Genomic DNA, 72,089 nt, shown 5'->3' on the forward strand with positions numbered 1-72,089 from the left:
GTTGAAGTAATTTCATTATAATTATTAGTATTAGCTATCATAGAGGTTTTTCCATTGTTCAAAACAGTTCCGTTCATTTACCAAAATCTCCACACAACCTTGCCAAGTGGTTGAAATTATATGAAAACTGAGGATCATGGTACTTTTTGTTATGGTGGTCAGAGGGTTGGAATGACTGTCCCAATTACCTTCAATCCATTGTATTTTTGAAATAAAAATTTTAAATAAATGTATAAAATGCACAAGCTATAGAATAAACGAGTCCCCAAAAACAAATCTACTAACTTAATTTGTAATACATCTGAAACACTTTGAATTCAGTAAGACAAAAGAGAAAGGTAATTAAAAGTGAAAATAATGGAAATTATTTATATATTTTTTTTATTTTTAAACTAACTTTTTATTGCATACTTTACACACAACAAAATATAGCATTTTTATGGATACAGTAGGTGATTTTTTGACAAATGTATACACTTAGGCAATTTTTACCACAATTGCAGAAGTTTTAACATGATTTTAAATATCTTTTGAATGTTCCCTATCCTTCTTTCTAGTCTCATGTCTTAAAATTTACCTTGACAATTAAGATTTTGATAAGTGATTAAAATATTTTTAGAATATAATAGTACAGGGGGATATATTGTGCTGTTTACATATGTGCTTACAATACATCATAGATTTTCTCCTCTTTCATTCTCCCTCTTGCCCCTCCCCCTTCTTAGAACAGTTCAACAGTTTTCATTCTTCATTTTTCATATATGGATACATTTTGTGTCCAATACATTCACCTTCATTTCTCTTTTCCTTGTGCCCACTCACCTGCCACTGGTATGCACCCCAGAAAAGTAATTTTTGAATGAGTGATGGATTAATGACCTTAGTCATGTTGAGTTGACCAATTTTCCTATATACTCTTCCTTACTACATATCCAGTATTATCTACCTGAATGAGGAATGTACAGGTAGATACATTCACTAGTGACTCTATTCACTATTGACCCTATTTTATCCATGGATACTCGTTTTTAGGTCAGTTCATCTAAGTATGTTTTACCCTACCCACACCCCAGGTCTTCTCATGTATCCTTCCAGAATGTTTTCATAGCACATTGTCTACCTTACACTGATAACACTGAGCATTAATTTTCTACTCTCATTTGTAGATTTCAGTCATGTAAAGGAACAATTTAGGTGCATTTTTATTCATATCTGTAGCCTAACAAAGTATAAATAATCCCTTGTAAACAAATGTTGGTGTTTGTTAATGAGTGACATGGAAGAAATGAATACAATTTTTATCCTGAAATTTGTGCATAGACAGAATCAGATATTGTTAAAAACAGCATTTAATAATGTAATATATGCACAAAATAAACCAATTAAGGAAAATATGTAAAATAAGCACCCCACATTCATGGGATAAAAGTTTCTTGTGAGTAAGGAGACTATGTGCAATAATTGTCAGGGGCTGAGAAGCTCACTTTCAAATTCTTTCACATTCTTCAGTCTTAATGAAAATAAAAAATGAAATTTCCCTTAGAAAAATTCTCTTCAGAGCCTCATCAGATAAAGTCCTATATTCCACTTTCACTTTCAGTTTATTTTATTGAATTTAAATATGTTTATAAATTGCTATTGCTTAGCATTACTCCATACTGACTGAGCTGTGAGTCCAAGATATCACTGTAATGTGGTGTCTTGTGGAGTTTCTGATTAATTTCAAAATATTCTGAGAAATGTGAAAAGAAGCATTTGGAGGTAAGTACCTTAAAACATCTGCAATACTTTGATGCCTTCATTGCCTTAGTTTTCAAACAATGAACATTGTGCTTTCACAAATAGATTAATATTGGTAAGAAGAAAGATGTTCCCTAATGATATGCATCATCAGGGAAACTGCTTCACTGGTCCCCACTTTGTTATGCCATGCTATTCACATGGCATTCAGCTTTCTTAACAACAGGAGTCAGATGGAGAAAGAGGCTCACATGTGTATGTGGTATGTGCATGGAATACAATACCCATTCAAGAGAGGGTGATTCTCAAACATGTCTGTCTACATGATTTGCTTCTACGGCAAAGCATTTCCATCAAAGGAGATAATGAATTACTGGAAGAGTATGCACAGCTACAAGAAACCTTTAAATATCCTTGTAGTGCAAGATGAAAATGTGATTTTGTTGTAGCAAACATATCCAGTGAAAGATGCATCATGAGCAGGATAATTTATCAGAAATATTTTCCTCGAATCATTCTATGTCCTATGCTGCAGGATCAGTATCACTGAAAGAAGGGTTTTTTACCCACATAGTATCAAGGAAATCCTTTCTAAAGTTAAATAGCAGGTTGTGAAAATATTTATAACCTTCAAAGGGAATGATGAAATTTACACTGATGCAGATATTTCCTTAACAACAGTCAATTTGATGTTGAATTACTTGAGGTCTCTTTGCAAGTGTATCGTATTGACAGTTTCTTACTACTAGCTGAAGTCACTATGAAAATGGGATTGAAATGAAACCCCCCCAACTACAATTTCCACTAGCTAATAGTACTAAGTTATGTTTTTCAAAAGTTTTGCTTCTAAGTAATTATTATTTTCATATGTAATAATCATTAATTTTTAGTATGTCAAATTTACTCATAAATAATTTTATCCTCATTCAAATTTTTCAAAATATTGTCCATTAATACCTTAATTTTATATTGGACCATGTGAGACTTGCAGATATCAGTCAGTTTATAACAACTAACTGTGTACCTCACGGAACCATTTTTTTGTCATGACATACCTCCTTTAATAACCAAGACTAATCATGAGAATGAACACAAAGTTGGAATTAACTGCACACACACACACACACACACACACACACACACACAACCCAAAGACCTATAGATGAATGCTAAATGATGTAATCATCAGCTGCTGAATTGTAGAATAAATATGGGGAACTCATACTGAGATTTGGTGATTAGATACTATGGATAATATATGTCTTGTAGCTTCCTTGAAAGTAATATTTGACGTGATTACCCCTAAGTTTATTTCAGTTTGTTTTTCTGTATTACTATTCAAGTTTTTAATTCTGGTTATATATAGTTTATAATCATAAATGAAAGCCCTACATGTGTTCCTAGCTTATAGTATATATATATATTCAGATAACAATCAAATTTCAGAACAACCCATGAGGTGGTGTGCTCATTTGATAAGTAGATGTTGAAGGAGATGTGTGAACTGCCAGGAAATGTGCTCAAACTGAGAAGTTGCAAGTGAGAGAACCATGATTCTCATTTGTCTTTTTGATTCTCAAACATATATACTTCATCACTGTTTCAGAGGGGCACAGAACAATGAAAAAGTATGCTTTCAATAGTTTTCAGCAGAGATCTGGAGACCATACTTTGTAATGCTAATAGAAATGGGAGACCTAGTTGGCAGTCTGAGATAAAGAAACCCTTCCAGTAATACCACAACAATCATTTTCTTAATCCTTACTTGGATGTTCAAATGTATCATTATGAGTCTACATGTCTTCTGATAAACTGCTTCATATAAAGTTGCATCTGAAATAGAACTAAAGTAATTTAAATTATTATGATCATACCAAAAGGAATTTCTAGTTTGACAAAGTTACAACTGGAAAATATGGGCATAAGAATTAAGGCTAAGAATTCCTAATTTTTTTTTTTTGTATATAAAGTAGGATTTATTAGAGAGATAGGAAAGACTACAGCTAGAGAAACTCAGGGGAGCCTGGAAGCTGGTAGCTCCAGAATTCCTAAATTTCAGGACATTTAAGAATATGAAATTTAAGAATATGAAGCTTACAAATATGAACAATAAAAATAAATAAATATGGATAAGAATAACCTGAGACATATACTTGGACCTGTCATTTGAAAGTTGTATCTGTAACTTGTATGTTCTTATATTGCTTGTAACATAAGTTTACAACCATCTACACTTTACACTAAGAATGAAGTCAGCAAGTATCTGCTAAAACATTTGGTGTTAAGAGACTGTTAACACTGATGTTATACTTAGTCTGAGGTCATTTTTATGCATGTAAAATGTATGAAAATATACCAACCACAAAGGTTATTATGCATATTAAAAGGAATTACATGGGCAAAGCACTTGGTACCATGCCATACACTGAAAATATTTTTATTATTAATTGTTACAGTTATTATATATACTCTTTGAGTATTATGAATTGTTTGAAAGTGCTCTTCTATTATTTCATTATCTTTCCATCATTATGACCCTGACAATTCTTACATAGCATACTATAAACATTGAACAGACTGGGCTTTCAGTCTATTCCCAGTTTTACGAAGCCTTAATTGGCTTCATTCAAGATACAGAAAGATGTTTCTTTATTCAAATATAATCCAGCAGTCCCCTTTTCTCAAATTCCCTGGCAGCCTTCCAGTAATACTCTCAATCACCTTTTAAAGCTCCTCATTTCCAAAAAAAAAAAGGACAAAAGTCCTTTGTCATACAATGATGCTTTAATAGGAGTTATCTATTACTCTCCAGCTACCACTATCCACCATCTCAATAGCCATCATCTACCACAATCCAGCTTCTACCTCCTTTCTGAGAACTCAATTGTGTTATGTATGCAATCACTGTCTTTCATTTATGCTCTGAGTTGTGTCAGACAATTATATGTACTTAGATGGGCTTATATCTTGTGTGTGTAAAAAAGTTCTTTCTGTATATCCCCTCTGTACAATCTGCACCCAAGAGTAAATTTGGGAAAACTTTAAGAATTAAAAAACATTTTTCTCCATCCATCTCAAAAAAAATAATAACACAAAAGACAAACAAAAAACCTCATTTGGTTTCACAATCCAACAGTACATTAAATACAAGATTATATTTTTTTTTCAGGTAATGTATTAACTTTCACATGAAATAGATGGAGAATAGGAACAATGTGACAGAGTTTATTCTCTTGGGACTAACAGAGAACCCAAAGATGCAGAAAGTCATGTTTGCAAGACAGCGTGGCAACTGTTCATAGTGTCAAACACAGACTTACCATATGGTCTAGACCTCATGCCCCTTAACACTTGTGAAAAAGAAATGAAAGTATATGCACTGAAAAACATGTATACAGTATTGGCATTAGCTTTCTTCATAATTTGTACACACTTGAAGCAATAAAGATGTTCTTCAGTGGGGACACAGTGTGTCCTGTGAGAAATGAAATATTATACAGATGGCCCCTGACTTACAAACATTAGAATTAGGATTATTTTAACTTTACAATGCATTTATTAGACTTAATTCCACCATAAATGCGAGAACATCTCAAACTTGGGAGGCTCAATTCATTTTTATTTAACTTTATGATAGGATTCCTGAGACATAACTTCATTTTAAGTCAAAATTCATCTGTGAAGCATATAAAGAAATGAGCTATCAACCCATGAAAAGGCACTGAAGAAACTTAAATATGTATGACAATGTTAAAAAAATAACTTGAAAAAGTTACGTACCTTATGATTCCAACTATCTGCTGACAATGGGTGAAAATGGTCTTATCTATATATTTAATGGGAGTTCACGTGCTAACAGTTTCTAAGAGAGTGATGTCAAACCTGTAACAGAACAACTCCATTCAGACATTGGTCCAGAGATTGCATTTCCTAGAGAAGCAGCCACTCACAATCACAAAGAAAACACTGCAGCACTTTCACTGGTGCTTTTTTTTTTATTATTAATATGTGCATACAATGCTTGGGTCATTTATCCCCCCTACCCCCACCCCCTCCCTTACACCCACTCTGCCCCCTCCCTCTCCCCCCCACCCCCTCAATACCTGGCAGAAACTATTTTGCCCTTATTTCTAATATTGTTGTAGAGAGAGTACAAGCAATAATAGGAAGGAACAAGGGTTTTTGCTGGTTGAGATAAGGATAGCTATACAGGGCATTGACTCACATTGATTTCTTGTGCATGTGTGTTACCATCTAGGTTAATTTTTTTTGATCTAACCTTTTCTCTAGGTCCTGGTCCCCTTTTCCTATTGGCCTCAGTTGCTTTTAAGGTATCTGCTTTAGTTTCTCTGCGTTAAGGGCAACAAATGCTCGCTACTTTTTTTAGGTGTCTTACCTATCCTCACCCCTCCCTTGTGTGCTCCTGCTTTTATCAAGTGCTCAAAGTCCAATCCCATTGTTGTGTTTGCCCTTCATCTGATGTCCACATATGAGGGAGAACATACGATTTTTGGTCTTTTGGGCCAGGCTAACCTCACTCAGAATGATGTTCTCCAATTCCATCCATTTACCAGCGAATGATAACATTTTGTTCTTCTTCATGGCTGCATAAAATTCCATTGTGTATAGATACCACATTTTCTTGATCCATTCTTAAGTGGTGGGGCATCTTGGCTGTTTCCATAACTTGGCTATTGTGAATAGTGCTGCAATAAACATGGGTGTACAGGTGCCTCTGGAGTAACCTGTGTCACAGTCTTTTGGGTATATCCCCAAGAGTGGTATTGCTGGATCAAATGGTAGATCAATATCTAGCTTTTTAAGTAGCCTCCAAATTTTTTCCAGAGTGGTTGTACTAGTTTACATTCCCACCAACAGTGTAAGAGGGTTCCTTTTTCCCCAAATCCTCACCAACACCTGTTGTTGGTGGTGTTGCTAATGATGGCTATTCTAACAGGGGTGAGGTGGAATCTTAGTGTGGTTTTAATTTACATTTCCTTTATTGCTAGAGATGGTGAGCATTTTTTCTTGTGTTTTTTGGCCATTTGAATTTCTTCTTTTGAGAAAGTTCTGTTTAGTTCATTTGCCCATTTCTTTATTGGTTCATTAGTTTTGGGAGAATTTAGTTTTTTAAGTTCACTATATTTTCTGGTTATCAGTCCTTTGTCTGATGTATAGGTGGCAAATATTTTCTCCCACTCTGTGGGTGTTCTCTTCAGTTTAGAGACCATTTCTTTTGATGAACAGAAGCTTTTTAGCTTTATGAGGTCCCATTTATCTATGCTATCTCTTAGTTGCTGTGCTGCTGGGGTTTCGTTGAGAAAGTTCTTACCTATACCTACTAACTCCAGAGTATTTCCAACTCTTTCCTGTATCAACTTTAGAGTTTGTGGTCTGATATTAAGCAACTTGATCCATTTTGAGTTAATCTTGGTATAGGGTGATATACATGGATCAAATTTCAGTTTTTTGCAGACTGCTAACAGTTTTCCCAGCAGTTTTTGTTGAAGAGGCTGCTATTTCTTCATTGTATATTTTTAGCTCCTTTGTGAAAGACAAGTTGGTTATAGTTGTGTGGCTGCATATCTGGGTCCTCTATTCTGTTCCACTGGTCTTCATGTCTGTTTTTGTGCCAGTACCATACTGTTTTTATTGTTATTGCTTTGTAATATAGTTTGAAGTCAGGTATTGTGATACCTCCTGCATTGTTCTTTTGACTGAGTATTGCCTTGGCTATTCATGGCCTCTTGTGTTTCCATATAAATTTAACAGATTTTTTCAGTCTCTTTAATGAATGTCATTGGAATTTTGATAAGAATTGCATTAAATATGTAGATTACTTTTGGGAGTATCGACATTTTTACTATGCTGATTCTACCAATCCATGAGCATGGGAGATCTCTCCACTTTCTATAGTCTCCCTCAATCTCTTTCTTCAGAAGTGTATAGTTTTCCTTGTTGTGGTCTTTCACATAATTTGTTAGGTTTACACCAAGGTATTTGACTTTTTTTGAGGCTACTGTAAATGTAATTGTTTTCATACATTCTTTTTCAGTTTGCTCATTGTTAGTGTATAGAAATGCTAATGATTTTTCTACCTTGATTTTATATCCTGCTACCTTGCTATAGATATTGATGATGTCTAGAACCTTCTGAGTAGAGTTTTTTGGGTCTTTAAGGTATAGGATCATGTCATCTGCAAATAGGGATATTTTGACAGATTCTTTACCTATTTGTATTCCTTTTATTCCTTCTTCTTGCCTAATTGTTCTGGCTAGGAATTCCAGTACTATGTTGAATAGGAGTGGAGATAGTGGGCATCCTTTTCTGGTTCCTGATTTTAGAGAGAATGGTTTCAGTTTTTCTCTGTTAAGTATAATGCTGGCTGTAGGTTTGTCATATATAGCTTTTATAATGCTGAGGTACTTTCCTTCTATTCCTAGTTTTCTAAGAGCTTTTATCGTGAAATGGTGTTGGATCTTGTCAAAGGCTTTTTCTGCATCTATTGAGATGATCAAGCAGTTTTTGTCTTTGCTTCTGTTGATGTGGTTTATTACGTTTATTGATTTTCGTATGTTGAACCACCCCTGTATCCCTGGGATGAAGCCTACTTGGTCGTGGTGAATAATCTTTTTGATGTGTTGTTGAATTCGGTTTGCCATTATTTTGTTGAGGATTTTTGCGTCAATGTTCATTAAGGAAATTGGCCTATAGTTCTCCTTTTTGGAGGTATCTTTGCCTGGTTTTGGGATAAGTGTAATACTGGCTTCATAAAATGTGTTTGGCAGTTTTCCTTACCTTTCTATTTCATGGAACAGTTTAAGGAGGGTTGGTATCAGTTCTTCTTTAAAGGTCTGATAGAATTCAGCAGAGAATCCATCAGGTCCTGGACTTTTCTTTTTGGGGAGACTCTTGATTGCTGCTTCAATTTCATTTTGTGTTATAGGTCTATTCAGGTGATTAATTTCCTCTTGTTTCAGTTTTGGATGATCATATGTATCTAGAAATCTGTCCATTTCTTTAAGATTTTCAAATTTGTTGAATATAGGTTCTCAAAGTAGTCTCTGATGATTTCCTTGACTTCCATGGTGTTTGTTATTATCTCCCCTTTTGCATTCCTGATTCTACAATTTGGGTTTTTTCTCTCCTCATTTTAGTCAGGTTTGCCAGGGGTCTATGGATCTTGTTTATTTTTTCAAAGAACCAACTTTTGTTTCATTAATTCTTTGTATGTTTTTTTTGGTTTCTATTTTGTTGATTTCAGCTCTTATTTTTATTATTTCTCTCCTTCTATTTGTTTTGGGATTTGCTTGTTCTTGTTTTTCTAGGAGTTTGAGAGGTATCACTAGGTCATTGATTTGGGATCTTTGAGTCTTTCTAATATATGCACTCATGGCTATAAACTTTCCTCTCAGGACTGCCTTAGCTGTGTCACATAGGTTCCGGTAGGTTGTGTTTTCATTTTCATTGACTTCCAGGAACTTTTTAATTTCTTCTTTTATTTCATCAATGATCCATTCTTCATTAAGTAATGAGTTATTTAGTTTCCAGCTGTTTGCATGTTTTTTGTCTTTACTTTTGTTGTTGAGTTCTACTTTTACTGCATTGTGATCAGATAGTATGCACAGTATAATTTCTATTTTCTTATATTTGCTGAGACTTGCTTTGTGCCCTAGGATATGATCTATTTTGGAGAAGGTTCCATTGGCTGCTGAGAAGAATGTATATTGGGTAGAGGTTGGGTGAAATGTTCTGTAGACATCTACCAGGTCCATTTGATCTATCGCATATTTTAGATCTTGAATTTCTTTATTGATTTTTTGTTTGGATGACCTATCTATTGATGATAATGGAGTGTTAAAGTCTCCCACAACTGCTGTGTTGGCGTTAATATATGCTTTTAGGTCTTTCAGGGTATGTTTGATGAAATTGGGTGCGTTGACATTGGGTGCACACAGATTGATGATTATTATTTCCTTTTGGTCTATTTCCCCTTTTATTAGTATGGAATGTCCTTCTTTATCTCATTTGATCAATGTAGGTTTGAAGTCTACTTTGTCAGAGATAAGTATTGCTACTCCTGCCTGTTTTCGGGGGCCATTGGCTTGGTAAATCTTCTTCCAGCCTTTCATCCTAAGCTTATGCTTATTTCTGTCAGTGAGGTGGGTCTCCTGTAAGCAACAAATTGTTGGATCTTCCTTTTTAATCCATTTCGTCAAGTGGTGCCTTTTGATGCATGAATTAATTCCGTTAACATTAAGCGTTAGTACTGATAGGTATGTGGTGATTCCTGTCATTTAGTTGTCTTAGTTGTTTGAAGGTTTGATTTTTGTGTACCTAAGTTGAGGTTACTCTCTACTGTCTTGCTTTTTCATTTCCTGTGGTTTGGTGCTGCCTGTCTTTTCATGATTAAGTTGGGTTTCACTTTCTGTGTGCAGAATCCCTTGAAGAATCTTTTGTAGTGGTGGCTTTGTGGTCACATATTGTTTTAGTTTCTGCTTATCATGGAAGACTTTTATTGGTCCATCTATTTTGAATGATAGTTTTGCTGGGTAGAGTATCCTGGGGTTGAAATTATTTTCATACAGTGCCCGGAAGATCTCACCCCACACTCTTCTTGCTGTAATGTTTCTGTTGAGAAGTGTGCTGTGATTTTGATGGGTTTACCTTTGTATGTTACTTGTTTGTTCTCTCTTACAGCCTTTAGTATTCTTTCCTTAGTTTCTGAAATTGTTGTTTTAATTATGATATGTCGTGGGGTAGTTCTACTTTGATCTGGTTTGTTTGGTGTCCTGGAGGCCTCTTGCATCTGTATGGGAATATCTTTGTCTAGATTTGGGAAATTTTCCATTATTATTTTGTTGAATAGATTATGCATTCCCTCGCTTGCACCTCTGCTCCTTCTTTGATGCACTTGATTCTCATGTTTGGTCTTTTGATGGAGTCAGTGAATTCTTGCATTTTCTTTTTACAGGTCTTCAGTTGTTTAATTAATAGTTCTTCAGTTTTTCCTTTAATTACCATTTCATCTTCAAGTTCCAAGATTCTGTCTTGTGTTTGTTCTTTTCTGCTGGATTGGCCTTCTGTTTTGTTTTGCAGTTCTGTTTCGTTCTTTTTTCTGAGTTTTCCATATCCTGGGTGGATTCCTCTTTAATGTTGTCTATTTTTGTCCTGAGTTCATTTATCTGTTTATTCATCGTGTTCTCTGTTTCACTTTGGTGTTTATACAGTGCTTATATGGTTTCCCTTATTTCTTCTTTTGCTTTTTCAAATTCTCTATTTTTATTGTCTTGGAATTTCTTGAGTGTCTCCTGTACATTTTGGTTGACCCTATCCAGTATCATCTCTATAAAATTCTTATTGAGTACCTGTAGTATGTCTTCTTTTAAATTATTCTTGTGGGCTTCATTGGGTCCTTTGGCATAGTTTATCTTCATTTTGTTGGAGTCTGGATCTGAGTTTCTGTTTTCTTCATTCCCCTCTGGTTCCTGTACTAATTTTTTGCTGTGGGGAAACTGGTTTCCCTGTTTTTTCTGTCTTCCCATCACTGTCTTTGGTGTTGTTACTGTCCCTGTACTGTGTGCAATTACGTATTTTCTAGCTTGTAATAATAACAATGGTAATATTTAGAATGGAAGGGTGAGCTGAGATGGAAAGCAAGAAGTTAAAGAAAAGGGGAAAACAAATATACAGACAAGAGGGAGAAAGCAAAACAAGGTTTCAGACAAGAACGTTTCAAAGGTATAAACACGGAGCGTTAGTGTACTAATTGACAGTAAGCTGAACAGACATTAGAGAGACAGAGAGATGATTGATAATCAAAAACAAAAAAAATAAAGGTAAGAATAAAAATAAAAAATAAGTAAATGAAAGGAATATCTACATATAAAAATGAATTAAAATAAAATGGAAAATAGAAAATTAAAAAAAAAACCCAAAAAACCTCCAAGTTCAAATGCAATGAAGTTTCAGTCTTAATAATTTGGGTGTCCGTCTCAGTCTCCAATCCTGGAGATGGTGCCTCAGATGTTGTTCTGTAGTTGTCTCATCAAAGGGGATGCATAAAGTAGAACAAAACTACACACACACACACACACATACACACAAAAAACCCACCAAGTGTCTCAAGTTCAAATGCAATACAGTTGCAGTAAGTTTTTCTACTTGCAGGTGTAATTCAGTTGTTTTCTCATCAAAGGTAGGGAGAAAAAGATAAAAAAGGGTCTGGAGACAGGTCTAAGAATGGTTTCTGCAGCTGTGGCTTGCCTGCCCGCTGCAGTCAGCCTGCTGTTCTGGAGGCATTGTTTATGCAGATCTCTGGGGTGAGCTTAGCACTCACCTGGCCCCACAGGCTTTGTTTATTCAGAGTTCTCCTATGCGGGAGCCACTGTTACAAGCTTTCCCCTTTCCAAGCACTGGGAAAGGTAACACTACACCTGCATTGTCAGGCCTGTGTGTTTATTTACAGTTCATGTGGGAGGTCAGTCTTCCCCCCTCTCCTGTGGAGTTTTCCTCCCACCGCCACTTTCACAAGCTTTCCTGCTCCTGATTTCTGGGCAGTGCTGCTACTCCTGTGAGCCTCCATTTCGGTTTACAGCTCACGTGGGAAGTGGGTCTTCTCTCCTCTCCTGTGGAGTTTTCCTCCCTCCTCCACTCTCACCAGCTTTCCCACTCCTGGTTGCTGGGCACGCGCACCACCCTCGCTCCCGCCAGAGCCTCTCCTGCCTGCCCGGCTTGTTTGTTTACAGTCCTGGGGAGGATTCCCTTCCTCCAATCTTCAGTGCTCAGGGTGCCCCACCCTCTTTCCCACGTGTCTTTATTGCTCTTATTGCTTATTACTCAGTTTCTCTTTTTTCCCCGGGTGGAGGTCAGTCTGTCCAGGGGGTATGCTGCTCTGGCCCAGGCTTGTCTGTGGGAGTACCGCGGTACCACGAAGCTCACCTGGTCTGCATCTTCCCAAGCCATCTGGGCTCCAGTGACTGGCAGCCCGGAGGCCCTCCTTTTTTCTCCGTTTAACGTGAAGAGGAGATTTTCTGCACTGGCTGGAGGTGTGGAGTGGTCAAAGTTATGCGTCTTCTCAGTGATTATGCCTGTAAAGTGTGTCTCTGGCATCTCTTCAAGATTTCACTATAGGAGGCTTGCTTTCTGCTTCCTCCCTCAAGTCGCCATCTTGGAATCCCCCTCACTGGTGTTGAAAGATAACTAGTCAATCAATTTTTATCATAGTAAATAAATAAATAAATGCAGTTTTACGAAAATATTAATAAGAAGCAAGATAAACTGCATATTTTTGTACAACTGCTTTTCAAAATGTTGCAAATTTAAATCAAGATTGCAATATAGTAAATGTGCTTTGAATTACATCTTCATTAAAAAGTGCATATTACAAGCACACATAAATAGTCAAATATATGAATCATATTTAAGAGACTATGTAGAAAAGCATAATGTTTGTAATCTCTGAGATGTAAAATTCCTTTCTTGGCATTCCAGGTGGAATATCTGTTTTAAAGTATAAAATTTTGAAAAATGTGAAAGCATGCTATAGTTGCAGTGTTTTAAAAACAAAGCTTTATAAACCTTTCCTTTGAGGAGACTAGGAAAGGTAGCAGAGATATAGAGGTTTTCATCATAAGTCTCTGTGCATAAGAATCTGGATAACAAAAAAAAGTCTTCTCTTTTTTTGGGTAGAGGGGAGGTAAGAGGGAAGTGTCCCAAATAATATTTCATATGTCATGAAATTTAAAAATGATAAAATACTTTTTCTTATTAAAAAAAGAGTCTTCTTGAAGAAAAGAAGGGAGGAAGAGCTCTGAGAACTTTAAAGCAGGTACAGTACAGCTGAATAATGCAGCAAAAAGTGAAAAGTAATAGTGTAAATTAAGAAACAGGTTGCAGCTCCAACCCTGGCTGAACTCTTGGCTCCAGCCTCAGGTGTGACAGAAGGGGAGTGGAAGGCATGACCTCCACCCCAAGAACAACAGAGAATTTTGGTGTCAGAGGCAAAAATCATTTTGAAATTATCAACCTACCGTGAGAATGGTTATAAATGCCTAAACAAGGATGCACTTGGTTAACAGCCAAAAAGAGAAGAAACAGGCAAACCAAGGAAAGGCCACAGCATTCAGCAGGAAGCTGCTCATACATAACCTGTGGCAGAAAAGTCTCTGGGAACAGATGATGAGAAGACTCCAACCATAGAAGACCAGCTGAACAGAGTCCATTGTGTGTCCCAGAACAAAAATCTGACTGGAGTGTGCTGCAGCCAGCTGCAGTGACCGTGACAGCTGTGATGGAAACAACTGAGGCTACAGGACTAGGTTCAGTGCAAGGTCTCTGGTGTGGTAGAGAATCCAGGAGCTGATGTGTTGTGCTTCCAATCCCAGTGTCCACTCACCAACCAGAGAGGAAATCTGACAGAAATCTGCATTGGGAGCACAAAACAGACTGTAATTGGAGGGGATGTGAGAGAGGGGATAGCTACAAGCTAAGAAGGGATGGTGTTAGACTTGACAATTAATGACCCAACTTCAGAAGACTTCACCAAAGATCGAATTTAGATCTCCAAGTACTCTCTTCTCCCAGACACCACTCCAGAGGCAGGTATCCAGTTAGGCTGCCCCCTAGTGGACTGAAATCTTGGACACTAAGGGATAAAACTAGAAGGGAAAAAAAAAAAACCACCTATTCAGAAAAGTATTAATAAATTCTGAATTTTAATCTTAAGTTGTTTTTGTTGCTCTTCAGTTTATGATATATAGATGTTTTATGCATTTGTTTTTGTTTTATTTTTTATACATTCAACTTGAGCAATTTTTTCATTATCTCTCCTAATCTCTTTCATTGTGACTTTCCCCCTTCTTATCCTCTGTGTCATCATATGAGAGCCCCAAAACTTTCCTTTCATTATGTAATCTTAAATCTGACTAACATTGTGGAGCAAGTTGAAAATAGACTCTCAGTAGTTGAAGACAAAGCACAAGAATTGGATCAATCAAAGACCATGAAAAAAACCTAACAAAATATGAATGTGATTTGCAAGACCTCTGGAACACCATCAAAAGACTAAAATTAGATAAAAGAAGGAGAGGAGATACAAACTAATGGCAGAGATAACTTATTCAATAACATAATGGTTGAAAACTTCCCCAATCTTGAGCAAAGAGATCGAGAGACAGGAAGCTTTTAAGACACACATAGGCAGGATCAGAAAAGAAACACCCCCAGATAATATTATAGTTTTAATCCTCAATACATAGAGAAAAGAAAGAAAATGGAAAGCTGAAAAAGAGAAGTGACAAGTTACATATAAAGGCACAGCCATCAGAATAACATCAGATTTCTCAACACACACTCTAAGCACAGAAGGGCAAGGAAATACATGTTTTAGGCACTAAAAGAAAATCAAGTTTTATTTTATAAATCAATCTAAATCAGTCTATTCATCAAAATTATCAGTCCTAATGAAGGAGAAATGAAAACCTTAAGAAAAAACAAAAGCTACAGGAATTCATGACCATCTACCCAGCACTGCACAAAATAGAGAATTCTGCACAAAGATGAAGAAGCTAGTCCAAACCACGTAAATGCAAGAAAGAATAAACCCCATCTATCATATAGATTAGCAAACAAGGACAGGTGGCAAAAAGACATCAGAAAAAAATTATAGAATATCTCTAAATAATACATACTAATCGATGTTAACAAGGAAAATTAATTACCTCTGTAGCATAATCAAAACCATAGAAAAGGAACATGTATTAAAAGGTAAGTTCCAAGCAAAAATTCTCAATAAATGCTAGCAAATTCAATTCAACAGCACATCAAAAACTTAATATACTATGATCAAGTTGGTTTCAATCCAGGGGTGCACAAATTATTTGACATGTGCAACTCAATAAATGTAATAAAGTATATAAACTGAAGCAAGAACAAAAAGTTGCATTATCATCTAAGTAGATGAAGAAAAGTCTGACAAAATTCAACATCATTTCAGGATAAAAGTGGTAAAGAAATTAGGAAAAGAAAGAATGTACTTCAATATAATAAAGAATATAATAAATAAATGAAGCAAGAGTGTTCAATTTCCCCAGTACTGTTTAAAATAATTTTTCACTTCTAGCAAGTAAGAACAATACATCAGGAAGATGAAATATAATGAATTTCAATTGGAAAGGAAGATGTCTCTGAAGAGGACATGATATTATACTTAAAAGACTCTAAAAGCGCTAACAAAAACCACCTAGACAACATAAATACCTTCTCATACTAGCAGGATACAAAATCAGTATAAGAAAATCAATAGATTTTATATTTATCAATAATGAACAGACTGAGAAAGAAATCAGGAAAACAATACCACTTACAACAACCTCAAAATTATCATATCTAGGAATATATTTCACAAATAAAGCAACAGATCTCTTCAAAAAATCTACAAATAACTGAAGAAAGAATTAGAATATGGAACAACATTCCATGCTTATAGAACAGCTGATTCAATGTTGTGAAAATGTCTACACTACTAAAAGCAATCTGCATATTCAGTGCAATCCCCATCAAAATTCTGATAACATTCCACACAGGGATTGAAATATTAACCTTAAAGTTTATATTTATATGAATTGCCAAAGCAATTCTGAACAGTACCTGTTTCCAAATTATAATACCGAGGCATAACAATAAAACAGCATGTTATTGGTACAAAAACAGATGCAAAGACCAATGGAACAGAATAGGAGACCCAGAAATAAATCCACATAGTTCCACCCATCTGATTTTTGACAAAAGAGCCCAAAACATACACTGGAGAAAACATAGCCTTTTTAGCAAACGATGCTAAGAAAACTGGATATTCACATGTAGAGCACTGAAACTAGATCCTTGTTTTTACTCTGTACTAATGTCACTTCAAAATGTATCAAAGCCCTTAATACAAGATTTAAAACATTGAAACCACTGAAGCAAAGAATAGAGGAAATGTTATAACATACAGCAAGTCAATGATTTCTTTCTTTTTAAATTGTTTTTAATTTTTTGTCTTTTATTCATATGTGCATAAAATACTTGGGTCATTTCTCTACTTTTCCCCCCCACTCCCTTCCCTTACCTACACTGCCCCTCTCCCTCTTCCCCCTACCCCCTCGCTACCAGGCAGAAACTATTTTGCCCTTATCTCTAATTTTGTTGAAGAGAGAGTATAAGCCATAATAGGAAGGAACAAGGGTTTTTGCTAGTTGACATAAGGATAGCTATACAGGGAGTTGACTCGCATTGCTTTCCTGTACATGTGTGTTACCTTCTAAGATAATTCTTCTCCAACTAACCTTTTCTTTAGTTCCTGGTTCTCTTCTCCTATTGGCCTCTGTCACTTTAAGGTATCTGCATTAGTTTCTCTGCAAAGTCAATGAATTCTTGAACAGAACTCCAATAACTCAACAATTAAGAAAAAGGATTGACAAATGGGTATACAACAAACTAACAACGTTCTGTACAGCAACAAAAATAGGCACTAGATTTAAGATACTGCCTTCAGAATGGAAGAATACCATTGCCAGCTCTTCACCTCATTAGAGACTAATAACCAGAATCTACATGGAGTTCAAGAAACTAAACTCACAAAGAATGAACAATCCATTGAAGAAATAGGCACATGAGCTGAATAGACAATTTTCAAAGGAAAAAGTAGAAATGACTAATAAGTGCATAAAATCTGCTCAATATCCCTGGTTATAAAATAAATGTCAACCAAAACTATATTAAGATTTCATCTCACCCCAGTTAGAAATATCTTAAAGAACCCAGACAACAAGAGTGTGTAATGGTTCAACTGCTATGACAAACACTATAACCTATGGCAGAAAATTAAATACAAAAATGTCATGTACTTCAAAAAAATTCAATTTCTCAGAATATGTACAGAATAATTGAAATGAGATATTGAAAAGTTTTCTATCCTCATTGTTACAATCTCATCACTCAGCGTAGACAAAATATGTAATAAAATCAAATGTCCTTCAAAAGATGAATGAATAAACAAAGTGTGGTTTAGCATGAGCTGGAAGATCACTCAGTGTAAAAATAAGGAACTTCTGACTCATGCTAATATATGAATGAATGTTGTGGACATGAGATAAAATAATTCATTCACAAAAGTACAAATTCTTTATGACTCAATTTATTTGATGTACTTAGAATAGTAAACTTCATAAATATAAAAGGTCAAATTATGGCTGACAGGCTAGACAGAGCAGTGGGGAGTTATTGTTTAATGTGTGAAGAGTTTTAATTTTTAAAGATGAAAAGAATTCTGGAGATGTACAGAGACCATGCTTAGGATAAATGTGACAGAATATAATGTTAATGAATTATACCATAAATATAATTAATTTTAAATGGCATAAAATGTACTCAAAATTAATATACTAATAATAGAAAATAATATGAACCTGGTCCTTTCTTTTTCTATAAGGATATGTCTTGGGAATGATGTATGTCTGAACATTTTGACAAAAAAATGTATATTTTAATATTTAAAATTCTTTGACCTTGAGACAAACAAAATTGAATCATCAGTATAACATTGTATGCTTTCTACATTATTGTAAATACCTTTTATTTTTAATATTTATAATTTCAGGACGTTGGTGAAAATAGCTTGCCTAAACTCATACTTAGTTTGCCCAATTATTTCATAATAGCAGAGTGAAGTTGTTAAAATGACTATTAAATAAGAATAGTTAAACGTCCATTAAGATTCATCATTTATTTCAATTTCTTACTTAAATCCATCACCCCTTTTCTCTCTAGAATCCTAACTCGTATTTATGTAGTCATCAAGTTTTCTTCACCATTTAGTGACAGTGACAGTTTCTCATATTTTCCTTGTTTTGATGACCATGGCAGTGTTCAGGAAGACACTCTGAAGTAAGATCCTCAGTTGAAGTTTGTCTGATATTTTTCTCAAGACTAGCCTAGGTCTTTGAACAAGGTTTTTAATCAAAGAGGTAAGAGTGTGATTTTTATCAAATCAATGGATACATGGTATGAGCACCACTTAACACTTTTGATATTAACTTTGATGTCTTGACTAAGTAATGTTTGTTCTATTTCTGGTCTGTAATTCAATACAGTACCATTTCAATACAGTATCCTTTGGAAGGGTTATGTACCGGTGATGTGATATTTATTTAGTTGTTCACAGTGTTTGTAACTTCAGCCACTAAAGGCTCTTTCAATTGTTCTATATTACCATTGCATATGCCCATCACTGTGTGTGTGTGTGTGTGTGTGTGTGTGTGTGTGCGCATGTGCTTTATCACTTCCTTCCTTTCAAGCAACACAAGATACTCAATTTAATCTTCTACACTTCAGTCAAAACCTAGAATCAGACATTTCTTCAAGAAGCACTAATCATTTTACTGGAAAATGCTATTTTAAAAAAGACCTGGGTACTAGATAATTTTCAAATTCTAGCCTCAAAATGTCACTTATTGTCTAAACTAACAACTTTAATTTAAAGGATAGGTCACCTGGTTTTCTGTAATCAAAGACAAATTGAAGATAAAAGGTTTTTTTTATCAAATGCAATTCATTTTTCTCAATTGATAGGGGACTGACACTTTTGGGAATGATGTTCCTATGTATCTTGCATCATTCATATTAGATATACCTCTAGCGAAGGTAAAGGGTAAAAAGGCCAGTGAAAATAATTTTAGGGTAGCTTTCAGGCAAAGTTGAATGAATCATAAATCAAATGAAAACATAATGAATCTGTGAGTTCAAAAAGATCCTCATTCCAGAAAAATCAGAAATTAATTTAGAAGCATTAAAAATTCTCATTTGAGTAAGTAGTCCTCAATTATTTGGAGAAGAAAAGAAGGCAACAGAACATCCTATCCTTTCATATATTCTTACAAAACCCGAAGATTTTTGTATTAACTTATTTGTGTTTCATCCTTATAGACTACTAATCAGATTACTGTCATAACCATAATCTGTCATGTATACTTGTGGAAAGATAGCATACCTAAGGACCTTTCCAGGAGTGCTTTCCAACTTAAAGTGATAATATGGAAATGAAAGTTATTCAGAACAGTTTTTGATGGATATGGGCACTAGTAGGTAAGGACTGCTGATAGATGGGGATGGTAGAGATAATGAACTAGGAATAATATCTACTTGGGATCCTACAGAAATACTCCATAAAGTTACAATGTTGTCAAGGATATAAACTATGTAGACACCCCTCTTCCTTCATGGCAATTAAATATAAAATTATATGAATCATGATTAATTTACATCTATAGGAAATGTGTTAGGTCTGTGAAGTTGCTTCAGGCCAATACGTACATCATTTTGTCTACAATTCATATAAAATAAATATTATACATATTACAACAATTTTTCAGTTAGGATACATATCTATGTCTTCCTACACATAAAGGTATTGATAGATAAATATGTATATTTAGACAGATTATTTTTAAATTACTTAGTTCAAAGAACCCCCAAATACTTTTTATTTGTTTGCTTGAGCCTTCATTAACAACACTTGGACAATATCTAATTAAGTAAGTGAACCTGTAATTATTGTCAGTATCATGGTGTACTATGTATTTAAAGAGCACTGATTATCACTGCTAACTTAACAGCTGACTTCCCACCTTAACAAACCTTCAGAGATCAGTGTTGCTCCAAAAATAGCCATATACTTACTGTGTACAACGGAAGATGGTAGTGATGGCTCTGTGTATGTCTAGTTGAGTGAGAATCCCAAGGTAAGGCTTTAAGTCTTTTTAAAAATGCACTATGACTACAAAAACTTTCAAATATTGCCAGTGTGTGTTTTCAAACCAGATCTTTTATCAACATTGCCAAGGAAATAGTTTTCCCTCTCAGGGAGTACTAATATCAGGATTTGGATATTTAATCTTCTAAATATGATCTTTTTATTTAACTGTATATATCTGTTATATAGTATATACTTTTTTGTTAGTGCAAATGTTATCATAAGCATACTGTTTTGAACTCTTGAATTTAAAATTAAAGCATATTTTATACACAACTATATAATATTTGTACTATCTCTGCTGCACATTACTGTTTTCATGAAAGTGCCATGGTGAATGCCTAACTTCTTTCCTATCTTTTGTTAACCTTCATAAGGCTGTCATGACTGTAATCATGCCTCTGATTGTCTGTATCTATGGGACAGAAATCTCAGGATATATGTCTACATGAATTTGTGTTATAGTTTTGAAATCACTCCCTACAACATTGTAAGCACTTTACAAATCCTATAAAATGTATGAAAAATGATTGTTTCACACATATTTGTCAGTAGAATTTATTAAAAGATTTATTATAAGGAATGCTTTACTAATTCAATAAAAAAGTTTTCCAAGTAGAATTTGGATTTGAATGCTATAACTCAGGAAGAATTGAGCATCTATCTATGTACTTATTCTTATTAGTAAGAAGGATCACTTTTAAAATCAATTAGTGACCATAGTTAATTTGGTGGGTTTTTATTTTTATTTTGAATGATCTGGGAAATCATGATATTATAAGAGATTATGCTTTTGTCTGGAATATATGTTTTAAGTATGTTTTGTCATTTTGGCACACATCCAATTGATTATGCTATTCTTGACAATGTGCATATCATAAAGTAAATAGAACAAATTTTGTATTATTTAATACAAATAATTTTATATCTTTAGTTCCTTACTTGCAGTTAGGATATGAAGTACTCAGGAATGTACATAGATACAACTCCATTAAAGTTTCAATTGTGACTGATTAATCAAGAAATCATTTCCTAAATCCTTGGTGTTTCGTCATAACCTGAATATGGAAGGATGTACTGGTTTATGCATTCTTCTCACTTTATTCCTTCCTACTAGTCTCAATTTGCTCCTTATGTTGTATGAAAACTTCTTGAAGGACTCAAAAACATAAAACACTGAGCGGTAAATTTAAAGAAAATAAATTTATTCAATGAAAAATCTCTTCACTGCTAAAATGTTATATTCATTATTTCTATTTGTCTACCTACTTATCTATCATCTGTTTATATATCAATCATTTACCCATCTATCAATCTTTTTAACATTTTTGTGTTATCTATCATCCATCTATCATCCATCTACCTATCTATCTATCTATCTATCTATCTATCTATCTATCTAGCTGTCATCCTTGTATACAACTAGGTACTATTATGGAAGGCAAGCAGAAATGCTAGAACAATTATCACTAGGATGTTTAAAATAGCACACAATTAAATTATAATTCAACTACCAATTCAAATAATGTGAAACCATATTGAGGTAAATCATGGAAAAGTTTCCTCAGTTTTTTCAACATGATACCCAAATGTTAATACATTCTTGATTAACCTAACCAAGCACAAAGAGACCTCAGAGTTGTATGTTCATACTAAATCCTTTAATTAATGTTTTCTTTGTTTGAAGGTTCATTTACAGTTTCATTATTTTAATGTGCTATTTACATTGTATTATAAAAATAATAAATTGGATTTCAGGTAATAATGACAATGGTAAATGATTGCTCATTAGAAAATTACAGTTTATAATGGAGAATATACATTCAACGACCAAATTTATTATCATTCTCATATCTTTTCTCCTTTGCAGATTTCTTCCAACCTGTCATTTTCTAACATGAACTGAAATGATGCAGCAAAACAACACTGTAACTGAGTTTGTATTGCTAGAATTGACACAAGATCCTCTAAAGGAGAAATTAGTATTTTTCTTCTTCTTTGTTTTCTATGGAGGAATTGTAGTGGGGAATATGCTCATAATTGTGACTATCAAGTCCAGCAAGACACTTGGGAGCTCCATATACTAGTTCTTATTTTATTTGTACTTTGCTGATACCTGCTTTTCAACATCCATAGCCCCAAGAGTAATTGTCGATGCACTCTCCGCAAAGAAAATAATTTCCTATGATGTATGCATGATGCAAATCTTTGCACTACATTTATTTGGAAGCTTGGAGATTTTTGTGTTGGTATTCATGGCTGTTGACCGCTATGTGGCAATCAGTAAGCCCTTGCACTACCTGACCATCATAAGGCAACAGGTCTGTAACAACTTGATTTTTTTTGCGTGGATAGGGTCTTTTATACATGGCACTATACAGATTATGCTGCTCTTGAGATTGCCCTTCTGTGGACCCAATTTGATTGAGCATTATTGCTGTGATTTGCAGCCCATGTTGAAACTTGCCTGCATGGACACACATGTGATGAACCTGCTGTTTGTGTCTAACAGTGGGACACTGTGCTCCTGTAGTTTCTTGGTTTTGATGATCTCATACATTGTAATCTTACATTCATTGAAAAACCATAGTGCAGAAGGGAGGAAAAAAGCTCTCTCTACTTGCACTTCTCACATTATTGTAGCTATCTTATTCCTTGGCCCCTGCATATTCATGTATACACCACCCCCAACCACTTTGCCCATTGACAAGATAGCAGTATTTTATACAATTGGAACATACTTTCTCAACCCACTTGTTTACACACTGAGAAATGTAGAAGTGAAAAATGCCATGAGAAAGTTGTGGCATATTAAAATCATGACTGAATAAGTACACATATAAAATATGATCATGTTTGAATATATAAGTATATCAAACTGCAACATAAAAGTTACTGAGTCAGTTTTCTAATTTATCAATGCTCTGAATTCCAAGGCATGTTTTTTTTTGTCATAGGTAAGTAGAGTGTAATTGATTTCTGAATAATGTTTGCCAATCATTTTTCTTCATCAGATTCTTCTTTCCAATTGTGAAGTTCCTGAGGTATAAACCTGACTGAACTTTTAGACTTTCATCTAATGCATTTGATTCCCTTTCTCTTTTTCTGTGCTTCTTGTTATCAACTGGTATCTTCCCTGAAACTTGAAGTTTGGCTCTATCTTTTCCTTATAGTTCCAGTCTGGCACCATTCCCTATAAATGATATATCAACATTCTGTCTGATAAGAAGAAAGTAATGTAGGAAATCACAACTATCCAAATTGCTAAATATTCATAAATATAGTGAAGTTACAAGTTTTCCATTTTTTTCTTTAATGCATTTTCAATAAAATATTGACCTTGGTGCTTTTCAATTATGGGGCAAAGGAGCTAAATCAGTGCATCAAGACTGCATTATTCATTTTGTCACAAGCATGTATTTGAATATTAAATAATTTTGAACCAGAAGATCCACTTGCAATATTTTAAACTTACTTGATTTTTGCTTAATTTGGCTATTAATATAACTTCCATATGACTTATGAGATTTCAAGGAAAACTGTTGCAATTACCTAAAATATTTACTTATCTATGTAAATAGCATATAGGACAACAATTATGACAGAATTTGGGGTCTCTAATGGAAAGGATGAGAAAACAACAGATGTTGAAAAACTATATTAAAATTTCAAACATCTATATATAATTTATTCTGGAATGAACAAAAATGGTAGAGTTTTGTTTGACATGAAATATGATCAACTATATTTTAGTTTGTTCATATCAGTGAAATACAGTTATAATCACTATAGACACTTAAAAAAATCAGACAATTGCACTTAGGTTAGAGAAAAGCAAGTCTTGCTGGGCAAGCCACTTTCTCTCTCTACTTGTGTTTTCTCATGAATGGGATTATGTAGATTCACAGGTTACAATTGCCAAAAAATAATGTATGCCCAGAGTTCATAGTGCAAATTCATAACTGCACTTCAGACATGTAACCTATGGCATATATCATGATCTTTTGGGGTTTATTGACTTCGGTGTACTGAAGTAGATGCTGTCTTTCACAATTTCTGGTACATTGCATTTCATTTTTAACCATTTTTCTCATTAATGAATTGGAGAATAGGACAAATTCCAGCCATTTATCCTTTCAAAAATGGTTTTTGAGCAAATTCGGTAAAATAACAATGTTTGGTAGTTTCATTTATTTTGATTTTCTGGGACACAATGAACCATGTTCTTCACATTGATGTCACAGTGTTGAGGTGTTAGGCATGAGAAGAGCCATACACTTAATAGACAATAGAAACATCAACCATTAGATATTTGTCTAATCTTCTCCTACCCAGCACAAACACACATGGAGACCCAGTAAGGCTTTTATGTTACTTTGCACTTCAGAGGAAAAATTGAAGTAGGAAACATAGAATAAAATAAATAATACAAAATATCAGGAAATAAATCAAGACTGTGTAATAGAATAAGAAGCTAATTAGGAATAGAAAAATGTCAGGACTTGTGAATTTTGAAAGTACTTGTAGCCGACATAAAACTGGGAAAATGAAGTACAATTGCCTTTTAAAAATAAGTTTCAATATAACCATACAAAATATAATTTTGGAGTGACCAAAACCCTCAAATATGATTGATCTAGAAAAAGAAATTATGAATTCTAATGATCCTTTTTAATGATCCTCAAATATGATTGATCTAGAAAAAGAAATTATGAATTCTAATGATCCTTAGATTTTAGGAACAAGTAGATTCTAGTGTGTCCAGTGTCTTTTTGAAATCATATTGATGTCTTCATTAAATAATACAGTTAGGCATTTCTTTGAAACTGAAATTTTCCTGATGAAAACTCTAAAATTAGAGATATAAACTAAAGTCTTTTTTGTTGTTTTGCTGTAAACTAGTGGAATAAAGATTTAATATAGGATTTTTTCAAAAGTTGAATGCTATACTATTACTTAAAATAAACTTTTCAAAGCCTAAACATAAGGCACTTTAATTTTTTTATCATTTTTACATTGACTTACGTGCATACATTGTTTATGCTACCTCCACCCAACTCCCACCTCCTGTTCCACCTTCTTCTTCTCCGATTTTGTTGAAAAGAAAACATAAGAAACGTAAGAAAGACATAGCGTTTTGCTAGCTATAAAGATAGCTATACATAGAGATTCCTAGCATTGCACTTGCATTCGTGTATTGCAATGCACATTGGGTTGTCTCTACCACATCTCTTCACTACTTCCTGGTTCCCTTTCCATAGTGTTCTCTGCCAATTTAAGATTACTTTATTTGCTCCTCAACACGTGACACATCAACCAGATTCAACTGTTAGGTTCCTTTTTTCTCTTTATTTCTCCTATGCACGTTCTTCCCTTCATGTGTGACCCATGTCCAATAATATTACTGCATTTGTTTGGGGTCTGTAATCTGCATATGAGGGAGCACATGCAAATTTTGGCCTTCTGAGCCTGGCTTAAGATGATGTTCTCTAGCTCCATCCATTTACTTGCTAATGACAAAATTTCATTCTTTTTTGTGGCTAAATAAAATTCCATTGTGAATAAATACCACACTTTTCTTGATCTATTCCTTAGTTGGGAGGAAGCTTGGCTGTTTCCCTAGCTTGGTTATTGTAAATAGTGCTGCAATAAACATGGTTGTGCAGGTGCTTTTTTAATAATTTGAGTCGCATTCCTGTAAGGACCTTTGAAGGCAGTGATCATGATCTGTCCTTGTAAAGTTAGGTGGTTGAGTACAGTGATTAAGAGTTTGAGTTCTAGGGCTGAGAGTCCTCAGTGGCAGAGCTCTTGCTTAGCATAAGGCAAAGTCCTGGGTTTAATGCCCAGTATCACAAAAAGAAAATTGAGTTCTAGAATCAGACTGTATCAGTATAAATTTTGTGTTATCACTTTATAAATTTTGAACTTTGGGAACTATATGAAATCTTGGGCATTGATCTTGGTCTGCAGATCGGACTCAAAATTCTTCTTATATCCTAAATGATATCAAAAAATGAAATTCATATTTGGATTCAAACTCAAGCCTTGTGTTGGTTGCACACTCGCTCAACCACTTGAGCCACTCTGCCAGCCCTATTTTGGGTTGGGTATTTTTCTGGATAGGGTTTGCCAATTATTTGCTCAGGCTGGCCTTGAACAGTGATATCCTAATCTCTGCTTCCAGATTAGTTAGAATTATAGTTTATGGTAGGCAACCAGTGTTCAAAGTAACGTTCTTCTTTTTTTCTATTTACTCACTTGAAATAGCTTTTGAAGATTTATCATCAAACTTAATTTTGATAGTAACAAAAGAAAATTGGTTAATATTCATTTTTCACAGTGTTTTCAATATACAGTTTGAAGAAATACCAAACTGTTATTCAATTAAATCTGTCTCTCACATGGATTCCCAGACTGTTTGCTATCAAAAATGGGTTCTTAAGACATCATTACAAGATGTGTAATTGAGATACACTAGATGGACAAAATGAGGTGGTCAATGAGGTCATACTGGCATATTTTGTAATCCCAACTACTTTGGAGGTGGAAACAAGAGGATTACAAAATCAAGACAAACACTGGCAAATGAAAGACCCTATCTCAAAAGCAAAGTAAGAATTAAACTCCTGGTGGCATAGCTCAAGAGGGAGATTGCATAAGGACCTGAGTCCACTCCCCAGTGCTATAAAGCAAATTATATGGGTAAACAATCTTTGTTCCACCCAACTGTTCTGAGATTACATTCTTTTTAATTAACATATATTAATGTTTTTTTCCTGGTACCAACAGCAAGAGAAGAGACAGCAAATCTTTATTAGAGGCTTCAGAGCAAGAGCACCAGGAAAACACCCTTCTGCCTCACTTTATTTATTTTTGTGTATTTATTCATTTATTCATATATGCATACATTATTGGGGCTATTTCTCCCCCCGTCACCCCCTATCCACCCCACCCCTCTCACTTCTAGGCAGAACCTATTCTGCCCCTTTTTCCAATTTTGTTGAAGAGTAGACAAGCAATAATAAAAAAGACAAAACATTTTTGCTAGCTGAAATAAGGATAGCTATACAGAGAAATTCCTAGCATTGCTTCAGTGAACAATTGTCTAACAATTTGAATTGATTCATCTCTACCTGACCTCTTCACTACTTCCAGGTCACCTTCCCATATTGACCTCTGTCATCTTAAGGTTACTTCATTAGCTCCTCTGCAGTGGGAACATCAAACACTTTCAAGTTTTGGGTTTCCTACCTATCCCCATTCCTCCCGTATGTGTTCTGTCCTTAGCATGTGACCCAAGTCCAACAATATTGCTGTATTTGCCCTAGATCTAAAGTCTGCATATGAGGGAGAACATACAATTTTTAGTCTCCTGAGCCTGGCCAACCTCACTCAAGAAGATATTCTCCAGTTCCATCCATTTACTTGCAAATGATACAATTTCATTCTTCTTCCTGAGTAAAATTCCATTGTGTATAAATTCTACATTTTCTTAATCCATTCATCAGTAGTGGGTCATTTTGTCTCTTTCCATACTTGGCTATTGTGTATAGTGCTACAATAAGCATGGGTGTGTAGGTGCCTCTGGAGTAACCTGTGTCACATTCTTTTGGGTATATCCCTGGGAGTGGGATTGCTGTATCATATGGCAGGTCTATGTTTAGTTTTTTAAGATGCTTCCATATTGTTTTCCAGACTGGTTGCACTAGCTTCCACTCTCACTAGCAGTGTATGATGGTTTCTTTTTACCCACATCCTCACCATCACCTATTGTTCGTGGTGTTTTTGATGATAGCTATTCTAACAGGAGTGAGGTGGAATCTTACTGTGGTTTTGATTTGCAATTCCTTTATGACTAGAGAGAGTAAGCATTTTTTCATGTGTTTTTTGACCACTTGAATTTCATCTTTTGAGAAAGTTCTGTTTTGTTCAGTTGCCCATTTTTTTATTGGTTCATTGGTTTTGGGGGTGTTTAGTTTTTTGAGCTCCTTGTATATTCTGGTTATCAGTCCCTTGATATATAGCTGGAAAATATTTTCTCTCACTCTGTGGGTGGTCACTTCAGTTTAGAGACCATTTCTTTTATTATATAGAAGCTTTTTAATTTCATGTAGTCCCATTTGTCCATCCTTTCTCTTAGTAGCTGAGCTGCTGGGGTTCTATTGATAAAGTACTTCCTTATATTGTTTAAATAAACACCGAAGTGAAACAAAGAACACTATAAATGAGAGATAAATGAATTAAAGATGAAAATAGACAATATTAAAGAGGAAATGACCCATGATATGTAAAACCTCATAAAAAAGAAAGAAACAGAAACACAAAACACAATGAAAGGCCACTCCAGCAAACTAGAACAAGAAGAAGACAGAATCTCAGAACTTGAAGATAAAATGGAAATTAAAGGAAAAACTGAAGAGCTATTAGTCAAACAACTCAAGACCTGCAAAAGGAATATGGAATAAATCGCTGGCTCCATCAGTGAGTGTGAATCATGGTTATTGAAGAAGGAGCAGAGGTGTAAGCCATAAGGACTTGTAATATATTCAACAAAATAATTGCAGAAAATTTTCCAAATCTAAAGAAAGCTATGCCCATTCAGGTACAGGAAGCCTCCAGGACACCAAAAACACTTGTCCAAAATAGAACTACCCCACAACATACTATCATTAAAACAACGAACACAGAGAATAGAGAAAGAATATTGAAGGCTGTAAGAGAGAAGAAGTAAATAACATACAAATGTAAACCCATCAAAATCACAATAGATTTCTTAATGGAAACCTTAAAAGCAAGAACGGCATAGAGTGAGATATTCCAGACACTGAATGAAAATAACTTCAACCCTAAGATACTGTACCCACCAAAACTATCATTAAAATAGATGGACCAATAAAAGTCATCAAGGATAAGCAGAAACTAAAACAATATATGACCACCAAGCCATCACTACAAAAGATTCTTTAAGGAATTGTGCACACAGAAAATGAAAGCAAAGAAAACCATGGAAGGATAGGCAGTACCAACCTACAGAAGAAGAAAAGACAAGGAATCAGATACTAACATTGATTAAGTTGCAAACAATCAAGCCTTTAAACAACAAAAATAACTAAATGACAGGAATCATCACATACATATCAATATTAACACTGAATGTTAACAGACTTAACTTCCCCATGAAAAGACACTGTTTGGCAAACTGGATTAAAAAGGAAGATTCAACAATATGTTGTTTGCAGGAGACCCATGTCATTGACAGAAATAAACACTGGCTTAGGGTAAAAGGTTTGAAAAAGATTTACCAACCCAATTGCCCCCTAAAACAGGCAGAAGTAGCAATACTTATCTTGGACAAAGTAGACTTCAATCTTACATTGATCAAAAGAGATAAAGGAGGACTCTCCATGCTAATAAAAGGAGAAATACAACAAAAGGAAATAACAATTATCAACTTATATGCACCCAATTTCAATGTACCCAATTTCATCAAATATACCCTGAGGGACCTAAAAGCATATACAACTCTAACACAGTGGTCGTGGGAAACTTTAATACCTCCCTATAACCAATAGATAGGTCATCCCAACAAAAAATCAATAAAGAAATTCTAGAACTAAATCACACCATAGACCAAATGTACTTACCTGATGTCTACAGAATATTTTATCCAACTTCTGCACAATTTACATTCTTCTCAGAAGCCCTTGGAACTTTCTCCAAAATTGATCATATCTTAGAACACAAATCTAGCCTCAGCAAATTTAAGAAAATAGAAACAATCCCATGAATTCTATCTGATCACAATGCATGTATTAATTTTACATGTACTAAAATACACTGTGTTATTTCAACCCATGCATGCAGTGTGGATGGATCAAACCAGGGCAATTAGTATTTCCCTCTAACTACTTCTTTTTGTTTGGAATCTCAAGCTCCTCTCTTTCAGTTCTTCATAAAATATATAATGGAATATTGTGAATTGTTAAACACCTAGTTTGCTGTTTAATACCAGGACTTATAAGTATGTGTTTAGTACCTGTTATCCAACTTCCTTTTTTCCACCTGCAGCCAACACCCTTGACAAATATGAAACCTGAGAGAATGTTAATGCATTAGTAATACTTAAAAATGAGAAAAGGTAATCCTTAGGAAACATGTCCCAGTATATTTACTATTTGCATCACTGGATTTAATAGCTCTACGTAGACAAGAGAGGAGAGAGAAAGGAGATTTCATCTGGTAAGAAAATGAGAAGGAGGTAATTAAAATTAGGACAGATATGTATTAATTAAAATTAGCCTTTCATACTTATTGAATGTTTGAAAAGAGTCATGAGGAAACTCCAGAATATCACTTACATATATTTAATATCATCTCACCCAGTATAATGTATTCCACAAAGACCTGAAACTCACACAGTTACTTCTCAATTCTTTATTCCTTTAGAATAATAGGAGGAGATGGTAGAGAGAACCTTTAAAAATCTGTTAATATTGAAATTTCATAAGTATAATTTTTGCATGTATAATTTGATCACTGAAAGCTTAATCTAATTTATTTTCTCTCTTAAGTTCTTCTTTTTCTTTCCTCTCTAAATTCCATCATTTTTTGTATATACACTTTCAGAAAACAGTAGCGAGAGGCCAGTTATACAAAACAAAGTAAAATTCATGGGAAATATATAGTGAGACAATAGGCACATGACAATATGCTCAAATCTGTATATCACTTGTAAGTTCCAAAATTAAATAACAGTGAAAGTGCCATTACACCTCTATTAGAATGACCAAAATTCCAAACACTAACAGCTTAAATCCTAGTAATGATATACAAGCATGAGGAAAGGGGAGTCAAGGGCAAAATGAAATGAATTTTCTTACTCATTTCAACAGAGGCATTGTCGACTCATATTTCTTTAGAGATGCTAGAACTTCTCAAATGGATTGTGATATTCTCATGAAGACATTTTATTGTATGCACACTTATACAATCCTCATTTTTGTGGATGGAAGTGGCCTGAGAGTTCCATAGTTGTCATCTTCCTAGTGTCACTTTTCTTTTTCTGGTATTCTTTGTAACCTTAATTTGTAGTTACTTGACTTTTTCTATAATTTCTCCAACTATTATTACAATTAGTTTATACAATATCAGGATTTAAACTATGGCTTAAAAGTAACAATCACCAAAATTAGTTCTATGGACCTGTCTTGAAATAAAAACTTTAAAATAATTACAATGCTTAACAAACATTTTCAATGATCCATTCCATGGCTTATTGAAATTGAACCTGACCATGTTGAGTTACTATAAATTCTAAGCTCCTGAACCCAAGACACCATTACTCAGCCATTAGTAATGTCTTTCACCATCATCACTTTCTAGAATTCCTTGGTTTTCAACTTGGGTTAGTGTAAGGAAAATGTGTGAAAAGAGTAAAAACCATGAAAAAAATGTCATTAATACAGATCTTGTTGCTGAACTCAGTAAATATGTAACCAAAGCAGGATGTTCATGTGTGATGTCATTGTTAATATGAAACTCATGGAACAATTATAAAAATGAAGATATAACAATGTAAAGGAACATTGAAGATAGAATATGAACGTAGGCAAGAAAGAGTAAAATAAAATTATTTCAATGAAATGTACTCCTTATTAACTGTGTTCTTACTAACATGTGTTAGCAAAACAATGGAAAATGATTTGAAAGAAACTGAATGACATCAATTACTTTCCAACCAATGTTTGGGTTGTTGATTAATCTTCACACAACTTGGTATAACTTTCTAGTTCTGTAGGGCAGGATGTTTAGAACCCACAGTGAGGAACCCTCTTGTTTCAGAACATAATATTGCCTTTTCTGGATTTTACTTGCAATTAAATTACAAGTCTTAGAAACCTGTGTCATTTGGTGCAGGATAGGCCATGTAGGACACTGGGCAGAGTTATGTCCTGAATTATCCATTTCCTTGTTTACAATGATGGTATTTTTATTCCTGTTTTCTACAACTCTTCATTATCCATTTGTAATTTTCCTCTTTTTTCCCTAATGTCTTTCATTAGACAGAATCAATAACATCTTAGAAACATTGATAGTGTGCTTAATTGTTCTGAAAAAGAGTAAATTACTATTCTTGTACTCTAAATTAAAAAAAAAACTGAAGTTAAATTTTACAGTTACAATGGTGATGACTCACAATGAAGGGGAAGCATTGGGGAATAAGACTTACTAGGATGCCAATATCTTGCATCGTTATGTCTCAAAATATTCTCCATGGAATATAGAGAGTGATAGCATTTAGTGTTCTGTGACAAGAATGCTATCATAAAGAGACAGACATATATGTCATCAATTCTGAGAGTCTTCTAACAGGTAAGTCACAAATTGCATCACTACAAAATAATATATTATAATTTTCTACTTTATTTCTATAACTCATGTATGATGACTAACTGTACACAATACTCTCAGAAAGGAATTGAAATGAATTGCTTTTGAGATTACTGTTAATATGGGAAATAAATTAATGAAAAATAAGTATTAGGGAAAAATGATGTTTTGACCTCACATAGCATTTTATGAGCGTCAGGGATATGAATGTAATGACTGAATTGCGGAGAGAGAAGAATGCAGTAGTTACTTAGGAACTAATGTTGATTATTTAGCTGAGAGAGAGTAGAAAAGTGCACTAATGTTTTTGAATTAGATAACTGCAGGATTATTTCCCATTAGGTGCTATGTATACTATACAATTAGAAGAACTTATACCTGAGTAGAAATTAGAGAAAAAAGTTAATTGAGATCATGATTTTTACAAGGCTTCTGGGGAATGTGATCTTGTCCATATCTAAGTAATAGCTTTGAACATAATATTACATATCAAAGCATAGAATTACTGCTTATTTATTTCCTAAATGGTATTGTAAGAATAAAATATACAGTTGATGCAATTCTAAACTTTATTTTGAAATATTGAGTCATTAGTTTTCAGAAAATTCAGAGCAAAAATGATAGTGGTTTGGAGTTTAAACATTGTATATGTAAAGAGATGGGTACAATGAGAAGTATACAGAGGAAGGGATTTCCTGAAAAATATTTGTTGTTAAACAACTTCCCATTTCCTTTGTTTTTGCTCTTGTCCACACTTCCTCTGTATGTCATTCTGTTCTCTCTTGGTCATTCACAATTCTCCTTCTTTGTCTTGAAAATTTGGAAATAAGAATAATTGAATATTAATTTCCTGATATTTGGGGAAATTAGATTTACTATGTTTTTGTAATTATATTGAATTTGGTGAGTACCTCTGGTTGTTATGTCAGGCTTGCCTCCATGGTATCTCTTGATCATATAGCAAGAATCACGGTATTCATTCAGTTTTATAAAGTGAAGGTAGGTTATATCATTAACTAATATGTACCTTTTGGGATAAACTATATGGAGCATGTTAACCTTCCCACAGAAAGTGGTAAACTATACATAGAATTCTCCAAAGATAGAGCTCTGAATTGAGAATATTGGGTAGTAGTAGAGAGAGTCCTTAATGAACAGGAATATTTCTCACTGTGGCCTCTGTAATGCCCCATGAAGCATGGAAGAAACCACATGATCCCGACATTCCAACTTCATCTTCTACTCTTTGCTCCCTCACTATTTTCTGCACTTATCTGTTCCCCAACACACCAAAATATTAACTATTATGACAATTTTCTCATTATGTATTTTGCAAATACTGTTTAAAGAGTAGAGATCATTACATTAGTTCTTAGATGATGTGCCATATCTAGTGCCATTGTCTTTAGACAACCATAGTCCATTTTAGTGTCATGTTTCTTTGAGTACCTAATAAGGTTTTAACAGTCCTTTGGAAAAGAAAATGGTCATAGCACTGTATGTAGGTACATACATAAAATGTGAATTAATGCCAGGGAGATGTTCAAAGTCTTTCTTTTTACCCCAATGGGCAAAGATTTGTGATAAACAAAATAAAACTAATAACAACCTGAATGATTTAAGAAGATTATTTTATGGGTTTTATACCTCCAGTGTCATATATGACAGTGTGGTGATCTTTAGCATACAAAATCATATACTTCACATTGTGGAAATAATTTGCTAAATTATTAAAAATTGATCTAAGGTTTTTGTTTTGTTGCTTTGTTTCTGGATTTATAAATTGAAATCATGTTCCTGTCTCTGCCACACTGGATAGATAGCCATAGTAATTAATAATGTATTTTTAAGTCTGTATAGTACCAAAACAATGAGATAAATACTATAATTTGGAAGTAGTGAGGAATGCTTAATTTAAAAGTATTTACTGGGCACCTGTATTACATAAATCATTGGGTTGGAACCTGAAGAATAACATCTTTCTAACACATAATTTTATGATACTTTTAATTCAGGAATGAACCAAATCAAAGTGAACATATTCTTATATGTAAGCAAAAATACATAATATTATATGAGTTATGAAAAGCCTTTAAAAAGCAGTAATGATTGTGTATCATGGACAATTATTGAAAAGCACCTAGGGAATGTTTCCCAGTTGAAATCTTAAACTTACCACAGATGACTAAAGCAGCTAGAAATAGGAAGTCCTTCTTGGAAGATGGAGATTACACAATATAGTTGGAGATCTATATATGTGTAATTTTAATCTTTGATTCTATTTTACTTCCATCATGAGGATACTACCATATGCACTTAATTCTCTTATGTGTCCATTGCCTCTTTAACCTATGTTTATTTTAATGGACTTTAATTAATATTTATTGATTTGGAAATTATTTCTTTTCTTTCCTACTTGGAAGCATATTGTAGATAACTAAATAGATTCTGTATAGAATGCAAAAATAATCGTTAAATTTAGATTCAGTTCTCTTGTAGTTTAAAAACTATATCCAAGTTCATAAAATGCAGACTTTTATATTTTATATTGGATTCTCAAATATTTAACTTCATCATGTACTTTCCCAAAATTAGGTTTGATATGGAAGAAGGGGTATTCAGTTCTACTGAGATGAAATTTTACCAAAGGAGAGAAAAGTATGTGTATGTTCTATAAATTTATGTTAACCTAAATATTCATTTTTGTCAACTGAATACATTCAAGATGGTTTGTTTGTATTACGAATTGGATATGGGGTAAGACAATAGGTGTCATGATTCTTCCATATATTTTTTAAATACATAACTTATCAATGTATACTTTCCCTTGCATAGAGTGCAAGCACCATCAAACAACATCTTGATAAGAAAGTTTTGATTAATTGCTTTTCAATTAATGATATTCATGATATTTCTTTTTACAGTTGGGAAAAGAGATGTATTAAAGAAGGAGCATTTCAAACACAAATAATCATTACTTCAACAGGAATGAAAGGAAAATGAAAGAAGTCAGTTACTGATGAATATTAATCTTCTAAAACCACATCTTCTTTTCATTTCTGCTTCTCTGGTACATTCCAGTAATTCTAGACTTGAGAATTATAATCAAAATATGGTCCTACACCAATTGCCCAGTGTCCATCACCACATAAACATCTCTTGAGATCTAAAATGTTTATGTTAAAAAGTTGATTCACAAAAGCATTAACTATTAGGGCTCAGATCACACATAAAGTGATCTATGACATTCAGGACACAGAAGGGTAATAGGAAGATAAACAGGATTTTTATGGTTCCATGAAGACAACCTCCCATCCACGACACTCCCATTAGCAGACTACATACTTGCAGTTTCATGAAGATTGTATAGTGCAGGGACTTGCAAATGGCCACATAGTGGTCATAGGCCATTACAGTAAGCAAGATGACCTCAGTACAACCACAGGAATGATTCCCCAAAGACTTGTGACATACATCCATTGAAGATTGTCTTCTTTTTATAGAGTGAATCAATAATCAGTTTAGGGGTGCTGACAGAGAAGTAACAGGCATTAATAAAGGAGATATAGGCCAGGAAATAGTACATAGGGCACCCCGACAATGGGCTGCCAGTGATTGTGACAAAGATGAGCACATTTCCTGTAATAGAGATGATGTAGATCACCAAAAACATAGCAAATATGATTTTCTGCATCTTTGGATTCTCTGTAAGCTCCAAAAGAACAAGCTCTGTCAAATCGTTCCTATTCTCCATTGACTTCATTTGAAAGTTAATTACTTGAAAAATTTAATACAATGTTAAATTTACTTGATGTATGCATTCTAACAAATAATAATTTGTAGTTCCATTGAGGTATGAAATCATGAGAATTTTTGATAAGGTTAAAGCATTTCTGACATTTTGAAAATGTCTCAGACTTCCTTTTTTTTGAAGATTCTGCAGAGCGTGAAATATTGTGCACACACAAAGCAGGAGGTCACCTGAGTATGCTTAATTATATGACATGCTATAGAGCCTAAACAGAGTCATAGATTGCACATATAGTGATAGCAAAGTCCATAAAGGAGGTAGAATGTGGGTAATTACAATAATTACCATTAGTGTAAAACTAAAGAATTTGGCACTTTATTCTCATGAAGTGATACTTATGAAAATCAGTTGCAATTATGAGTGGGATGATGACAAAGAATATGAATGCAGGCAAATCGTGGACACTGCTACACTAAACAATGTTTTGTGCCTTAGATGAAACAGATTATGTTCAATAAGCACTGAAACTCTGGGATAAAGTGCTCTGGTATTACAATATTTCTAATAGTTGATGTTAAACATGATAGGGTAATAGTGACAGAAATGTAATGAAATGACACAAAATTTTGATGAATGATTCATAATATTTGATGACTAAGTGTGATAAGTTTGTCAAAAATAAGTTTGTTCTACATTTGTAATGGTACCAAGTACTTTGTACATGTGCTGCTTTCAGTAGTTTTAATAACCTGTGTGGTTGGTTTTATTTCATCCATTTTATGGATTAAGAGATTATCTCTAAGACTAATAGTTATGATTATAAGAACAATGACAGTATTAAATGAAGTTATTTAACACTTATTGTGGTCTAGATACTTTGCAGACATTTGCTGATTTAATCCGTCCACAAACTTAGCAGATGGTTAAAATTAGCAATTTTATACCTGTTTTTTACATTTATTTTACTAGCAATGTAAGAGCAGACAAGTTAAAGTTCCTGAAGCAGACAGGTGGTATACAAATGACAATAGGTAGAAAACAATATTTATATATTTTATATATTTGTATATTTATTATATATTTATATTTATTGCTTATTTTTATTCTATTTTTGTTCCTCAAACTTTAACAAATATTGTCTTTCAACTTCTTAGCCTTAGCCTATATACTGATTTTGTCATGTTATCATGTTCAATTGGTAATCTAAATTTGACGTGAGCTTGATAATTTTATTTGCTTTGACGCTACATTGGATACCACTATATATGAGGCAATTTGTCAACAGACACGTAGACATTAACAATTCATTTTAATTCCCAAGTATTAAGAAAATGAATATTGCTTCATTCTTGGAAGGACTCCTTCATCTTTCCCTGTACCTCAGCCTAGTTGTTGCTTCTTCAAATAATTACAAATAATGGGCTAATAATTCTCCTGAAAACTAATGGAAATATCTGCAACCATGGTATAGTATACAAGTTTGAGGATCATATAGATGAAAGTATAAATTGGTTCTTCTACATATAACTACTCTTACCTTGTGCATGTTTCTTGGCATTCTGCATACTTGCTTTATCATCTACTTACCAACTGAGAAAAAAATAACCCATGGGTTGTTATGAAAATTGATTATCATATTAATATATTTACTACACTGCTGTAAATACATATGGCTTTCATTAATTTTTATTATAGTGCATGCACTCAGTAGATAAGAAGAATTCACATTTGAGCAATAATATGGAAAACATTTAACTCCACAATAAGCTCAGGAGTAACCCTCTCCAATACTTACTTTTAAAGAACCCAGAGAGATATGTGATCCATAACTATTGATCCTAAAAGAGTATTCTATGCTTGTGCTTGGCCTCAACAGCTGATGTTCTATGTTATTTTGTATCTAATTTAGGTCTTTGTTTGTTAGTTGTACATTTACATCTTGTTTTCACCCTGGTGAGGTTAAGTCTTGGTTTTAAATGGAGGTCTCTCATAGCAAACTAATGATAACTGATGTAAGGAATCTGGATTTTATAAATTGGTTAATCTCTATGTGTCTAAGGTTGTCAAACACTAAGTTAGATTAAGATATTTATTATCTTGAGAAAAATTTAAGGGCTGATTTGAGGATCAGTGTCAGCATGTTATATTTTACCATTTAAATATGTGTTAGTCATCTACAAATTATTAGAACTGTGAAGAGGTACTAAGAATGATTTTGTTGTTGTTATTGAATTTCACTATGAATTGACTATATAATTTGGAGGAAAATTTGTTCCTTAAATGTTCATTGCTAGGGAACCATTTTGACTCTTAGTTTGACTCCTAGCAATACAATTTAAAATTTAAACATGACTTTGAAATGTCCAACATATTATTTCATCATCACATTTAGTATTTGTAATTTGTAAATACTTCTTTTGTGACTACTGTGCATAATGTATGGTCATAGTGTTTATAGTCATTGTGGTGTTAGTGGAGAATCTTAGCAGAAGTCAAGTTCTTATGTTTTTGTTACAAGCTGACAACCTTACAAATTACCTCTTTTACCTCTATGAAAATAGTAATAGTACCACATAATTTATTAAATTATAAATACGTGCATAAAATTTGAAAACCATTTTAAAGTTCTTACTACAATTTGTAGCATGTTGTAATGAATGTTAAAAATGATCACTACTACACTTGATGCTAATTTCACTTAGTAAATAGTCTATTGAGAACATTAGAGATGAACACTATTATTAAAATAAAATGAAATAATAAATCAGACTATGAAAGGAGAGACAAGTGATATAGAGAAATTTGGTACTGAAAATGCTGCAAGAAGATCTGGCTTATGGATTAATGTTACAAGAAAGACCATGGAAAGATTTAAAGTTTGGCTTAATTATGTTAAGAAAAAGCCAAGTACTTTGAATATGAATAAATGATTAGCCTTACTAATGAAGCAGATGATTTTCAGTGTCTATAATGTACACATAAGGATTTCCTGATTAAACATCAATAAGACTACTTTTTAAACTTTTGATAACTGTTAACCCACCCACAATATTTAACATCATATATTGAAAGCAATTTAATATGGTAACATCATACATTTGAAAAGCCAAAAATAACAAGTTAACGTCATGAGAGTTTATTTTTGCGAAATTTGTCCAAGAATTACGACAGGGCTTGTCATTGGGCTTTAACCAGGTCCCTCTAGTGGCTTTAAATACTCCTGTGAACTCCACAACCAGGTTTTCCAGGACTCTGGACCTTGTTCATTTATGGAAGTGGACATGGATACTTATGATTACACAGAAGAAAGAAAGACACAAGCAGAAGGAGCAGATGCCTCTGACATTTTCCCTGACATTTTGTGATGCAGTAGTCATTCTCCTTCTGAATAGCATTGAGTTTTTAAGAAACATTTATTTTAAATATAATTTGAATCCTAGACACAAAGGATAAAAACTTTTTAATTTTTTCCTCTTTATTATCTACTCATTATTTGGGGTTAGAAAATATTTTTTTTGTCATGGATACAAGAAATAACAATATCACTTCATGTGCTGATTGGAATTGATTGCAACAAAATATGTGAGTTCTTGTTCTTTCATTTTTCTACATTTTTCTTTCTTTTCTTTCATTTTTTGATGCATGATTAAGTATATGTAAAAGTCAACATTTTGAGTAGTCATAGAATCAAACATTGTTACTTCTAATTTTCTAAGAAAATTGATTTTTTCAATCAATACATGTAATGAAAATGTTTCACAATTCTAAGAAATTTTTACAACCTTTAGATTCATAATTTGACAGTAAGTACTTTACCAGACAATGATAATGGATGTGCTCTAAAAGGATCATGAGCATGGGAACAATCGATTGAAGTTTTTGTTTCAAATATGAAATAGCAGAGGCTGGGAGACAAGACAAAGACAAATTGTGGGATGTTTTCACTATTCTTAAGACAGAAAAGAAATGATAAAAATCATAAGCATTTGAAAACACTATCAAATAATGAAATGAGTAATGAGCAAAATAAAAATAGCAAGAGAAAAATGGACATTAATAATTTTGGTTCGTGAGTTGATGAATAGTTTTGTAGATCACTTATCTAAAAATATAGCTCCTTACAAGTGGAAGGTTTCTTGGATACCATATTTCCTCAATTCCTTTTTCCATTTCTTGGGGTACTGGGGATTAAACTCAGTGCCTCACTCCGTCTAGGCAAGTATTTTACCACTGAGCCATATACCAAACTTTAATCCTTAATTATTTAAGAATAAATAGGTGTCCAAAGAATTTGGGAGGAGCTTTCCTGTATCACATACAAGGTGTTCCTTTGTATCATAGATTCTATAAGATTTCAAAATAAAGAGAAGAAATTTTCAGTTGCTCTAGTTGAAGTTCAGATTATAAAATAACAAAATAAATAAATTACTGAAGTACAATATAGAAATGAAAGGAATATTTTCTGGAAATGTTTGATTTAATCATTCCTAATTATAAAAGAGAGATATTTTTCCTCCTAGGTATTACATCGGAAGTATTTTGAATGAATTTATTACCTTGATTTTAGTTCTTCCATCTCTGAAATAGGAAATTCTTTTATCCAATACCTAGTGATTAATTTGGGGATTTCACTAAAGAGTCATTGTGAAAATAATTTATAAGTTGTATAAAATCCTGTATTTGGTGGCATGATAATCTCATTAAAGAAAATTATCCTCCCTTTCCCTCGTCCTACAAAAGTCATACAAATTTTCAGAATATTGGTTCCTTTTAAATTAATAATAAAACTTAATTTTAATTAATTCTTGCAATATATTAGATGAATGTATCTATTTGTAGCTGCTTGATATGAATATTTTTAGTCAATTTCACAAGAATCCTATGTGTTAGTAACTATCATAGCTGTTTTACCTATGAGTATACCAAGGCTCAGAGAGTTCCACAGGTTGCCTAAGATTATTCAGCAATTAAAGAAATCATCTAGTCTATGTTAACAGCACACTCACCCACAGTGATAGTCTGACTGCCTTAAGGGTACAACTACCAACTGTGTTTTATTAATTAAAGATAACACTCCGTTCCAAAGAGTACAATTACCGTGAGAGTAAGGAAATCCAGGTGACCATGAAAATCAGAAGTTCTGTATTTTTCCTTTTTAAATTAATTCCTTTTTATAGGCTGTGTTGAGGCAAGATGAACATTTGTGTCCTGACTGGACCTTCCGGTATGCTGTCTAATGTAGATTTTGTTGGTGAACTTGTTCCACCAGTTGTGTTTTAAACATGGGGGCATTTCTACAGTGCCCATGTCAGAGGATGCTAAACTTTTGTATGACATATGCTGAGAATTCAGCATCCTCTCTTATCTGTTGCAAATTTATTTTGTCCCTCTTTTAAAACCACAAGAAGACTAGTGTTAGTTTAACAAAATAAAACAAAACAAGAAAAAATCCAACAGAGCCCCTTAACAAGAGAAAATTATAAATTGAATCCAAAATGTCAGCTATTAGATTTAAGAGATTATGTAACATATTCAAATCCTATCAAGATTTTAAAGTAGAATGAGAATTCTACGTAAAAAGCAAATCCAGATATAGGTGGAAAAGTGAAAACATTGGGGTAAATGTAGATGGTGATATAAATATTTTCCATTTCCTTATATCGAAGATGTCCTGTGGAGTTGTGGAGGAAAGGAATGGATCTGATTTGTTTTATTTGAAATTTTTGGTAATTTGTGGAATATAATGCTCAGAAAATAGCACTTTCATATTGTTGGGTACTCAGGTTATTTTCTGTTTTCATATATGAATAAGCCTGCAAAGAGTGTTCTTGTGTATGTTTCAAGCAGTGATCTCACTAGGTCAAATGCATATTTCCTACACCATTATCAAATTTTACATTTAACATGGGGAAACTTTAAAAATTTTATTTTTACCAAGCTGATCAGTGTGACAACTATGTCATTATCACTTAATTTGCACTTTCTTGATTATAATGTGCTTGAGGAATTTTATATATATGCTATTAGCCAGTTGTAATTTCCTTTTTGTATGTTTCCTGTTTTACTGTTTTGCTCTTTTACAAAAACAATCAATGAGTTATATTTATTTTATACCTGTGACATCTATAAATATCTGTTTTCATCTTGCTACTCTAAATTTTCACATGAAAATTGGCATATAGATTTATATGTATTACATATTTTCTGTATGAATTTGGTTTTGTCTATCTTTAGAATTTCACCAATCCAAAATATAAATGCATTGAATTAATTCTTAACATTTTCTTCTGGTTTTGTTTCACATAGGTGAGCATTTAAGTCATGTAAAATATATAATTTTTTGATTAAATGGCGATTCAAATTTCTGATCTCAGTCATTGGTAAGTTCAGTATTTTGTAATGTTAACTGAAGCAGAATCATCTCAAATATTCTTGTGCATTTGTTTATTTACTGTCTTTGAGTTGTGACATCTGTCTCTTCTAACACTAAGTTTAAGATATATTTCAGTATCTGAAAAAGTGTATTTATCTTTATTGTTTTTTTATAAAATTGGATTTACTAAAGTGGATATTAATTATTCCTGCATTTTGGAATATGGTTTTCAAATTGTACCACAATTGTCAGAATTTTTCTTTTTTAACTACTAAATATACTGATCAAATTTGAAAGTACTGTTTTCTTTACTGTATTTGTCCTCACTAGCTATAAACCATAAAGAATTATCTTTACTTATCAATCTTTTAATCTTTAATAAAAACCAGTTTTAATCTTTTCCTATCTTTAAAGAAAATTCTATATTTAAGGGGAGGTTTTCACTTTAAGATATGTTTTAGATAACTCAAAGTTAAAATACTTTTTAATGTTTTACTTAAAAATAATACCACAGCTTGGCCCCATTTCAATTGAACTATTCCTTCTGTGACACTTCCAGAGACTGTGAAAAACAATGCACCAGGTATTAACTTGAGGTCCATGGTTAGGATTCAAATTGCAAGTCCATAAAATTCTCCAAAATTCTACTCACAATCTCTGTCTGTCAAATGTGTTTTTTTCCTATAGCTTTTTCATAGAAACACACATAATACAAAGGCTAAAATTCTCTTGCTGTTCTAATTTTTTACAAGCATGCCTACAAATTTTCACCAATAAATATATTGGCAAATATTGTGTGTGTGTGTGTGTGTGTGTGTGTGTGTGTTTAACCGTTGTGTGAAATATTTTGATTAAGTTATTTCTAGTTGCAGAAGGGAAGTAAGAGATGTAGTGTAAATGATATTTTGCACAAAATAAGTATTTCCTTTTTTTCAGTGATGTATTTTGGGATTTCACCTTATGAACATGCAGTGAGTTTGGTAAGGATAAAAACAATGGTTCGATTTAGAGCGATATGATGGGAAAATAGATGAAGTGAAGAGAAATGTCTGCACATGTGGGCTTTCATAAAAAGAAATGTTAGAAAATGTGTCTAAAGAGTGAAAATGATGAGAACCCCGGAAGAGATTAGAAAATGAGCTGGAGAATAAGGTAAAGTCTAGGAAACCATAATCATGCTGTAAACTCACACAATGGACCTTCTCTCCAAAGATTTGCTGTTTACTTTTTATTTCCTGCCACTTTTCAAAACGTTTATGAAAATATTCTTAAGATATTTTCTGAGATTGTTATCTAGAGGTTCAATAATTAACCTCAATTGAAGTATAGTTCTATAGACACTATCAAAATCTCAGAATTTAGCAATTTAGGAAGGACTGAGAATTATGGTAGTATTCCCCTTTAAGGAGTGGATAATTTCACTTTATGGCTGTTACATAGTTGCTAGATGTGAAAAACCCATTCTTAAGCTACAATACTGATATTGCACCTCAAAATTGAACTAAAATCTCTTTTCTTTCACCATGTTTTTCATGTTACGCACTGCTTTTTGAATCCATTGCAATTCCAATTATTTCCTATCTGTGCTTTACTGTTATCATCTATCTGCACTAAGGAATTGCCTGCCCTCTACTGGCAGCCGTTGCATGTATCTTATTACTTTCAGCATCTCTAAGATCTCTTATGCTGATTGAATCCTAATAAATGACATATATTTATTGAACAAAACTAACTTTGAAAGTAATTGAGTAATTTCAAAAAAGCGAGTGCTTCTGGTATACTTAGCTTATTCTCCCTTTGAATAAGCAAACACACAGTAGTAATGGAATATAAAAACATTACAGAATTTGTCCTCCTGGGACTTTTTAGTAATAACAATATGAAGGCTTCCTGCTCTCTGCTATTCTCACTTTGCTATCTTGCGATTCTCTCAGGAAACCTGGTCATTCTTCTCACCATCAAACTCAGCCACCTTAGTGAGCAGCCCATGTATTTTTTTCTCAGCTACTTGTCCTTCATGGATGTCTGTTTCACTTCTACAGTGGCCCCTAATCTGATCATAGATTTATTGGTTCAGTGGAACACCATCTCCTACAATGGCTGCATGGCCCAGATGTTTTATGCACACTTTTTTGGTGCCACTGAGATCTTCATTTTGGTGGTCATGGCCTATGATCGCTATGTAGCCATTTGTAGACCCCTTCACTACATGGTCATCATGAGCAGACAGGTGTGTTATATTCTCATGGTGGCTGCTGTGTTTGGAGCTTTTATCCATTCACTTCTACATGTCTTAATCATTATTGAACTTCCCTTCTGTGGCCCCAATCATATAGACCACTATTTCTGTGACATATTCCCTTTGCTGAAGCTGGCCTGCACTGACACAAGACTCTTGGTTATTATTGTCATTACAACCACAGGGGTGATGTCCATTTTGACCTTTGTTGCCTTGGTAATTTCTTATATCATCATCCTGTCTACACTGAGGACTCACTCATCTGAGGGCCAGCGCAAAGCCCTCTCCACCTGTGGATCTCACATCACTGTTGTGTTTATGTTTTTCTTGCCCCTCATTTTCACTTATGTTCCCACTGCTGAATCTGTCAGTAATGACAAAGTATTTGCTCTCTTTTACACCATGATTGCCCCCTTGTTCAACCCTCTCATCTACACGCTGAGAAATACAGACATGAAAAATGCCATGTGGAAAGTGTGGTGTTATGACAAAGTGTTTGAAAGGAATTGATGCCTCTTGTTTTGGAAACTTTGGGCCAATCTTGTTCGGTCCACAGAAGAAATGTCAACAAATGCAGCAGGTAGAGAGGTGGCAAGCTGTCATTGAGAGTTGCAAGACTTGGAGAGAGGCCAATCTCAGCCACCTTTACTGTGTGACTTTAATTCTCTAAGACTGTACATGAGGACATGGATCAGTTAATATCCAGTTCTGATGTTCTGGAGCATATTCTGCACTTAATGATCCCAAACATGATGGATAGTATTGTCTTGTTACTGTAGCAAATTTGAAAGGCTATGTGGTTTGGCAGTTGTGCTTCACCATAGGAAATAGGCATTGTCACTGAGATAACTATCACAGATGGAGAGAAATCCTAAGCACTTCCATTTTTAGGTTTGCTTTGCAATTAAAAAAATTAAATTTGAAAACGTATCTATTGTACATTTTAATTCCTTATACTAAAATTTATGCCTGTAAAGTAATGTAATTAAATGTAAGTATCCTATTCACCTTGTAGTTGATAGGTGGTGTCACTCAGACTGACTATAGGACAAGGACATCTATAGTTCAGTGACACTTGCCTTGACCAAAGTAAGTTGTTCTCATGTTGGTGCCCACTGTCTAGAGTAGTTGTGACGGGAGCGAGACTCCTGAAACAAGTCTTGGATTCAGCAGCCATGGTTGCGCAGTTTTTGCAGCTTGAGTGGCTGGAGTTGAGTTTCCCTGTTGTATCAATAATGTATTCGAAGCATCCAGACTACCATAACAGTCCAGTTGCTTGCAAAAGAGGGGGCTGCTTGATCGGCAGCTTCTGGGTCCAGGCAGTTGCATATAAGGGAAGGGTCTGCCAGATGTTAATCAAGGGCCCAAATAGCCTACTTCTCACAATTTAGCTTAGTTGTGGGCAAATACATAAAATAGTGTTAACATCAAAGGCATATCATAGTATTGCCATTCTTACTAGCACCTAACAGTGCTTAAACCCCATCCGAATACCCTTATAAAAGGTTGGGTCAGTGTGCAGTTTCACTCTGGCCCCAGGCTTCGGCACTTCACAGTGTCTAGGCCCTGGGTTCAGGTCAGCATCCTTGCCTTCAGTTACCAGTCTAGCACCCATGGGCATGGGCTACATGCTTTCCCTGTGTCAGGACAGTCATGGGATCCCATCATCCAGGTCAGCACCTCAGCCACTCCAGTAGCAGACAAAGACCAAGCTGGTCATAGTAGATCCTAATACTGCACTAACTTCCACAAACTCAGTCTCCAGAACAACTCTTATAAACTCAATCAGACTCCAGTTCAGCCCATCCACATATTATTCAGACTTCCTCTGTGCACTCAGGCTCAGACCAATCCCTGAAGCACCACTTATGAGACAAGCACCAGGCTGTTCCTAACCTCCAGATAAGACCCCGTGGACCCAGACTCTAAGCCTGTCTCAAAGTCAGACCAGTTTCTAGATCCAGTATCGTCTATCCTACAGCCTCAGATTCTAGAGTATTAAAGGGGCCCTGCCTTTTCCAGCATACTTAGGGTCCATGTTCACCCCCATAGACACCCTGTGTTAAACAAATCTCCATGGAATGAAGCTCCAAGATCAACATTGTGGACCCAGTCCACAAGCTAACCCTAGTGAACCCAAATCTTCCCCTGTAGACTCAGTTTCTAGGCCTGCACTAATACCAGGCCAGCCTCAGGGGTTGAAATTATTAGTCTTGTCCCAATGGATGCCAGCCAGAACAAGGTTTTTGCAGACTCAAATTCTTTTTCAGTAGACTTTGGCATTTTAGTAAAATATTGTATTGATTATGAAATGCTTTAATAAATATAAATAAAATATATGTGGTGAGTACAGTTAGCACATTTTTCAATTATAGTACAACTGTTTTTGTGTGTTTGGTGTCAGGGATTAAACCCAGGTCTCATATCTGTTAGGCAAGTGCTCTACCACTGAGATGTAACCCAGTCCCCAAAAATGTCTGTATGTGACGTAAGAAGCTAAAAAGGTTAAACTTTTTCTATAAATTGAACTTTTATTGTCATACATTTTTCTGCTATGTGTTCTTTAAAGCTCATAGAAAATACATTAATTCATTAATTTTCATCTTCAATCAGTATTTAGAAAATTTAGGAAGCAAAATTCAATACAAATATGTTGACTCCAGTGCTCTACATTTCTTTTTAATGTTCATAATTGTCATCTAGTGTTTTTTTTCTTCAGCACTGTGTAATTCTTTGAGCATGTATCTTCACTTTTTATTAATTGAAAAAGTAAGTATTTTAGCCCTAATATTGTAGATTATTTTCACTTAATGTAGAATTCTACATTGACGTTATTTTTCTTTCATTAAATATGTGTGTTTTTTGCACAATAAACTCCAAAGTTTCTGACAACAGTCAGCCATCATTATCCTTGTTCCTTTGCATGTAACATGGTATAATATGCTTTTTTGTCTATGCCTAAATATAAGATTATTTTTTTATTTTTTCTTTTGTCATCACAAGGGTTTGCCTAAATATAAGATTATTTCTTCATTTTTTCTTTTGTCATCACAATGCCTTGCCCTTGCAAAACAGGCTCTCTACTACATGAGCCACACTTCTAGCCCTTTTTTAGCTTAAGGTATTTTTTGGATAAGGTCTTGCACATTTTTCCCTGGCCAGCCACAGACAGCAGTCCTCCTATCTAGTTCTTCTACATACCTGGGCTTACTGTCAAGCACCATCACATCTAAATTGTTTATTGAAATGGAGTGTCACTAACTTTTTGCCTCAGCTGGCCTGAAACATGAGCCCCCCCAACCCCCCTTCCCCCTGCCAAACAATCTCAGAGTAGCAGGTATTACATCTGTGTAACACCACTCCCAGACACAAGATTAATTCTTTACACACGGCTTTCAGGTTTTTAAATGTGATATATCTATGTATGGTTTACTTATATTTTCCTTCATAGAGAAGACAGATGTTTATAATAAAACATGAAAATATTTCATATTTTTGCAATAGATCAGTAGATGATAGGTGATAGATAGATAGAGAGATAAATAGATAATAACTCATTCCTATGACACAAGTGTTACATATGAGCTTTATTAAATTTTAGGGGAGGTGAGTTGTGTTTTTAAAATGAACAATGTACCATGACAATCCCTCAGATTCTGAGGAAAAATACTACAACCTTAACAAAATGCCTTATTTTTTGGGAAAAAAAATTCACAGCACACATTGTTCCCTATCATTTAATAGTCCCTCTCACTTTTCCTGAGTGTAGTATAATTACTTAGAAAATTAAGGCCTCATTGTCAACTTGAATTAACATTTACAATTTTAATAAATTTCCCTAGCAATTCTGATGCACCTCGACAATACGAAAGTACAGATTTAGGGTCTCATTAGCACTCTGAAACAGAGGTAGTTAACTTCATTGTACAATTTTTAGAATCTGAAGTTGGATGGAGTCACTATCATTGGGTTGCGTTAGCTCCATTGATCGAAGTTCATGAGTAAGTAAAAATACCAACTAGTTTGTTGTTGAAATAATGAAGTTATAAAAAAATGAAAATATTTTAGGTATTATTTCAAAAATGTTTTAAGGACTATCTTTTTCTTCTTTTTTCCTGGGATTCTTCTTTTACATAGGTTTGAGCTTTTAGTACTGAACTACATGATTCTCACTGAGTCTCACATGTTTAAATTCCTTCTTATCTCTCTAATTTTAAAAATATTTTATCCCTATGTACAGCATGTTGGTTCATCTTCAAATTAATTGATTCTTTCTTCTAAACTGTACAGTCCTGTTGCTTATGTCATGCACTGATGACATAAAGATTTTATTTCTTTTTTAATTAATTAATTATTGTTGTGCTGGAGTACACTGTGAAATTTACCAAAGTTATTACCATATATCATAGTTGAATTCACCCTCTTCAGCATACTTTATCCTCCTCTCATTCCTGGAATAGTTTCAGTAGGTCTCATTTTTTTTTCATTTTCACACATAAGGCCATAACATTCCCACTTTATTTCCCCTCCTACACCTTTTCCCTACATCCTCCTGCATCTTACTGGTAGTAATTCCCCAGGAGGGCCTGTTTTACCTTCCTGATCTCTGTTTTTGAAAAAAGACAGTTTTGTTTGTCTGAGATAGCTATACAGGAAGTTTCATTGCAACATTTCCGTGTATATAGGTATCACAACCTGAATTGGTTCATTTCCTCTCTTTTTCTCCTTTTTACCTTAGTCCCCTTCATTTTCTTTTTATTATTGTGTTGGGTAAGGGCACATGGTGGCATTTACAAAAGTTCTTACAATATATCAAATATTTCATACTTGAATTCACTCCTCTATCGTACTTAATTCAATACATATCCTTTTCAATACTGTTAATGGCTCTGGTGCAGTCTGGGATCAGAAAACAACCAAGTTCTTTGTATCTCACATGGAAGATTCCTTCATGGGATATGTGGGTATATGGGGTTTATTAAAAGTTAGGAAAGGACAATACAAAAGGGAGCATAGTGGGGTCCAGATGTAAGCTGGAAGCCAAGAGAGAATTGTTTTGCTCTTCATGTTCTTTTAAAACCTAAGACAATGTATGGGAAGAGGAACCAGGTGATTCCCACCCAATAATCAATGAGTTGGGAGGGGCATGCAGGAACTGCAGTTCCTGGCCAGGTAAGAGTGGTTCTTGAACCAAAGCATGGCTAATCTTGTTATAGGGAATTTGTCTTTTCTGCTGATCTTGTTAAGCTTTAAGTACTTCTAAATCAGAGTTCATTTATGTATTTGCTCATGCAAAGGTCTCTTAAAGGACCACCTTATAACTGTATTCTGTGTCTACACTTTATCTAAATATGGTACAAACATTTACAAATTTAAAGATGTAAAGTTGTATTAAAAATGAATTAGAGCTCTTTTTTATCCAAGAGTGTTACATTTAAATCCTGACAGCCCCTGACTCCCACAGGTAACCTACCTAGGTGTGGCCTTAAAGGACAGTCTCACTCCCTGAGTCATGAGTACCTCAACCCAATCTTCCATTTCCCTCTTCCCCCTACCATAAGGCAGCTTAGAACTTTCTTGGGAGTTCAGGATTTTGCAGAATTTAGATCCCTAGATAGGCAGTCCTTTAGCAGACACCTTTTATGCTCCTTCTAATAAACTTGCCTCCAACAGACCATGCTCCTCTGGCTATCTACCTTATCTTAACCTTCACAGGGAACTTCTCAGAGAGCATACAGACCAGATTTTGCCCCACCTTATAACAATCTCGGTTAAACAAGAAGATCTTGTTCTGATCAAGGATCTTCTACCCTCTTCATTGGGATTAAGGTGGACCAGCCCTCACCTGGTCTTTCTCACAACACCCATTGCTGTCAAGCTCAATGGGATCCACCAGTGGCAGCACCTCTCAAGGAAGAGTTAGAAAAATGGAGAAGGGATATGCCTATGTTTCTTGCTCTCCTATTCTTAAGCTTCCTCCCTTGTATCATATTGCATGCTTAATATTGCTAATCAAAAGTTTAACCAGTTCTACCTCCAGGGATATCAACATCTCCAAAACCATCCACAGGACTGCTATGAGGGCCCCTACCAGGACACCATAGGAGTCTGAGGAGCTCACCCCATACAATGCCCCCTGCCAGCAGGAAGCAGCTAAGAGGCTGATGCTTTGCCCCAATTCCCAGTCCTCAGACTCTACCCTCATCATTATTGAAGAAAAAATGGAGGAATGATAGAGTAATAATGTTGCCATATTGTGAATTGGCAGTAAAAATGGCAGCCACACCCCTTAACAGAAAGTTCCATGCTCTAAGAGAGTCCCACCCCTACCAAAGACTACGGCACATGCTCTAACTTCCTTAACCTTCCCCTTCTATAAAAGCCACACCTGGCCCAGAGTCTGTGTTGCACCATCTTTCCCAGGCCAGCCTGGCAGTTTGGGCCTGCCATTAAACTTTGCTCTTGGATGTGAAACTTTTCTCATGAGCTTTCTTTGTGAGCAGCAGAGCAGAACAATATTAAGATAACCTTGTTATTTTATAGACATAGAGAATTTGATTTTAGTTTGATATGACCCTAAAATTTTTTTAGGCAACCCTTAGATTATACTCAACTTTAACTTTATTATATACCAAAGCTTTTATTATAAATTTTTAAAACTTACTCAGACCTTTATATAACATTCTAAACCCTTTGATGGCTTGTCCTTATCCCTCCTATTTGAAACAATCTTTAGGACAAACTCTTCTCTACAAAATCCTTTATCATCCAAAAAACATTCTTTTTTCCTTTAACTTCTCAAAAAATACATTCAATACCTATCTATATCCTTTCCAGTTGTGTACTTTGTAACTGGTATTTAAAATTAACTTTCATAAGAATTTTAAACTTATTATAGGGGCTGGAGCAACTAATTAGTAGCCCTTGTTGTTTTAAGGAACTTATGATAGGCCTAAGGCCTCATCATCCCTCAGGCTTGAGGGGATATTTTTGGGTGTGGAAACTATTTTTTTGAACAGGGAGGGCCATCCTGGCTTGCCCTACACTCACCCCATCAGTTCACACTGTGGGATCTATTTGTTCCTGAAGGAGGGGGCAGCAGAGATAGCCACCTGGGGAGAGGAGAATTTGAGCTTTTAGTTGAGATAGTAAATCCCATCCCAGTAAAGTCACTGAAGTTTCAGGAACTATGAAGAAAGAATGACAAAAGAGGAGGTCTTTCAAAGAGAAGGCCAGAGGCCAGGTAAAATAGCACTCCAGGGGCTGGCCAGATTTGCCCTGAATGATAACTTTTGTCATTGGACCAGGGACCAGGGACCAGGAGAGAAAGGTAAAACAGAGAAATGAGCTCCACTGTCTAGGAGAAAAATGATCTTTTGTTTTTCTGCCATCATGGCTACCCCGAGTCTCCTCAACATTGATGCCAAGAAGTGGAATGTGGACAGGGAGCCAGGACCCATCAATCCATAGGAGGTGGCACCTCGCCTTCCATTTGGAGGTGGGACACTTAGACCTCCAGTGGTTACCCTTGCAGAGGGCAGGGTCCCAGTTGGGAGTGTGACTAACTCCTGGGCTGTCTCCCTTAAGCATTCTCTGCACAAATGCCCCTCCTGTCTACCATGGTAGCAAGTTCAGGATACAGGCCCCAGTCAGGTAGGGGCAGCAATGAAGTCATGATGTCTCTTATCTTTCTCTCTGTTAGTAATGTCACAGACATGGCTAGTCGTATTAGTTGATCCAATGACTTTTCTCCTTCAGCCACAGACTGAGTTTTCTACAAATATCTGGAGCTGATTGTTAGTAATCTATCTTTGAGGAGAACCTCTCTCACCTGTGACTCTGGGTCCACCGTGGTATGCTTTCTGAGAGCGTCCTCAAGATGCTATAGACAGGTAAGGAGATTTTCTTCAGGGAGTTGCTGTAAAGCAAAGTTGTTATTTCACATTGACACCTGGCACTCTGGAGAGCAGGTGTCTGAACTGTTCTGGGCCTCAGTTTCCTCACTTGAAGAATGAAGAATCTGGTCTAGGTTAAACTACTTTCTTCCACTATGAGATGGCTGAAGTGATATTAACGTCACTTATTTTTCTTACCTTTTTTTTTTTTTTTGATTTAGCAATGCTGGGGAATTGAACCCAAGGCCTTGCACATGCTGGACATCACTCTCTCCCTGAGTGATGTCGTTAGCCCCAAATATTTTTTTCTTTGGCTGTACTGAGATTTGAACTCAGAACTTTGTGCCTGCAAAGCAGCACTTTACTGCTTGAGCCATATCACCAGCTCCTTTTAGTATGGATCTGTTAAGGAGACTGCCTGTGCCTCTGCAGGTATAGGCACATTCATTCCCACATTTCCAGGTGCCATGGATATTGGGGCTCATTTTAAATGGTGGTAATTTCTAACCTGAGTAGCGTGGGCCAGAACCCATTGTTTTTCTAATGAGGAAAGAGTCTGGTCTAATAGAAGCATAATATCCTTTCATGTCCGTTGAAATGTTTGGATCACAGAGATAAAGGCTTGAATGTATTTGTCTGGGCATCAGTATAGCTGTCAAGATGTTTGTATTGGGGACCTCAGTTCACTTTTTTCTTTCCTTTTATAGAAAAGGTCTAATTGGAGTATAGCACTGTAATTTAAGGAACCCTGTGAAGGTCACTTCTCTTGGTCACCCAAGGCAATATGGAGGCCAGGCCTCAGTACAAAGCTTCCAACATCTACAAGCCAGAAGACTGGAAGGTGCAGGTCCCATCTACAAAGAACAAAATGCTAGGATCCCACCTTTTAGCTAACAACAGGCAGCCACTTTGATAAAGGCTACCTTTTTAACAAAGGAATAAATCCTCTGTAAAGTCAGAGAAGGGCATTTAGAGGACATCCTGGGCCAATTATAGTACCATATGGGACAACTAGTGTTAATATTTGGAGGGAAAAATTTATGCTGAGGCTGAAAGTATAGAAAATTTTAAATGAGAAGCTCAGAGACCACAGTAATGTCCATTTTGCAATTTTTGGGACTATATCCTTGAGCTAACAATTGGCTTACAAGGGCTGGGTCTGGTGCCCCAAGGTGTGAGGTGGGGCTAGGAGCAGGGTGTGCACAAGGTGCTGACCCCCTCCACACACACCTGGGACAAGCGATCCTGACTGCCTAGGCCTGATCCTGAGGCCTGTTGCCCCTCCCCCCTTCCTGTGTACTCTGCACGTGTTTATTCTAGGGGAGTGGTGGTGGGTCACTGTCACTGCCATGTTCGGCTGGCAGCCTAGGATGTGTGTTAGGTTGGCCTATGGATTCTCTTAGCTATGACAGGCATTCCTGCTGTGCATGAGCGTGCCTATTTGCTTTCTCTCCTCCCCTTGTCAGGGCAGAGTTAGGGCATTAGCATGGCAACTGCAGTTCTGTTTTGTTTTTTTAAGTGCTTTTGCGTAGCAGCTGATTTAATGTTACTTTAGACTGAGAGGCCTGGCAAACTAGTTTGAATAACTTAAGTCATAAGGTACCATGCTACAAGTTTTTCATAGGAGGCAGGGTCCCAGTAAGCCCAGGGAGGGGAAGGCAGAAAGAGACAAAAGACATGTGGTAAGACCACGGAGGAAGAAGAAAAGGTATCCTGACATCTTAGGTAAAGGGGGGGAAGGCAGAGCCTGGAGGCAGGACACACGCCTGAGGGATTAGCCATCACTTGTGCCTCTAGGTCACTCCCATTGACTGGTACTTGAACACTTTCAGCAACATGAAACCTCCACTCTCTGGTCTGTCTTGGGAAAAGGGGGCATTAGACAGGGCAGAAAAGAGAAGCAGTCATCGGATGCCATAATCAAACAGGACTCCCCCAGTGTAGCATGAGGCATACTTAAATAAACCCTGGGCTTGGTCTCAGCCCACAGGGAAGGAGCATGAGCTCTCCCAGAGCTGGAATTGCCTTGAGGCCAGAGTTGGCAAGGAGGGTTTGACACCATGATGGGAAAGTCCTTCAAGAAGATAGGAAGAGACAAGAAGTCAGCTTACATGGGGAAGGAGGAGGTTTGGGAGAGGATTTAGTTCATTTAGAAGCTGGTTTAGAGGCTTATAGAACCTGTACAGGGGAAGAAGAAGTAGAGAGGGAGGGTTTGGCTTGGAGATAGGAAAAGGATTGGGTGTAGGGTATTTCCTTCCATTTACCAGCACCTTCACAGAAATTGTATAAATCCCTTAAAATATTGGGGCTGAAAGTGTCATTAATTGGCCAGTTGGAGGCATTGTCTAGTGGGTATTGGGGTAATGCCTGATTACATGGAAAAATGAGCTTCCATATCTTAAGATCAGTCCTTAGGTGGAGGGGCCCAAAGTTAGCCAGGAGACATCCCAATGGGGAGTCTGAAGGGATTTTGGATGGTCCAACTCCCATGGTGAGGCCTGACCTGAGGAAAAGATATGACAGGTGTCCCCAAAATATTGGTTCCTCAGGACAGAGTAGATGTGGAACACCCAGGAGAAATGTCTTCATCATGAAGGCCCACAGTCCTAGGGAACCCAGTTCCCAAGGATGGGAGCGAGCTGAGACTTAATGCTAGGATTTCGAGGAAATGAGAAAGAGATCATGGCTCTGCATGTGAGATGTACTCACCAAGAGAGGACCTTGAGGGAAGCTAGGCCAGTGATGGATCGCGAATGGAGGAAATTCCCTGTAAACAAGTGAGGAAGTGGCACTTTCTAGGATCAGGGGTCCCGGGAAAGCAGCTCAGATCCCGGAGGAAGGAATGGTAGTTTAAAGAGGGAGAGAGAGAGAGAGCAGGATGGGGTGGAGGAGGCCAGGAGAGCAAAGTCAGTGCCGGGAGTGCACCCCAACCCGAGTCACAGCACCAAAATGTTAGGAAAAATGCCACTCACAAAGAAAGCTCATGAGAAAAGTCTCACATCCAAGAGCAAAGTTTAATGGCAGGCCCAAACTGCCAGGCTGGTGGGGGGGAAAGATGGTACAGCACAGACTCTGGCCCAGGCAAGGCTTTTATAGAAGGGGGAGGTTAAGGAAGTTAGCATATGTGCTATAGTCTCTGGTAGGGGTGGGACTCTCTTAGAGTGATGGAAATTCTGTTAAGGAGCGGGACTGCCATTTTTGCTGCAGATTCACAAAATGGCTACATTATTACTCTATCAAATCTAAGATGTAATTTTCTTTTGATTCCCAATCTTTCCTCAACTTTAGGGTACCTCAATATCAATTTTTCTTTGTTCAGAAAGTTCTGACATGCTACATTTTCACTTTCATTCAGCATAATATATTTTTCTTAAATTAATATTTATATATTTAAATTTGACTTTCTCTCAGATCTAAGGATTACTTAGGATTGTTATAATTCTATGTATTAGTGTTATAGGCTCCTGTAGTCTTTGATCAGAAGATTTCCAAAGTCATTGTGTCCCACATGGAAGAACCCAGATAGGACACATGAATGTAGTACAGGTGGTAATAGAGTTTATTAAAGATAAAAGAAGGTGGAAACTCCCTCTTTAGCTATCTTAAACAACATGTCATTTTTTTTTCTTTTACAAAATCATAGAGCAGGTGGGCAGAATGGTTCCTGCCAGTGGGTGTGGTAACATTGGGAGGAGGAAGGAAATATAAAATACATGGGAGGTTGAATATAGTGCAAATACTGTGTACACATTTCTATAAATGAAAAAAATATACTTATTGGAACTATTCCAGGAATGAGGGGAGAAGGGATAAAAGAGAATGGTGGATGGGGTAAATTTAAGTATGATACTTTTGATATATTGTAAGAACTTTTATAAATGACACAATGGACCCTTACCCAGCACAACAATAAAAAAAAACAATGATGGCCCCATCTGATGAGGTGGGCTGGATAAGATACAAGCAATCTTGCTGGAGAAAGGGAAAAGGAAAGGAAAGGGATCACAAAAAGCAATGGTGGCCAGGCTGGCCAGGTGGGAGAGAAAGCAGAACAGAGAGAAGGCTCTCTGACTTGAAGTGTTTTAAGCCTCCAGTAACCTGTGCGGAAGGGATAAGTTTGGGTGGTCCTTGTGCTAGGGTGATAATCACTCTATGTACACTTATGCTAATTCTTAGGTACACTAACTTCACTTGGATGGAAGTTTGCATAGATCTTGCAGCTAATAGAGGATTTACAATTGAAAAGGATGCTCAGTGGGGGTGAGAGAGAGTTTCTAATCAGAAATGCCCTAGGCTAAATTATATGTTTAAGAGTCCCACCTTTCCCTTTTTCTAGCTTGCCTCATTAAACTCTGCTAAATTCAATGAATCAATTAAGAAATGGGCAACTTAACTAAACAGAACTTTCTCAAAAGAAGAAATTCAAATGGCCAAAAGCACATGAAAAAATGCTCACCATCTCTAGCCACAAAGGAATGCAAATCAAAACCACACTAAGATTCCACCTCACCCCTGTTAGAATAGCCATCATCAAAAACACCACCAACAACATGTGTTGGCGAGGATGTGGAGAAAAAGGAACCTTCATACACCGTTGGTGGGAATGCAAGCTGGTGCAACTGCTCTGGAAAAATATTTGGAGGCTTCTTAAAAATCTAAACATAGACTTGCCATATATGATCCAGTAGTCCCACTCCTGGGGATATACACAAGTTAATGTCCTATAAGTGTCAGCTACTACAAAATCTTGAGTTCTACATCTTTGATGTTTTGGGGCCTTCCTTTATTAAGTGTAAATACATTTCATTCTGTGTCTTTTTCTCAATTTTCCCCGTCTTTCCTGTTCACATTTTGCTGTCTTAAAAGCTGTTGCATATCAGTTAGGAGTGTTTGTCTTATTTTACTATTGGAGAATTCAACTATTTACAAAATGGTATCCTCTTTTTCTGCACTTATTTTTAATGAGATGCCCATGACTTTGGTATATTTTAAAAAAGAAAAGTAAGAAGGCAAACACAGTAAAACAACTTTTTAGATGTGTAAATTTAACAATACTAAATATGAAACTTTTAATGAAAATTATTGATTACCAGCACATGCATTCAAATTAAATTCAAATTAATTATAACCTTTGGAATTTCTCAACTAAAAAATAGTATTTAAAGAATATATTATTAGGTATTTATTAAAGATATTTCTGTTGCATTTCATGTAAACTGTCATGTGTTTAAGGGCATGAATATAGGCTTAATAAAAACATAATTATGCATGGAATTTGTACACAATTTCAAATAACACATCAAATTTAATAATGGAAAGTTGGGCTTTGTGTTGTGACCATAAGATTTCAAAATCAACTTTATTTTAGAACAGTTTATGTTCTATAAAACTTTCAAAGAAACTATAGAGACTACCTCAAACCTGATCTATGCCACTCACAGTTTCACTTATTATAACAACTTGTATTAATTTTTCATATTTGTTAGAACTGCTAAACCTGTCAGTAAATTTTTATAATAATTCACAGATTAAATTTGGGCTTACACTTGGTATTTTGTAGTTCTTTTTTTTTTCTTTGAGACTTGCCCCCACTGAGTTTTATGACTTCCTTTAAAATGTGTAATGTCATGTTTCCACTACTATAGCACCACAAGTAATATTTTCTCTGTTATAAAAGCACCATATGCTTCACCACTTCTCTCAGCTTGATGAAACCCTTGCAGTTATTTGGTCTTTTTTCACCATTTGAAGTTAGGACTTTTCCAGAAAATCTTCCTCTGAATTATCTTACTCTTTGTATCAACCTATTAATATTTTAAAATTCAGTAACATCAAATGGTTATAACCTCAGCTTCTAGTCCATATGAATATTTCACCCTGCATTTGGGCCATCTGTGTTACAAACATAATAACCTCATTTTCTATGGAAGTTACTAAAATTTATAGGAATCAATAGAAATCTTAATGTTACCCTCTGAAGCTAGAAAGAAACAAGTTAGGATCACAAGATATATTTTTGAAAATGAGTACTCTTTTTTGACCAAAAAAGCCTACAAAATCTTCCTAAATGCAAAGGACTCCTTCAAAGAGGTGAATTTTCTATATTCTTTAATGGTCCTGGAAGTTTCTCGGCAAGCATATGCAAGAATCTGAAGTATATACCTCAAGGACTAGTAGGTGATAACCTAGATTGCCTGTACTATTCCTGATACCACGATACTTCTACAATTATTTGAATATGAGACATTCTGCTGAGTCAGAAAAATCAAATGAATTAGGTTATGTTGTCAAACATAAGAGACTGAGTGTCAAATAAAGGAAGTTATTTGCCTGAGAGAAGAACTAGTATGTGGTTATGGTCACATAGAAGAAATCTAGAAGCAGATATCACAAGGTATAAACATGAACAATTCAGGGGGAAAAAACTAAGTAAAAATGTTAAGTGACAATAGGCAGACATGGGAGCCAGAACACACCAATGAAAAATGTTTAAGACAGTAGGCCTAGTATATCTGTCTCTATCTCATGTCACTTCATCTTCTACATAAATCTGACTCACACAAATCAGTGCATGTGTTCACATCATCACTTTTCCTAAAGGAAATAATTAACATACCCAAGGCAGTATGATTTTATGTCCTCTACAAAAAGATTATATACTCTAATGACTTCTAAAGTTAATCCAAGCTATAAAAAAGGGTTTCAAACCTCCTTTCATCTCATATCATCTGAGATAAATTTCTTACTTCACAACTTCCTCATGGCATTTTTCACTTCTGCATTCTTCAGTGTGTAAATCAGAGGGTTGAACAAAGGCGTCCCAACTAAATAAAACACAGATATAATCTTGTCCAAGGAGAAGGTGGTTGCAGGGTCTGTGTATATAAATATTCAAGGTCCAAAGAACAAGATGACCACAATGATAAGGGAGATGCAGGTAGAGAGAGCTTTTCTCCTCCCTTCAGTACTGTGGTTTCTCAGGGAATGTAGGATGATAACACAGGAGAATATCAGCATGACAAAACTCACTGTACAAATGATCTCACTGTTGGACACCAGAAATAAGTTGATCACATAGCTGTCTGAGCAGACAAGATTCAACAAGGGCTAAAAGTCACAGAAATAATGACCAATCACATTGGGACCACAGAAAGGCCAACTCAAGGCTAGAAAAATCTGAGTTAAACAATGTACACAGGATCCCAACCAGGCCAAGGCCACCAACACCCCACAGACCTGGTGGCTTATGATGGTCATGTAGTACAGAGGTTTAAAGATGGCCACATAGCAGAAAGTGGTCATGAGGATAAGGGCAAAGATCTCCAGGTAGCCAAAGAAATGGAATGTGAAGATTTGTGTCATGCACTCACTGAAAGAAATAGTGGCCTTCTTCAAAAGGAAGTCTATAACCATTCTAGGAGCTGTAGAACTAGAGAAGCAGGTGTCAGACAAAGATAAATAGAAAAGAAAGTAATACATTGGAATTCCAAGTGCTTGACTGGTCCTGATGGTAACATAATTAGCAAGTTCCCAAACAATGTCCCCAAACAGAAAAGTAAGAACATGATGAACACTATTTTCTACCTAAATGGATACTGTGTCAACCCAAGTAAAAGGAACTCAGTTATATTATTGTTCAACAGCATGGGTCCATGAATGAGAAGGAATAATTCTGAAATGTTTTTTTCTGCAAAAGTAAGAGATTTGTTTATGTTTCTTTCTGTGAAATGATGAAATTGTTTTGAGGAAATTAATTTATGGTACTCTTTTAGATTATGGAATATATGAACAGCAGTGGGTGTTATTTATTGAGTTCTTTCCGTATATGATTTTGAAACAATCCACTTCAAAACTATTTCTCAATTTTTATTGAGCAACTAATAGATTACTATAATTCTCAAATGAATTTATGAACTGACACTTTTCTAGAAAACTCTTCAAATACTTTGTTTCTATGTCATTATTTTGATTAAATTTCTTCTTTTATTTGCATTGAAATAATAAATTTGAATCCATGTTAATTCCTTTAATTTTCTTCATATTCAGAAAATTTTGTTAGCCATATTTGCATAATGTTTCATTTACCAGGTAGGACATATTTGATTGTCTTTGGAATTTCATGATATAAATGCAAAGCCAACCCCATAAAATGTCTGTAGAAGTTCTACACCACTTATTTATCAAATGTATTTATTCATGTGCATTATGTATAACTATATGATGCATTACACTTTTTGCATACTTTCTCCCATATACATCAACTTAAAAGAGGACTAGAAACACTGTATTCTTTAAACTTTTGCAACTTCAAACATCTTTATAATGTTTAGTACTTAATTTATAACGACATCTCAAATATCTTCATTTCTATTTTTCTTTCTCCATTTTCTAAAAATTGATTTTAGAGCATTCAGAATCTAAAGAATAGATTTCTAAATTAAAGGAGTGATACTACTTAATTGTTCATATTTTTTGTGATTCAAGTTTTTAACTCAAGCATTATAGATCTCATGTGATTGTTGTATAGGTGGCACCAGACAGTTGGTGTAGAACCAGATCATGACTGTAGTTCCCAAACCCAACATTATAGGAACATACCAGAGAGGCACAAGTGAAATGGAGAGATGATTTAAGAAAAAGCAAAGTGGTCAGTAACCGACTCCATTCAATTTGTTTTAATTGCTGTAAAATTTAATGTTTATTCAACTTTGAAATGAAAAGTTTCTTTTCCAAATTCAGAAGGAAATATTATTATAAGTTTATTGACAAGAACAAACCTCTGAAAAAATTCTCATCAAAGTGATGCTCAGAAGAACATTCTATACAATATGTATCAACTCATGGGTTTTCAATACACCTTCCAACAAAATTATACTTGGGTAATTTCCTGATGAAGTTCTACATTTTCAAACACCAAAGATTAAAAATACAATCACTGTCTGCCTCTTTCTCTCTGTGTTGTTAGGGCTTGAATTCAGGGCCTTATACTAGTTTGGAAAAGAAATAATATCTTACACTTTTTGATCTTGGGTAAGGATCTTTAAATTATACAACCTTGACATCAAAATCATTTTAATAAGCTTATTTTCCTTTAGTGATTAAAAAAACCATCATCATAAAATTTAGGAACATCATTTCCATCTAATGGGCCTTAAAGGAAATGATAACCAGTAAAGCTGAAAGAAAAAAGGAGACTAAACAGTAACTAAAAACATAGGAAAACAGAAATTCACTTTCAAGGAAAAATATGAGAACAAAACATTATAATATTATAATGAAATGCAGGCAGAAAACACTGTCAATTCTAGTGCAAAATGAGGAGCAAAAATGTTACAAATAACTTAACTACAAGATTGGTTAATGAACATACAATATGTTGATATAAATTGTGATATCTTTGTAGTTGTCACAATGCTTAGATAAAATATCTCGTAATTGTGATAGTCTATATTAGGCTAAGAAATAATATTAATCACTCGTAGAACTCAACACACTTACCCTCTCTCTGCTTTATATTATTGATGTCATATTTACTCTTGTTGTAATCACTAACAAATTTTTATTTTATGGATACTTCAAATTTTAACTTTAATACCAAAGATAAAACTGATTTGCATAAAGTTATTCCAGTTCTTTATACTTGCTTATAAATTTATCATTGAGTTTTACACTTCCATATGATTTTATGTTCTGTTTAGCATCCTCTCTTCTCAGTTTCAAAACCATAATTTATAAAAATGAAAGAAAATCACAATTTAATATTTTATGTCAAGCAATAGCAGTGGTCATCAAATTTTGCTTCTCTGGGAAATTCTTTATATAACCTTCGGTATATTTAAAGGTCTGCTTTGCCAAGTATATTATGTTTAATTTGCAATTTCTTCATTCTTTCATCAATTTGATATATCAGGCCATTATTTCCTATACTGTTGGTTTCTGCTGAGAAATTTACTAATAATCTTATTAAAGCTACCTCACACATATGACAAGTCACATTTCTTTGAAAATTCTTTCATTGTCTTTGACTTTTTGCCGTTTGCTTATAATGTGAGTAAGTCACTTAAGATCAATTTATTTGATTAAAGTCCACATGGCTTCTTGGACCTGCATTTGGGGTTTTCAACCATTATTTGTTGTAATAGTTTTTCTGCTCGCTTATTTCCCTTTCTTTAAATCATTTAATGTACATTTTGGTTCATCTGGTAGTAGCCCTAATTCCATTAGAATGCCTTCTCTCCTTTTCCTTCTTTCTGATTCTCCTATTAGGCAATTTTAAAGGACATGTCGTTTATTTCTCTGATTGTTTCTTTTGCCAGATCATGTCTGCTTTTATATGGTTAGTGATTGTTGGTTTATTTTTGTATTTTTCAGCTAAAAAATTTCTGCTTAATTCTTTTTTGTCATATTAATTTGTTAATACTGTCATTTTGTTAGTGCCCTGCTTTCTCAGCTTGTTTAATGGTTTATCTTTATCATGTAAATGATCTTTTTAATGCTTTCTGAATTCTTTTCTACACAGTTCATTCTTTTCTATTTATTTAGTACCTGTTTGCAAAGATATTACTTTTATTTCTTTAGTTATTTTTTCTTGAGTTTTCAAGTTCCTTGAAGACATATTTTTGCTTATATTTTAAGGAAACAACCTCCTCTGGTGGTCTTTTATTTATTAACTTTTACTGAGGTAGGCCTTAGCAGTTAGCTCAGCCAAAAATGCTGAAACATTTTTCCTAGGTTCTTTCAAGTCTCCATTCTGATTTTTCAGAAGACCAAAAGCTCTTACTCTCTGTGTTCTCTGTCTGCGCAAGTCAACACTCTATGGGGGTTACAGAGAACCTCCCCACATGGTAAGGTTAATAAATGCCAAATAATATTGAGGTCATGCTCTATCATTCAGCCTCCCTCAGAGTGAGTAAACCTCACTTCTGTGCCCTTTCTCAATCTCATAGAGCTATGCCAGCCATAGCTAGCACAGGTGCTCAGACTGTGCTGACTTCTTAAGCATTATTTGTTGGGCAAACATAAGTCCTACGCAGAATGGGCGGGCCTCGTTGACAGTTGAGGGATGCTAGTGCAAATTCCAGCCTTTGCTCTCTCCTGGATAAGAGCCACAGTTCTGCTTTATTTAAGGCTTGCACAGAGCCAAATGATATGCTTGCCTCCCAAGCTTTCTTAGTCATGTGGGCTAAACCAATTATGTTCTGTGCCCTTTGTGAGGTAAGACATAAACTAGCCTCTCAGGAGGTACATGGTAATCTTTGGAAATAGAACAATTTTCACATTCTTTCTCTACTACTCACTAAGTGGGAAGTTGTGATCACTATTGGTGTGATTTGTGAAAGGGATGCTGTGGGTTTTATTATATTAATTTTATTCATTTCAGTGAATAGCATTTTCATTTGTACTGCTGTGGATCCTTACAACTTCTTAAGTGAATTCTGGAATTTTCATAAATATACATTGGTACTTATGTATTGTTGAATTTTTTTCATGTGTGGAAATAGGAACCAAAATTCACTTTTAACCAATATGCTATGAGTATCTACTTTATTGAGCTGTACTCTCATACTTTGACCATTTTAATCAGGTTTTTCATTTTCATATTATTGAACTTAAAGAGTTCTGTATATTTTTGGAAGTAATAAATTTTCAGACTTGTTTTCTGCAAATATTTTCTCCAAATCTATGGGTCTATATTCTATTTTCCTGGATTCTAAGTAAAAGTCACAAAATATGCTTATACATTCAGGTTTTCCACAATTGGGATTACTTTAATTCACAATAAAGCCAGTTATATATTTTATGAAGATCTGGAAGAAAGAAGCATAAAGACTCCAAACATAAGAAACCAATGAGAGAAAGATTCTAATAACTCTGATTTGCTGCACTCATGATCTATGCATGTGTTGAAATATCCCAGTGAATTCTGTTACTCTGTTTAGTTAATAAATACTAATTGTAAAGAATGCAATCTCTGAAAATTCATATACAAGGTTTTTTGCTCATATAATTTTGTCTAGGTAATTTATATCTGATTAAACTCTTGTACATGGAGTATAGTCCTATTGTAGTTGGAGGACAATTGGGAATATTACCTTAGATGGAATTAAATGTTGAACCTTAGCTATTTCTCCAATCTGTGTCTTACCAAAACCAGCCATAAAAAGAGCAATGTGAACTAATTCTCTTTTGTTGTTACTGAAATTAAATATGATGATAAATTTTTTGCAAACTGTTTTAAAAAAGGAGGGGTAACATTTGACTTATATTTTCAGTTCATTTTTATTTCCCTGCAATTATAAACTATATCCTCTGAATTTGGAGTGTGACATTTCCAGTAAATGTATATGTATATGGTGTATATAACTATAAAACTTAGTTACTATTGTTGTGCAAAATGTATTTTATGAATAAAAACATATAATAAATTTTCATTTTATATAATATCATTTTGAGCACTATCTCCTTTTTATGACTATTTACCTTCATTGTGTAAATGTAAATATTGCTCTGGAGCTTGACTGTTTAAAAACATTTTTATTAGCATATAATAGTCATACAGGGGAGTTTGTTGTGACCTTCTATATATGCTAGCAAAGTACCTTGATTAGTTACATCCCCACCATCATTTTCCTCTAAAAGTTACGACACACACATATATCAAAAATATATATAATGGAATATTATATATAAGGGAATAATATGTATATCATATTATAGATTATATATATATATACACATAGTGGATATAATGGAGTATTATTCAGCCATAAAGAGGAATGCAATTATGTCATTTGCAGATAAATGGATGGAACTGGAGCTCACTATCTTAAGTGAAGTAAGTTACATTAAAAAAGACAAAGGTTGAATATTCTCACATATGTGGACGATAGATCCAAATAATAATTGTATACACAAACAAGCATGATCTTTTATAAACACACATACAGAAAATATTTCCATGAATGGGACTAAAGGATGAGACTAGAGAGAGGAGGGAAAGGAAAAGAGAATGGTAGAGATTGACAATGTTAATATACATCACACCTGTGTAAGCAAAAGGCACAACCAAACATACTGAAAGCTGGCGAACAATACTGGCTGGGGTAAAGGATAAAGAAGTGTAATGGGGGTTAGACTGAATAACATGCAATATATTCACAGGTGAAATCTCAGACAAAATCCTTGAACCATGAATGTATACTTACAGGAATGTGAAATGTCCTTTTGTGGGAACACACCAGAAGGAGGGAATGGGGGATGGAGAGGGAAAAGGAGGGTGGATAATGTTGACGTACTTAACATGCATGTACAAAGATGGAACATTGAGTGCCATCTGCATAAATCTCCTTAACAAACCCACAAAATAAGAAGTATTTCCATTTCTGATTTACTGATCAAAACTAAGCCTATGATTTCATGAAGTTTTCCTAAAGTTACAAGTCTAAGAACTGGTAGAACCAAAATTTGAATTCATGCAGTGTAATTGTAGATCTCAAAAATTTTTTTTGCAGAACAAATGATTGAACCCAAGACCTTGTCCATCAAGAGCTCTACCATTGAGCTACAGTGTAAGCCTAGAGCTCATGCTCTGGAATATTACTCTTCCCACACCTTACAGATAACATGAGTGCAGTTGGTGATCAGTCATCAGCATTCAAAAGTTTCCTGTGTTTTAGGCTATTTGAAAATATGTTTAGTTTAAGGGATAAATAGCATCTAAATTGAAAAAAGATAAACTGGTTTAAATCTATAATTCTGATATTTCATAACTAAACGACATCAAGGGATTTATTTCTCTACCTTTAAATTTTGAACTAGAAAACTTCACCTTTCAGCAGAACTCTTTAGTGAGATACAAATATGATTAAAAGTCATTGAGAAAACTATCCTGTTATTATTATTAGTGGATAATTAGATTTAATTTTTTTAGGTCAATCAGGTATGAAAGATGGATGGTCACTTCAAAATCATCCCTTCGATGGCTCGCCACAGAGTTAAAAAATTATTTTCCTCCATATTCCCAGGTTTTGATTTGACTACAAATTGTATTGGAATTCACAAATTTTTCCAGTTTTTCCTTTCCTACATAGATTCTTAATTAAATTCCAATCTTAACTTATTTACTTACATTTTCACTTACTTCTTTCCTTGTACTTCCAAACTTTAATTCTTCTTCTGAAATATACATCAACATATTAACCTTCATAGATTCTGGGTGACTACCTCTGTGTCAGTGCTATATAAGAAAAGATTAGGTAAATAAAAGGACATACATTTTCATAGTCCATTTAATATATGGTCATCTTTATGCCTGACAAACCAACTTTGGGAGACCAATGTGAACAATATGCTTCACTAAATTTCAGGAAATCAAGGGAGTATTAAAAAACCTTATGTTATTTTGCTAAATGTGTTCAAAAACTGTATTTAATAGGAGACAGAGTTCAAATATGTGGTATTTTCCCAATCATTGAGGAACAAGATTAAAAAAGAAATGGAATATGAAAACAGTTATTAAAGACAGCATACATTTCAGGACACAAAATCAGTGAATCCTAACAGTTCATGACATAAGGCAGGGCATACATAACTACATTGGAGCTATTAATTTGCTCTGTGAAATTTTGGCATGAATAATACATAGGTAATTCAACCTATTACTCTAAAGAAACCCTTTTAAGACAATTCAAATATAGAGAGAAAGTGGCTTGCTGCTGTAGTAATTAGTTTTCTCTAACCCCACTAATTAGAGATAATTATGAATATTTTCTCAATGCCTATGGTGATTTCATTAATTTCATTGATGTCACCAACTTTAAACACAAAAAAGTCCCTTTTTAGCTTTAAACAAGTTTATACATTTCTTCAGTTAATTTTGAAAAATATGTTGTATAAGCATTGCCTTTAAATTTTTAATTGAATTTAATATTTAAAAGATATTTAAGAACATGCATTGTTCCGCTAATCTAGCCCTTAGATCTCAGAATTCTGTCATCACTATACTTTCAATACACTAATCAAATGTATACTTAAATATTTCAATGGTTTATAAAAGTACATCTTAAAATCTCATAAATAATATTCCAGATGTATTACTATAAGAATGAAAATAGTAGAAAATGAATTTAGGTATCATAACACAGGAACAACCTGTGATTCAAGCACACAGAACTATTCAATTACAAACTGGTGATTAAATGAAACATGCAGTCTTGATAAGCTGACTTAGATATATTGCTCTAGAAGTGATTTGAAGCAAGGTCAATATTTATAGGAAATGTATGATAGAAGGAATTGAATAAAGAGAATTGTACTATATTAATGGAAACTCAAAAGTTTGAAGAATTGTTATTACAAAGTTCTCTTTCCTTATAAAAGCAATTTGTGGACAAAGCTTGACATATAATTCATAGTGAGCAATGCAAGATTTCAGCACTTAGAAAAGAAAGAGCAAAACTTAAGATTTCATGGAAGTTACAAGTCTATGGCCAGAACACAGAAAATGAGAAAGCAAATCAAATGCATTAAATAGATTACAAAGCTTGGAAACTACATGGGTGGAAATGAGAAGGATCTGAGTTGCTTTACAGTCTAGCTAGTTATGGCACAAAAGATCAGATCTCGGAATTCATAGAACTTATGAACTGAAAACTTAAAGAATTAAGACATTTGTATAAGATAGTATATTACATATAATATTTAGACATAATTGACAAGCGCACTTATTCAGTCATGATTTTAACATGCCATAACCTTCTCATAGAATTTTTCACCTCTGTGTTCCTCAGTGTATAAACAAGTGGGTTGAGAAAGGGTGTTCCAATGGTATAGAATACGGCCACCATCTTGTCAATAGGTAAAGTGGTTGGAGGTCGTGTATATATGAATATACAGGGACCAAAGAATAACACAACAACAATGATGTGGGCAGTACAAGTGGAGAGAGCTTTTTTCCTCCCTTCTGAACTATGGTTACGCAGCGAATGCAAAATGACAATGTATGAGATCATCAAAATCATGAAACTACATGAGCAAAGTGCCCCACTGTTAGACACAAACAACAAGTTGATCACATAAGTGTCCATGCAAGCAAGTTTCAACAAGGGCTGCAAATCACAGCAGTAATGGTCAATCAAATTGGGTCCACAGAATGGCAATCTTAAGAGCAGAATAATCTGAGTAGTGCCATGTATAAAAGCCCCTATCCAAGCAAGAACAATCAAGATGCGACAAACCTGTCTTCTCATGATGGTGGGGTAGTGCAAGGGTTTACATATGGCTGCATAGCGATCAACAGCCATCAGGACAAGAACAAGGATCTCCAAACCTCCAAATAAATGTAGTGCAAAAACTTGTGTCATGCACTCATTGTAGGAAATCTCTTTCTTGGCAGAGAGGGCATCGACAATTAGTCTAGGGGCTATAGATGTTGAAAAGCAGGTATCAGCACAGGACAAATAAAATAAGAAAAAGTACATGGGGCTCCCAAGTGTCTTGCTGGACTTGATAGTCACAATAATGAGCAGATTCCCCACTATGGTTCCCACATAGAAAATCAAGAAGATTGAAAACACCATTTTCTGCCTCTGAGGATCCTGGGTCAATCCCAACAATATAAACACAGATACACTGTTGTTTTGATCCATTGTTCCAGTCCATGCGGTAAATCATAAGTTTGTTAAAAGAATCTACAAAAGAGAAAACAAAAATATGTAAAATAAATATTGCTTTCCAAGGTTGAATATACATTCTCAGTCATGAAATTAAAAGTTTCCTATGAGTTATCATAGGAAAACTATATTTTCTAAAAATATCAATGTATTAATTTATCACTACATTTGAAATATTGAACATGCAAATAATGAAAAAACAAGTGCATCTTCAAGTGAAGATTAATTACAAATGCTAATTAACAATAAATGACATATTTTGGTAAGAAGGGAAAAATGTACAGTGGCCAGCATTTTTTTTCTAATGAAATTATCAGTGAGTTTGAAGAAATACCTGATTCTAGGTCTTGGCTGAGAATATATAATTCCATATATTATATATAATTCTCTCTAAAACTTGTTGTCAATTGAAACTCAAGATTTCAATATAGTATGCTAAGGTTTGAGGATGAAAACATTTTCATTAGCAAAAGTTTATGTTGCACATACACATTCACATATGAATTATATTAATTATTCTATTAATAAAAGCATAATATTTGCAGTCTCTGTGAACATCCTTAGCATTGTAGATAAAATATCTTTGAAATATAAACATTGGCAATATAGGAAAATGTGTTCCTGCCTTAGTGCATTAAAAACAAAGATTTAAAGAAGCTGTACCTTAGGAGAGACCAAATCACATTACCATATCACTGAGCCATGAGAACTCTCTTCTCTTGTGCACAGGAGGCACCGTGAAATCTTGGGCAACATTGAGCTCCAGAAGCTTGAGTAAGATGATGTGTCCTCTATGGAAACAGTGGTGAAACAGTGTCCTTTAAAACCATCATACACCATCACACTGGCAATAACTACAGGTTCAATGGCTTATTGAATGTACTCCAAATGTGTACTTTCTGAAGTCTCTTTAGAAAACAAATGAAAAAATATTTTGGGGTTCTGTGTATTAAGCCACATTAAAATAAACCCCATTTGTATTCACATCCATAGCAATACATTTATCTAATACATTTATCTATTCACACCATGAAAGATAAGTCAACAGGTACAAGGTGGACATACTGACAAATTTGTATAGTACACATAATTTTTACTTTTTACAAACTGTAAACATATCAAGGATATACATACATATCAGGGCACAGCAAAGTCATAGAACTAATACTCCCTACACATGCATATCAATTGTGTTCCATCCAATTCTGTATTTAGTTGCCATGGTAATAAGAGGGATGTTTGCATCCGTACGTCATTCATATGAGCATCATCTTGTTCATGCAACCCCAAACAGATATGATTTCTATGTCATTATCACTAACATCCCTTTTATTATCAGCAGTCCTTTATTACTACTGTTCATTTCCATCAAAAACTACCTTGAGTGCTTTGATTGTAAGCACTGTCTATAAAAGTCACTAAGCATGCCTGATATGTGTTATATTCTGGCTGATATCAATCTGATTAATATTCTGCAACAATAAAGCGCAAGTACATTAGTATAATCTGACCATCTTTGGGAAGACTTTATGCAATGTTATAATGTTGAGTTGCCCTTTTATCTTCCCAAAATAGTCAGAGACTGCTTACTCAAATGATAATTTTTCAAATGATATCAGATTAATATCTGATTTTTCTGGACTCAGGAGCTCTTCAAACTCACAAAGAAGTTTATGTTTTCAGTTGGTTCTAGATTCATTTAGCATTCTGAGACATTCAACATTACACATGAATCTGACTGACCATTTTTCCCCCTTTTAGGTTCACTAGAGACATATTTAACATGAATGATACAAAATACAGGAGTTTGGGGACATCATTCCCTCAGGTCCCTACCCTCTCAATTCAGGGTATTTGATTAAGGAAATAGAGGTGGACTATTTTTTCAATTACAAATGCTAATTAACAATAAATGACATATTTTGGTAAGAAGGGAAAAATGTACCGTGGCCAGCATTTTGTTTCTAATAAAATTATCAGTGCTTTTGAAGAAATACCTGATTCTAGGTCTTGGCTGAGAATGTACAGGATGAACTGGATTGTCTTCTAGTGATATAAAGAAAGGAGGGCTAAAAGAGGCACACAACACACCTGGTGGTGGGCATAAACAAGGAGGTGCAAGTCAACTCAAATAGCTTATCATGTCCAAGGCTGTAAAGAATGTGAGCAGCAAAACAAATGACACAGTGCTGAAAACTAGTAAAGTATAATATAATGTACAGTATAAATAATTGTTTAAAT

General features: G+C 34.6%; 2 protein-coding genes and 2 pseudogenes across 2 annotated transcripts; 2 read left to right on the forward strand and 2 right to left on the reverse strand.

Moving 5' to 3' along the window:
• Nucleotides 1-22,440: 22,440 nt before the first annotated feature.
• LOC109676221 (olfactory receptor 4C11-like) lies at nt 22,441-23,361 on the forward strand (annotated as a pseudogene).
• Nucleotides 23,362-44,866: 21,505 nt separating this feature from the next.
• LOC109676225 (olfactory receptor 4P4-like) lies at nt 44,867-45,793 on the forward strand. Its single transcript, XM_020152705.1, has one exon. The coding sequence runs from the start codon at nt 44,867-44,869 to the stop codon at nt 45,791-45,793; it is 927 nt and encodes a 308-aa protein (XP_020008294.1).
• A 14,099-nt stretch (nt 45,794-59,892) lies between these two features.
• Nucleotides 59,893-60,824, reverse strand: LOC109676222 (olfactory receptor 4C16-like; annotated as a pseudogene).
• An 8,076-nt stretch (nt 60,825-68,900) lies between these two features.
• LOC109676220 (olfactory receptor 4C11-like) lies at nt 68,901-69,824 on the reverse strand. Its single transcript, XM_020152704.1, has one exon. It carries the CDS (start codon nt 69,822-69,824, stop codon nt 68,901-68,903), a length of 924 nt encoding a protein of 307 aa, XP_020008293.1.
• Between the last annotated feature and the right edge of the window lie 2,265 nt (nt 69,825-72,089).

The sequence above is a fragment of the Castor canadensis genome, chromosome 1 (genome assembly GCF_047511655.1).
Source record: "Castor canadensis chromosome 1, mCasCan1.hap1v2, whole genome shotgun sequence".
Lineage (NCBI taxonomy): Eukaryota > Metazoa > Chordata > Mammalia > Rodentia > Castoridae > Castor > Castor canadensis.

Excerpts from the sequence above, each read along its gene's own strand:
- LOC109676225 (XM_020152705.1), top strand. The coding sequence starts at position 44,867 with ATGGAATATAAAAACATTACAGAATTTGTCCTCCTGGGACTTTTTAGT.
- LOC109676220 (XM_020152704.1), bottom strand. The coding sequence starts at position 69,824 with ATGGATCAAAACAACAGTGTATCTGTGTTTATATTGTTGGGATTGACC.